The sequence below is a fragment of the Polyodon spathula genome, chromosome 28 (genome assembly GCF_017654505.1).
Source record: "Polyodon spathula isolate WHYD16114869_AA chromosome 28, ASM1765450v1, whole genome shotgun sequence".
Classification (NCBI taxonomy): Eukaryota; Metazoa; Chordata; class Actinopteri; order Acipenseriformes; family Polyodontidae; genus Polyodon; species Polyodon spathula.
In genome coordinates this window covers 6,322,153-6,394,241 of record NC_054561.1, presented here as the reverse complement: position 1 = coordinate 6,394,241, position 72,089 = coordinate 6,322,153, and the positions used below count along the sequence as shown (strand labels likewise).

Below are 72,089 nucleotides of genomic sequence, written 5' to 3'. Positions count from 1 at the left end.
TAACAAAGGTCACCATAAATTACAAAAAAAATAACAAATGGGTGGTTTTAATTTGCATCTCAGGGCGCTAATATTGTAATCATTAACAATTGAACTTTGCTCTCATTATTTATTCTGTCACCAGAACTTTAATGCATCTATCTATCTATCTATCTATCTATCTATCTATCTATCTATCTATCTATCTATCTATACAACTCGGTTATCACCTTCACAGGACCAAACTTTATGGGAAATATCAGCTACTGCCACAGCTAGCCTTGTTATTTCAGGACCAAATGTTCCAGGCAGCTCTATCATCACATACAAAACAATGTTTTAATAGCTCTCAACACAGCATGTCCTATAGAGGTCTAAAGTTCAGCAATCAAGTATATACGTAAATCAAAAAAGGAAAACAGACTTGCAGTACATTTTCCGTTTGTGTTGCTCTTAGTTCCTACTGCAATACCATGGTGTTTATCCCAATTGTGTCTTGATAAACCTTGCCACTTATTAAATGATTTAGCAAACTGACCCTTTATTTGTATCTAGCTTTAGTCCCTGGTTTAGATATTACAGCTTTATGTGGCTGAATCCTATACACTAATTTGATCCTTTTTGCACATTTGCAAAATGCTTTTGGACAGATATTATTTCCAATTTCAAACAGCATATAGCATATGTGAATTAGCCTCTTATAATCTAAAATGTTTCTAGTCACTGAATTTAATTCCCCATGTGAACTATTGATAATTGATACCCAAAGAAATCAACTTTTACTTTTTAGGAAAAAGAAATAACCAATGGAAAACAATGTGCACACGGTCATACAAGGATAGACCAGGCAGGATTCGCATGCCTTGCTAGAGATGCATCTCACAATGATCTAACATGTCAGGCTCCCTGTGCACCAAGACTGTCCTGAAGGAATAAAGCTGTACTAAAAAAGCTTTTCTACGCTCCTCTGAATCGTGAAAAGGCATGTCACAAAAATCTTGGTCATTGCAGTTTGCAGTTATTTTACCTTGATTTTCTCCTGGGTTAATACTGTCCAATTATGCTCCCTCAGCGCAGAAATTTACCACAGCAACTCATAGGAGCTGAAGGCTAGTGTCATCTCTGATCCTATGACCAAGAAAATTGTCTCGAGAGTGGATGCCGGTGAGCTACCCTTCTGAAGGACAAAGGCCAGTTTTGCAGGTGTCCACTCTAGCTCACCAGACATCTGGCCAGTATGGGCTGCTGTGGTGCACTGAGGAGACATACTCTGTACAATTGTAAATGCATTAGACAGTAAACCTGTTTCATTTTTTAGTCCAGACTCACATTAATATATCTTGCATGGTACATTTTTTCACTGTAAGTGAAAAGATTTTTTTTTTTTTTTTTTCACAAACGACTTACAACATTGCTTACAATTGAGTCCACATCAAATGAACTAGGTTACCATTCTCTCTCATCCTCAGAGAATACAGTCATAATACGGCATCCTAGATCTTCAGGCAATCTATACTTTCACAAGAAACAAAACTATCGAAGGACTCGACTCTGTGTCAAAGAAGAATGCATGTTTTCCTGTATTTTGTGCTAATGAATGTACAGATGGTACTGAAGGCTAAGGCTATAGTCAGCTTCTCATACACCCCAGCCTGACCTAAACGCCTCTTTTTATTCAGTGCTGGGCCCGTTCAAGCATGCTTAGCCCTAGAGAGGAACTTCACTACCATACAGGCGACTGCCAAGGCAAATTTTTTTTTTTATTTCATTTTTTATTTCAATGTTGTGGTCATTGAAAAAGACTGGTCTAAACATTTGTCACTGAATTTAGGTTTCTTTTAGTAGTTTTAAGTTTGAGCTTTATTGAATTATGTGTGTGTTGGATGTTATACATGTATTTTTAGACAATGTATAACTCTCAGGGGTTGACATTGTTTGGGGGAAAGGATAACCCTTTTAAGTGGAAATTGAATCTGCTGATTTTGTAATTTTATTTTCTAAAACTTTTATCCCAAAACCAAAAAAATGCAATTTGACAAGGGCTTAAAATAAACTCAGGTCTTGTTAAGCTGATGCAGATAACACCATTATATGAAACCATTTTCAAGCTAAATCTTTCAAACGTAAAATTCTATCCAAGATAAGCAGAGAAAGGCTAAAAGCACACATTGCATTTTAAGCAGCCCATACTGTACAGTTCAGCTGAGGATTAGAGGAGTAAAGAGCAATGACATGTAAAGTTGATTTATTTGTTCTTTATATTATGAATATTTTAGCAGAAGAATGTGCAGCCCTCATAATCCTCTGCACACGCTCTATGTAAAATCAATTATAGGACAGCACACTGTTAGCCGAGGGAAATCTCTGGCAGATTGTGATAGTCCAATAATTATCCAAGCAGTACGATGTTTCCTGGCATGAAGGCTTTCAGAGTTATGGAGAAGCTCAATTCTGTACTTATTAGTAGTGCCATTTTCAATTTGTTGATGTCCAATTCATAGCAAAGCACAGCTCAAGGGTCTCCCTCTCATAACATCCCCATGTTGTCTTAGAGTGGTTATAGCAACAAAGTAATGTAATATATCTTACCAGTCATGCACTTCCATCCATTATATGGGTTGTAGTTTCATTTTAAAACAGCAGGTAGTACACAACCTTAAAAAAAGTTATTGGTTTTCATGCTTATCTAAAATCTATTACTCTTGCACTTCCTGGGTCATTTCAGCTCAGCAGTGTCTCCTGGGTAATGTTTTGGAAGAATGCGTGCCAGGTGAAATGACCAAGAAAGTGCGTGATTATGTGAAATCAAAGTCTGCAAACAGATTTGTATAACCTACCTGTAGCGTAGTACCAAAAAAAATGTTTTAAAATGAAAATGCGTGTTTGCGTAAACATTTCTTACAAAACTACATGTGAGGTTTGTATAGTGAATGCATGTGCTTGGCATGGAGAATGATAATTCTCTTAGCTATGATCACTTTAAAGTGCCGTTTAAATGCCTGGCTTGTGATACTTCACACACAACGTTGGTTCACATTCCCCTGCAGCATCTCAGAGGTAAGCACAAACACCTCAGAATTAAAAAAGCTGATATAATGGACCTGAAAACTTGCATTAAAATACATCTAAACCAGTGCCGTCTCTGATAGATAAATTAATTCAAATCAAAATGATGTGGACTGGGAGGAAGGTCAGGGTAGAAAATTCCTATATGAAATTAAATTAAAATGTACATGAAATACCAACTTAGTCCCAGAGGATGCAGATGCTACAAAGTCTGCCAGTCTTGCTTTGAATTTCAAATGTAGGTTTGCATTCTACTTGAAATGAGGGGTATACAGGACATGCACCATGAATATTGCATTCTACTTGAAATAAGGGTTGGACAGAACCTGAACAATGAGGTCTATATAATGCTCCTCTTTATAAAGCTCCCTATTTTGATATATTTTTAGAAAATCCCTTGGATCTCTACAGCCAGTGGTTCAGATGTCATTTTGTTCTCATCAGGAAGGTCCATATCCATACAAAAAAAAAAAAAAGCCTGGTAACCATCTTGGACTTTTCATGCATCTAACAATGTGTCTACCTTAATGCAGTAAAAACACTGCTATGCATCATCTCCAGGTCTCAAATGAAGATGACATTTGAATACAATCCCCACCTCTTTCAGTTCACACAGCAGCTGGTCTTGTAAGAGTATTTAATCTATGAGATCATAGTAGGGAGGAGGATGGGTGCCAACTGGCAACAACACACACAACAAGCAAGCATCTTAACCACTATGCAAAAGAACTGGGCTCCTCTATATTCATGATTATAGAGCTTTTAATCTCATCTCACTGACAGGGCGCAGAATCCATCATTTCCCATACACACATCTTACAGATCCTTCTTTTTTATGTTGTTGTTCAAAATCATTTTAATACAAGTCTTTATCCCATTATAGTAGGAACTGACAAATATAGAATGTGACTAATGTAACTGATTATAATGTTTCATGCACATCCTCTGCTTCAGGCAGTTTTATTTACTTCTTAATTAAATGTAATATATTTGAGAGAGCAGCTTCAGACAAACATATTGTTTACTACAGTGTCCCTGGGGGACTGTCCTGTGCAGACTACATTTCAGACTCCACACAGTTACACTTATTGGAAAACCACTCAAATGTGTTTGAATTTAATTCTCAGACATGAAAACATGAAAAGTATTGAGGCCAAGAAGCCATAGAGTCTTGCCCCATGCTAGCACATCGTGTGCCCAGAGTCAGTGCATCTGTTTGTGAACGCTCCTAGAGCTGTTTAAATTGTGCAAAAACACTCTGAGCTTCTTATCCCCTGCTGCAAAGGGGATATAGTGGATGTGGAGGTCTGTACGTATGTTGCACCTTGGAAGGGAATGCATGTTACTGCTATACATATTTACTCAGCTTCAATATACGCATTTCTAGTTTTACTCCTTAAAAAAGAAACTATTTGACTATTTGACATTATACTTCAATAAAATCGGCCTTTATTTTTTTTGTCTCCAAACTGAAAATATGTAATATTTTGAACCTGCTCATATCGTTTAGCCATGGATAAGCTTTGTTATCAGAACTTTTGGCTACGTAACCTAACGTTCTGTTTGCCTTTTAAATGCCTCTTCACATTGTCTCTAGTGGAAAACCATCAAAAGTGAAAGCAGATAACTAAATCTAATAGCCACCTCCAATATCCAAGCCAGGTACAATTAAAAGCATTTCTCTAGCAGTGTGTGCTGTGTTGGTGACCTCTGCCTCTTATCATTGCAGAAGAAGGGTCAGGCAATTTATATCTCAGCCATGGTGTGCAGTACATTCTCAAAGCAAACCTGACTAAATAAACAGAATAGGAATATTTATGACATTAGAAATTAAGAAATAAAACCAGCCCTGAAGACAATCTACTGCTTCAATCAAAGGTGAATGTTCAATCAAAGGTTCAATCAAAGGGTTTTCTGATTGATTAGCAAGCACAGCACTAAATGTAAAAACTCATAATCAGGCATAAGTCTTAAAGTATACCACTTTTGGGTTTTATTTGTTTTAACCTGAATAAAAGTTTACCATGGTTTGCATGTTTTTACTATGCTTTACCATATCCCTGTGGGCCTTACAATGCTTACCAACTTTTCTCTGCTCTTGCTGTGGGAAACTTTTATACAGGAAGTTTTCTCCCATAAGCACTAGATTTCACCTCCACCTTTAGTTTTCTGTTTTTTTTTTTTTTTTACTATCCTTTATTAAACTTTTCTCTGCAGTGCACTTGTGTTTTCTGTTTTTTTTTTTTTTTCTGCAGTGACTTGTGTATATATTTCATCATTAAAGCTGTATAGTTTTAATCAGTGCCAAATCTCTATGAAAAAAGCAGTTCTCACCCTTTATAACGCTATAGTGGGGAGCCATAGTTACAAGACCGCCTTCTAACGAGTATAAAAGGGCTACTGCAATGGCATTATGGAGCAAACGAGAGCTACGACCCTACTGTGTTGTAACCGATTCCTCACTATAACGAGGCGCGTTATAACGGGTGAGCACTGTATACACAGTACACCCTTGCTATAATGAGCCTGTTGGGGTCCAAGCTGTTTGTTCATTATAGCGAAAGGACAATCAAAATGACCGATAAACTGTAAGTTAATGAGATGAGATTATGAATAAAGTTAGAATACCTGTTCGTCTCGTGTATGCAGTATTCTGCCTTTCATTTATCCTATTTGTTAAAGAATTGAAACACGGTACAGAAAGCATAAATCCCGAATTGAAGCTGAACTTTTATTCAAAATCAATCTGACATGAACAGCTCATCAGATCCTCAAGTTTTAGCCAAAGGTTCATCATAACGACGGTGTTACAGCGAGGGTGTATCTCAAAGTGCCATGGTAACCATTTTTTTCTGTGACTTAACAGAAAATTAATTACAAAACATAGTACAAAAGAAACGCTAAAAACTAAAGTGGTGATTAAAACGTCACTGTCACTTTTTTTCTGACTTTCTGCAGTGTACAAAAATGAAAGATATAGAAAAAAAAACGCTTTAGTGTAAAATATGAAAATAAAAATGTCATATAGTCTGTTTTAAAGAAACGTAATGTGAGAAAATAGTTGTTCACAAGCTCTTTGGGTTTTTGTTTTTGTACTGTTTTGCTGTCTAAAATGTACATTTAATTTGTAATGAATGAATACATTGATAGTAATCACTTAGACCAGGGCTTCTCAAACTTGGTCCTGTGTACAGTAACCCAATGATCCTGGACATGTGCCATCACTACTATTTACCTGCAAGTTCCAGTTCTGCAGCGCCCTCTGGTGGAAATTCCAGGAAACCTGTAAAAGTTTCAAAGAAGAAAGTTTAGAATAGGGTCCTAAACTCCGGCAAGGCTGTATTTTGTGTTTTGTTTCTTTTGAACAATGTTTTTGTCCTGCCTATTTCTTCAGCACATTCGTACATGTTATATATATTCTATATATATACAATAGATATATATAATATATTGATATAGAGAGAGAGAGAGAGAGAGAGAGAGAGAGAGAGAGAGAGAGAGAGAGAGAGAGAGAGAGAGAGAGAGAGAGAGTAACTGGTGAGCAATTTACACAATGGGCTCATCCAGTTGATATTTCCTGTAATACACATCCGGTTGATTTGGAAAACACACCCTTATTAACACCAGCAACAGAGCAAGACCACTGCCCGGGCTCTCATTAAGCTGAAAGGAATTCCAACCATACCTCACATAATTGCTGTCTTCTCTTGCTCACTTCTCAGCTGGAAAAAAAATACTGCTCACCAGAGATTATAAAAAATAACTGCATGGTGTAGTGTGTGATAAATAAATCATATCACATGCTACCCCGTGAATTATAATCATTGAGGTTTCTAATGGTACATGCAATTCATACCTGCAGGCACTGTGCAGTCTCACTAGTTGTACAGTATATGCAAGTCAGGTTGCCGTCTGTCAGGAGTAATCACTATGCTGTGCTTGCTATTCATTCTCTGAAGAATACAGTACAAAAAATTACTGAGCTGGAAGGAATAAATTGAATGTACATATTAATCTGTATTATGAAACCACACCAGTGTTATTGTATTTCCACAGACCCAACTGGTTTCTCTACAACAGTTCTAAAACAGCTCTGACTTCTATTGAGAAAAATAAATAAATAAATAATACATGGATGAAGGCTATATTTGCATCATGAACCATTTAAAAAAAAGGCATAATACCACAGTAGTGACATCAAAAAGTGATAATTCCTCTAGAGGAATAAGTACTTGAACTTTGACCCATTTGACTCCTCAGGACCATCACTTTCAATTCAAACACATAATGTCTCGTTTTCAATCACTCGACAGCACCCACAGTACAGAAATGTTCATTAATGATCAAGAAAATGAGAATACGTTAAAAAAAAATTATGTAAAGCTGGTACATTCGTATCTCAGAAACTGGAGAGGAATGGAAAATTAAAACAAGGTAAAGACAATCACCCAAGTAAAGCTGATGCATGGATAACGACATAGAATGTCTGTACAGCACTGAAACACAACGTTTATAAAAACCCAACTAATTGAGCCCGTCAATGCGGGCTCTACCTTGTGGTAGATGACTTTGACTTTCGTTAGTGCCCTTGCCTACAGCTCGGGATGCATAACTCCACTCACAGTCATCTACCACACGGTAGAGCTTGCATCGACAGACTCTATTGCTTAAACATATTCTTTTGTAGCAAAAGTTTTGCTTTTGTGGACAAGGAAAAAAAATACAGAAGTAGATGTATTTGCAAAACTCCTAAAGTATTCATACCCTTTGAAGCTATGATAGTATTGTCTACAAGGTGCTAGACATTTCAATATGATAATGCATATACTAATTCTAGAAAAGTCCAGAAAATGCTGGATTGTAGAGAGCATAAAAGGGTTAGGCATAAGATGATTGCTGTCATTACCAATAAGTCAATATGGGAAAAAGTGAAGAGCTATCTGAAGACCTTAGACAGAAAATTATTTATTGTCATAAAGCTGCAGAAGGATACAAGAAGATTTCCAAGCATTTGAGTATCCCAGTTTCAACTGTTGTTTCTATTATCAAAAAGTACAAGACGCACCCTCTGTCTGGAAGAAAGAAGGTTCTTTCACCAAGAACAAGTATAAGAATTGTGAGGAAGGTTATTACAAATATGAGATTAACTGCCAAAGGTATGCAAAGTGAACTGGCTGCAAGTGGGGCCAGGGTTTCCATTTCAACCACAGGGCGAGTATTGCATGGTGAAGGTCTCAATGGTCGCAGGCCAAGGAAAAAGCTACTCTTAGGAAAACGTCACAAGGACAATGGCTTAAAGTTTTCAAAACAGCATCTGAATATGAGTTCTGGTCAAAGGTTTTGTGAAGTGATGAAACACAAATTTAGCTAATAGTCGTTACATTTAGAAAAAGTCTGGTGAGGCTTACAAAAAAGAACACCATACCTATTATCAAGCATGGAGGTGGTAATATCCTTCTACGGGGCTGTTTTTCCTCTAATGGCACATGAAATTTAGTTCCAATACATGGCAAAATGGATTCCATAGCATACCAAAAGACAACAATTCAAAGTACATCTACTTTAGAGTGGTTAAAAAAATAATAAAATCAAAGTTGTGGAATGGCCTAGTCAAAGTTCCGATTTAAATCCGATTGAGAATCTTTGGTACGAGTTGAAGAAGGCTGTGCACAAGAGAAGTCCTCAGAATTTGAATGAACTGAAACACTTTTGCTTTGAAGAATGGTCAAAAATCACCAAAGAATCATGCCAAAAGTTAATTGACAAATATCCTAATCATTTAATAGCAGTTGCTATTGCTAAAGGTGCCTCAAGTAGGTATTAATTTCATTTTCTTTGTCAGGGTATGAATACTTTGAATTATATCATATTAATATATCTGTCTTCTTATTTGGCATAACAGGATTAGCCTGCCTCGAGATATTAGATAGAGAGTGGAATGGTATAGTTAGTACACCAGAATATTTATTTTTGTTCTGTATGTTTGTTAAATGAACACTGTGTCTGAAGAGACTACACCTGAACACTGCTGGCTCCTTTGCTAATTATTTCTCAACTATGTAAAACCTGAGAAGCTCATTGATATACCATAGACTGCCTCATATCCAACTCAAACCAACTACAAGAACAGTGTTGGGACTGTTTGTGCTTACTGCTGCAAGATCGCAATCAATCACATTTCATGTTTATTACACAGCTTTATATAGAGGCTTGCCCACAGTGTTGCTTTTGTTGACTCTGGGAATAACCAGCATCTCCGCATCCTGTGATCTCAGAGTACAGTTTGGAAGATAAGGGGTCAGTAACTTATGCAAATAACCAGGTGCAAATCCATTCAGGGCCTTGTAAGTTAAAAGCAACATCTTAAAATCAATTTTATACTGCACAGGGAGCCAGTATAAGAGGCCAAAATATGTTCACTTTTCCTGGTTTTAGACAGAATTCTAGCAGCGGTAATCTGAACAAGCTGTAAGCAGGAAGAAAAAAAGTGCACTACAATAGTCAATTCTAGATTAAACAAAGGCATGCATTAATCTCTCGGCATCAGATACAGAAATAAATGGTCTAAGTTTCGTTATATTTCTCAAATAGTAAAAAGATACTTTAGTATTATATTTCCCGAATATGAGTCTCAAGTGATAGATCAGGATTAAAGATGACCCCCAAACTCTTAATTTTCTTTTAAGTTTTGATGAGAGATTGCAAGGGTCAAGCTAATGTAATCCCACATATCCTTTTAGTTGGTTCTGTGATCCCACTAGCATAAGCTCTGTTTTATCTGAATTCAACATTAGAAAATTCTATGATATCCAATGCTTGATGTCTGTAAGGCAAGTGGCTAATAACACCCAGGCAAAAGAAATTCCTGGTTTTAGGGATAAATATAGCTGGTTATCTGTCTGTGGATAATGTCACCTTGACAACAAATATTAAAATATGTGATTCTTGTTCCAATGCTAGTGGGCTGGCAACTATTATGTATGGTGTTGAATACATAATAGAGCCCAATTATTTTACCACCAATTTAAATATTGTTTATATTTGTTACTGATTCTTTAATTATTTAAGTAAACATATTATTATTATTATTATTATTATTATTATTATTATTATTATTATTATTATTATTATATTATAATAATAATAATAATAATAAACAGAAATGCATATCTTTTGACCTCTCAGTTGTTCAATGTCACACCTGTGTTCACAGTTGTCCCCAAGTGTAAAAAAATCCATACATTTGATTTATTTTAGCAATCACCACTTTAGACTTGTAAGACTGATCAAAAAAGGGACTGACTTTCATTTATTTTATTTATTGAGGTTGATAAAAAAAAAAAATTAAAAAAATCAATAAATCATGCTTGGAGGAAAACAATATAAAACAAAGGGTGACAGAATCAAAATTGTAATAAGATCAATGATCTTTTCAGGGTTATGAATGACATTGCCAGCCTGCAGGAATCACATTTTTCTATGTGTGTTCATTTATTGTACTACAAAAATATATTGATAATGATATTATGAAAGATTTTTCTGCCTATCCTCAACAAGCATCACCGCATCAGGCAGCGTACCACAGCAGCCATCCCGAGGCCAATGGTAGGTCTCTGAAGGTGTGTGGTTTTATACAGCTCTTCATTACTCACTTGTACAATGCTTTGAACCTTATTAGAGGAGGTGCAATGTTTTTGGAGGGTCAGTAATTACCCAAGCACAAGGCAAAACCCATTAAATAGTCAGGGAAATAAAAAAAATAATAATTAAAGTAGCATTTGAAACTGTTTAGCCCCTTAAGATACACAAGGAATTGAGCAGTTTTTTCATCTTAAATTACATTTGACACTGACTCAAGTATCACAAGGAAAGTGACCATTTGGAATACCAGATCCAACCTGTCAGTAAATTTTAAACTCTGTTTTGTGAAGCTCATTGCATTATTTTATTTGGGGGACAAAGCTGTCCCTTGCACCTTACAGAGATAACATTCCATTCAAGCTGCCACATAAGCAAAGTTTGGGAAGAAACATTAAAAATTGGATCACCATTTGAAAAACTGAAAAGACTGACAGGCTTATATTATCATCTTGTATATATTTAAAATCTACTTTTCAAACTAGATGGAAAACCGAAGTTTCAAGCTAAAACTATAACCTTGACAGCGGTCAGAGATAACTTCTGTACAGGTTCTGAGAATTTCTCAGAGTTGATTTGGCTGATAAAAAGCAGTGAGGTGTCAATATAAACACACCATGGCTCACCTCACAGAAAGCACAAAGACATTGTAGAAAACTGAAACAAAATAAGGGTAACATACATGCGATGTGTCAGGCTGTTGAAATCTCAGCAGACATCTGCATGGTTGCCAGAGAGATTTTTGGTATGGCCATGATTTGGTCACGCTTGTATTTTTATTGATTTATTTATTTTTGTAAGGGCAGCTTTAGGTGTACTGTATTATCAATTAACTAGCTTACTAAGATCAGTGCAAACATTTCTCATGTCCAAGAACATTCACGTTAGAATAAAGCCATTTAAAGATGTCACATCTACAAAAGGGTTAGTCCCTATGAGCCTGGTGAAGAGGTAATGGGTCAGTGTCAAAAAGACGGCTGGAGTGGGTGGCGTCAGACCAGAGCCAGGAAATAAACAACAAGATTCATGTTCATTTGTTTTGTCTCTTCAAAAAGGAGAACAGTATTTTTTACACTGCCGTAACTCCCAATATTAACAGGCTTGAGTAAATATACTGCCAGGTCTGTTCCCCTGAGGCACTGTTTGTATGTGTTTAAGGGGGAGGCAGTATTCAAATAGACTCCTACGCACAACTATCTGACAAGAGGTACAGTAAGGGAGATTAACAGAATGCAGCATGTCTTTTATATACCGTGTTCACTTTCAAAGCTTTCTGAATAAATCCCTTAATCGTTACCGTGGCGATCTCATTTCTTTCTAATCTGTTTGATTCCTCCCACAGCACCTGATGAACTTGCTTACCTGAAACCACCTTTACCTGCTCCTGCTAACATGGTTTGTACCATGGTTTATAGCAGAGGAACTAATGTCTAATGAATACATGGGGTGTGTCCAGATTGTCTAGTGTTTAGTATAGCTGAACTGACCTAGTTTGAAAATGATCATGTTTCACTGATATAAAGTGCATCGGGTCTGAGGATGATGGCCTGTTATAGAGGCTTTATGGAGCAAACTGCAATGCCCCACATGCAAGGTTAATTTTACATTAACATATATTTTTATAGTGCTAAATAACCATGGTAAAAACAAACCCAAAGCAGCATGTCTCCTAGACCAGGGTTTCCCAGTGTTGGTCTGGGGGACCCACTGTACTGCTGGTTTTTATTTCAACTGAGTTCTCAATTACTTAATTAAACCTTCAATTGAACTGATAATTTGATTAATGAAACCTTTTTACTTGTTTTCAGCTCTTAAACAGTTACCGATTTCAAGTTTGCTGTAACATTTTATAAGTAACTTAAACTCTGCAACTTTTTAGGGCTTTTAAAAAGGTCTATAGTTCAATTAATAGTCTTGTTAAGCAACAGAGAACTCAGTTGGAATGAAAACCAAAAGACACATGGGGTCCCCAGGGTCAGGGTTGGAAAGCCCTGCGTTAAATTTAATGCACGTTCAATTGAGAGGAATGGTAGTTCCAGGCGCCAAGTTATCAGCGAAGCACAAGGCACTGAGTAAAGGGAACAGAGTACCCTGGATTGGATGGCCTGACAATTCATTACCATGGTTCGGCGGAAGTCGGCCATCTAGAAAGGGGTCTGAGGTACGGTACACTAAATCATCGACCTGGAAGGAAAATGATGTAGCATTCGTGGATTGGAGGAGCAGTTGCACTCATTCACTCAAATGTTGTGAAATGGAAGTACAAACTTGGTGACATGAAAGCTAGGGCATCTGCATTGAAAGTTGCATTGGACCCATGTCTTGGGTTTGATTCCCACACAGGGTTTATATTGCAAAAATATTAATGCATTTTATTTATGTGTAACAAACACATTTTTTATATGAAAAAATGTAGTTGACAAGAATGGCACTTTCATTGAACATTCATACTTTTGCACACATAACATACATATATATATATATATATATATATATATATATATATATATATATATATATATATATATATATATATGGGCAGGATTTGAACCTTAACTAGTCATACTTTCATTCCAACTACATAACTGCTATGCTACACAAATTCATATCTTAACCCTTTTAACAGATTAGGCCACTGTTTACATTTACCCTATCCAACCAGCAATATATTGCCTCAATATAGGTTGAACAATTTTACTATTCCTGTAATGTGTGTGTGTGTGTGTGTGTGTGTGTGTGTGTTATAAGTGAAAAAATAAGTGATATTTGAAACCAAAACACATTGGAAATGTGAAAAAACGTCACGTTATCAAAAGTGCCCAGCCATTTAAAGTGGAGATATCAAAAACACACAAGCCAAGTTTCAAGAAACCATTGGGGCAACCTCACCCAGAACAAAGCAAATAGGCACAACTGCCCTGGTAATAAATCAGTTTTAACTAGTTATTTTCGCTTCACGTCAGTTATGCTTTTCAAAATGTTTTCTGGTTTCACACCTGCTAAAAACAGAAGAATATTTAGATTTTTATGTCCACGTTTTAAAGGCATTCTGTTTTCACCCTCAGTGAATTATAAACGACTGTTTGGCTCTTAAGTAGTTACAGCATGGATTTAAAGACTTGATTATTATTATATAAGGAAGATAGTGTCTTTATAATAGGTGGGTTCTTGGTCGTTGACTTCTGAGAGGAATCATCCCATGTAAAATTAACTAGACCTTTTTAATATATATATTGTCATAGGGAAAATAAACTCTCATTATAGTATCTCATTAAAAAATATGCTGTGTATCAAATATTCCGAAATAATTAAAACTCACAGTTTTATCAGCCGAATATGATAAATGCATTTCAGGCACACTTTCATGAGCGTGAGAATCCAATCTTCAAGACAAATTCATTTAATAGCTTTTTGAATAACTGTTTGTTTACAGTGATTGCTGTTTTGCACTGATTTAATAAATGTGCAGGTTTAAGAATATAGATAAAGTAACTGTCTGTATATGCTTATTGTCAAGCTTTTATTATTTTATTTGAAGTTGTTTATGCAGTTTGGCTGGAAAATATTTATGCTACAGTAATTTCCATTGCTCTTTTAGACAATTTGTTTACTGTTTGTTTGTTTGCTTGGAAACAGGTGGTCATGAAAGGTTTTTGCAAAGTATTGTTAGGGCAGATTTGCCTGAACAAAAAAAGTTTGAAAAAATCTTGGGATACCATTACAAAACATGACGAGATCCTGAAAAACCTTTAGCAAACCATGGCATCAGACACTACTGTACCAGTACAACAGCTAAAGCTAACCCTTTTTTACTTGTGTAAACAACTAGGCTACCCCTAATCTTAACCCTTTCAGCCCTGGCATTGTTTGTTAACACACGCTGTTGAAAATTATGTTGAAACCTCACGGGACTCTTAGGTCCCAGTCTCAGGTGGTATAGAAATGTATGTAAAAAAAGATAACATGTATACTCAAAGGTGTTACTTCTTGAATTATATAACTTCATTTTGCATTCGACAAAAATAATTCAGGACGGAAAGGGTTAAAATGGTTGTAGGTAAAAAAATACCTTCCTAACACTTAACTGTCCAGTCACTATATGTTGTAGGTCTCAAATGTGCAGTTTCGAAAAGAAACGCAGGATATGGAAAAGATGTATTTTCATTTCAACTCTGTAACAGAAGCGTTGTCTGCCTTGCCTTCCCGGAAATCTTTTACACTTGCACTTCCTAGGTCATTTCACCTAAGCCATGTCCTTGGGGCCAAGCATCTTATTGGCTGCAAAGCATGTCAATCATTAGGGGAAGCAGCTGGTTGGTTACAAACAGGAAAGAAGATCTTGAAGAGGTGGGGACTAAAATTAAAATGCATATTTGCCAAAAACAAAATCGATGGAGGAATGGATGTCCATATTGTGGAAATTGTTTAGAGCTATTTTGTTAGCTACGACCAGCCGCACAATCTATTTCTAGTACCATAAATGGTGTATACCCTGGTGTTCATCTAAATTCTTATTTTGTTACTTTCAGTTTTCAAACATACAAATACAAAACAATGAACTGCAAAGCACAACATTGTTGAATTTAACTAAAGTAAATACGAAAATACAGTGGTGTGCTTAAAGGATCTCCTCCAGTTGTAATGGATGTCACCCTAGCATCTGAGGAGTTAATAACGCCAACATCAGCATAAGACCCGTAATTTGCCCTTTAGTTCGATGGCAAGACGTTCGTCTTTGAACTCTATGGTTTATGGTTTGCGTCCAGCCCTCACCTTTCCATTCAATTTAATGGGCTGAGATGCTTGTTGATTACACTACATTTTAAAGTTTGATTGAAAAGCACCATAGAACATGGAACCATGGTAATAAAGTTTCACTGCACTTTCTGATTGAATCTTAGTGGCTAAGAAGGCAGCTCAGCACAGTAGCGCTGTGGCTGGGGGAATATTAAATATGGGGGTAACGTTTGGCCTCCCAGCTGACGTAGGTGCTAGCGAGGCTGATTTCTCAATCTTCACCAGGAAGGAACCGGTGGTAGGACGAGTGTCGGGTTGCAGTGGCCATCTTGGTGAGGACAAATATAAAGGTGCTTCAGGTTATAAACTATCAAGGCTCCAATTAAACAATAAGCCAATGTATAAGTGGCTGGCTATTGTGAGATTGATAGGGAGGGGCCTGGAGTATATAGGAAACTGTGTATGTGAGAGAGGAAAGTCTGGGGAAGTGAGAGGAGAGAGATTGTGAGGGGAACTGAGACAACAAACAGCATACCATTGTGTCTATCACTCTTTGCTATGGTCTCTGTGACCAGGAATTGTAAAAGGAGGTAACCTTGTGACCAAGGACTCTGAAATAAGGATTTGCTGTATGACGGGATCCAGATAAGAAGTCTGTGTGGTTCAGGACCATTCTCTTCAACACAATGCTGGTTGTTTATGTCAGCCCTTGTGTTCTGTATCTCTCTTCCACTGGAACAAGTATTGTTCACTGTAAATATTGGAAATACCACAACCAAACTATATAAAGTACCAACCTTTTGTTTCTCCAAGAACCTGGACTTTGTGTGTTTTATTGTTTTATTACCCGGTCTGCTCACAAGCAACATCTACCCAGTTCGGCAAAACATTAGTGCTCGATAAACCTATAACCAATAAAGAAAGCTTTGTAAGCAGTCACATTGACTAGCAGTGACAAAGGCAATTTAACTGTAAAAAATATAGTTTGAGTCCCGCAATTTAATTGAAAGTAAGTTGTACCTCTACAGTGATTTAAATAACCCAGTTAAACATTCCTGTTAACTCTTATCACGCAAGGATACACAAGCCTGGTTGAACCACTTTGAAAAACACTACAACAGGCTGACATCAAACTTGTGATAATACTGTTATTATGATAATGAAATAAGATTTAAAGTCATTTAAAGTCCCTTTACTAAATGACTGTGAGCCAGTGTTGGGTTCAAGGGAGATATACAAGGCCAAGGACAAGGTCAGAAGCCCTAAGGTTGAGGTCAGTGTCCCAGTCAAGAGACCCTAAGTCAGCGTCAAACATGCTGCTCATGTTTTAATCCCCTCTGGAGAAAGGACTGACCCAACACATACACATTACCTCTCGGACTGCAAACACCAAAAAAGAGGCCTGCAGGGAACATTTATTTTGTTAGTTATAATTACTTTAAAAGAAGCAGAAGAGATGATAGTGCTGGGGGTTAAAGGGTAATGCGTACATTTTAAGCTACGGAGCTACACATTTGAGGTAGATCATAGAGTAAATTGACTATTGTATAGCAGGTTATCTGTTAGTACCCAAATAATCACATTAACACAGCCACATAAAACAATTAAAAAGACACATTTGAGTAATTGGAATCACTTGGAATGACTTGTAAGGGGACAGAAAAAAGAAAATGTAATTAAGATACTAACTTACATTATACATTCCAGTGACTATGAAATGAACAGTAATTCTCTCTCTCTCCCAAAGTCCATTAAAAACCCATTTCCGACTAAAGGAATTAAACTATTGCAATTTCATTTCAGTTTCAGAAATCTTCTTGGAACTTGTATGCATGATGATACTGTGTTTGGAATAAATGCTTGAATACATATATTATTTTTAACTAGTCTCAATCATATTAGAAATATTCATAGGTATGAAAATGGAAGACAGTAATGTCAATTTTATTTAAAGTAATGAAGCAATATTGTTTGCAAATTCAACCAAGAATATCTTAGCAATCTGAATAGCTCATCTATTCTACAGTGCAGCAGTCAATTGATTAATCAATTCTATACACAACTCATTCTGCTCCTGTTGTCTGGTTGAACATTTTGGGATGACAATTTCCAACTGCAGTTCTATTACCAATTTCCAGTTGCACCTCAGTTAGTAGTTGTTCTTACTTATATTATTAATACTATAAGAATACTATAAAATGTTTTATTTAGTCTTAAGCTGATATCGGTATTATGAACTCATCGGCCGCTAGGAGGAGATCCATTACAAGTACTTCTAAGAGGGGAAACCTCTATCATCCTTGGACCACTCATGCTTCTTACCAACATCTACGACTTTGATTGAGGGATAATTAGTGAACTTGTCAAAGTTTTGAAATCAATCAGCTACTCGGAACTAGACAAGCTTAGATGGGCTGAATAGCCTCCAGATTTGTACATTTTGTAATGTTCTTATGTATAGGGGTGCTTATCCTGTACTTCTGCTCACCTTGTTCTTTTATAAAGAATTGTTCAATCAAATAATGACTCGGATAATTGGGGGCATAGCGTACATCTTTAAAACTTGAAATTTACCATGACCCTGGTTCCCTGAAAGAGGAGACGACCACCAAAACATTATGTATGGGATATGCCTGCCTTTTGGTAGGTATTTTCTGAGCTCTCTATACCAGAGCTGCTGATAGGCCTCTTCTTGGGATTTCACTCTCTGTCCCGCCTATAGAAGTATTAAATAGTCAAAGCCATGAGGCACTTGTGAGACACCATCTGTCACACCTTGGGTGTAAACGGATATATTGAGCCACGCTTGGCGCGGGCGCATGCCTAATAAACCCAGCTTGATGGCTGATACAGCAGCAACTATCAGACCCAAAAGTTTTTGTCACCGAACCAGAGGGACCTGCAATCCCTGTTGAAACAGGGAGAGGCAACCCTGAATAGTTGCTACTCTGTCGTCTGACAGGTATGAGTGCGTCGTACTGGAGTCCAGCCGGAGCCTCAAGTACGTCATGCACTGCACTGGTATAAGCCGACTCTGCATCATTGATGGTTTGGCTCAGCCTCGCCAGGTGCTGCATCACAATCACCATGTGCATCGACTGAGAGTGCCTTAGGCCCTGCTGGTGCCCCTGTGCACGCTACACTATTGAATTTTGTTGTGTACTACTTATTCTATCAAACCAAGTAGTCTAGGAATTTGCTTGTATCGTTCAAGACGTTTTTCAAATCAAGTAAGCTTATTTGTGTATAAAAAACGACATTAGAGTCGCAGCCTTCTTTCACAGCCAGTGTCATCTTTATGGCACATAAATGGTAAAGTAATTAGAGGTCCCTGGCAGTGGACTGTCTCTGTTTAGGGCAACTCTAGATGTCACTCACTTGCGATTTTATTATGCACAACATTCGGAAGGCAAGCAGAGTTACGAGAAAGATTGGAAAATTTTAAGACCTTTTTAAGACCTTTGAATATTTGCCCCGAAATTCCTTCTTTTTTTTTTTCACCCATGGCCCAATGGCTCTTCCGTAAAAATCAGCTAGGTACATTATTGAAGAAAAAAAAAATACAAAAATATATGTAAAGATTATACTTTTCATGTATTGAATTTGATGCCGTGGGCTAGATAGAAGAATTGGACATAACTGTATTTATAAATTCACTGTTTGGCAACAGCAGTTAAAAGTTAAAAAGTTATTTTCTAAATGTCTTCGTTAGAGAAAAAATGTTTTTATACCGGTGATTTATTTTTATTTTTATAAATCGTTTTCGGCATCTTTAAACAGCTTGTTCAGTGGTAACAATGCTCTGGATACTGAAGTAAACAGCAACTATGTTCCAGCATGACTGTGACAACGCGGCGCCTCGCTCAACCTTGACCTCTGCACACCAGAAGCAGTTTAAAGTATATTTACGTAAATTTAAATCAACATTGTCTGTGTTGATGATTATACATGATACGAGTATTGGTTTGGTTAACAAACAGATTCATAGGGTCCCTGTTCATGACGAGAAAGAGTGTAACTGAGTGCATCCTTTTGATATGTTTGATTGCTCTGGCAGCAGTATGAGTGAAAATAGACTGAATGGCCTTGCCGTGCTATATGTACACAGAGACATGTCCCAGAAGGAAGTGTTACAGCGTTTCCATAGATCAGGCCATAGGAGGATTGGCAAACTCTATTTCAAGTAAAGCCTTCTAATCGTGGCATCATACAGTCTCAGCAGTGCGATCAGTCTTAGCACTTATATCAGCAATCTCACCAGCAGCAGCACCAGTCCCAGCAGTGTCAGCACCGGTCTTACCATTTCCAGCAGTGACAGCACCAGTCTTACCAGTCCCAGCTGTGTCAGCATCAGTCTTACCAGTTCCAGCAGTGGCAGTAGCAGTCCTACCAGTCCCACCAGTAGCAGCACCAGTCCCAGCAGTGGTAGCACCAATTTCAGCAGTAGCAGCACCAGTCTTACCAGTTCCAGTTGTAGCATCAGTGTAACCAGTCTCAGCATGAAATTTCAAAAATCATCCAAGGTGGGTCACTGGGTAAAAAACAGTTAGCGACTTACATTGGTTTGCAGCTTGCATTAATAGTCTCCAGGCTTCATGAACAGGATATGCAGGGTCTTTTTTTTTATTTTTTGACTAAAATTTGATTTTTGCCTCAGTAAAAATTTATTCGTAGTTACGCCCCTGATGTATCTGTTGGGTGACCGGGCTGACTGTAAGGGAACAGAGGAAACCAGAATGTTTTTATAGAATTAAAATAAGAGGTAATAAGATGTGCTTTCAATCTAGGTAGTGCCAATCTATCCAATGCCTCTGAGGACTTTTTATGTAACCAGAACGAACCACTGTCCAGAAAGCAAAAGTCCGGTTCTTGCGAATCTTGCTTACTCGCTGTTCGTTGTCGTTTGGGTACTTCCATTCTCGCTGAGCCAGTCCCATTTCAACGCTCCATTGTGCAAACGTTTTTATTTTTATTTATGTGTTTATTTATTTCATTGTTAGTCCGTTTACTGATAGGCCAGGTAAAATTCCGTTAACTGCTTCAAAGGTATTGGGAACAAGTGTTAACTTGCACTCTGTTGAGCACCCAGCAGCTATATAAAATCCCAGGCAAGGTTTACAGCAAATAAATTAAGTTATGAGTGTAGAGAACAAAGGGCTGACTTTAGAACGTTACAGTAAAGTGATTTTTTATGGACTTTTTGTTCATTGGCCAGTTTAACCAGCCCGTCAGGGGAGTTTTTTAAACCTCGGTAGAAAACAATACATCAAGCTTAGTATTCTGTTTTATACTTCGTACAGCCACTGCCTGAAAGACCACCTGACTTGGGCTCGCTCATTATGGGTAGCATATAATTTGACGGTCACAGATCCATCACAGTAAAGAATATGCATTGTTGTCACGGTTGTTGTAAATTGCCTCACCCATCTGGTTGTATCCTCAGTTGAACAGCAGGGAGCGTTTGTAAGGAGTCCTATTTCAAAGACTGCTACAGAGTAGGAGGAGGCTGCGTGTTAGCACACAGCCAAGCCCTGTCTGATCACTATCTTTAGACATTGGTCGGGCTCTTAAATTCTGTTTGTGTGCCAACCATTTAAAATAATTTGGGGGCTTGAACAAAACCATAGATTCATGGGAAATGATGACACCAGCAATACAACCACCGTTTTGTTGCACAATATTTATAGTTTGCACAACAAGGAGGAACTAGTTTAGGCTTAAACAGAATATTTCTTTACAGATCTTTGTTTTAGTTAAAAAAAAAAAAAAAAAAAAAAAAAAAAAAGTGAACCCAATTGTCGATCTCTAACTTAACACCAGAAAGGTTAGAGTTAAAATTATGGCGACAAGAGGAGGGTACCCTATGAATGCAGGTAGTCCCATGAATTTAGGGGTTAACCGTATGAATCCTGTTAACCCTATGAATTCGGGACAAGGTGGTCTTCAGATACCTCCTGCGATGCAACAGAATCTTGGATATCGCCTTATGGCCAGCGGCGCCTCCCCGTACCACCAGGTAACGCTGAAAACTTTGTAATACCGAGAAAATAAAGGCTGCGATATACTAGTGTATTAAAATTACAGTATAAACAATACGTTTTCCAGTGCACTCGCATTTAAGTTGCTGTTTTAGTTTCCAGCTTTTATTGTGTTTTGACGTTTTGTTTATTGGCAAAATTGTTATGGTACGTGCTTTTTGATAATAATACAGTTCTAACTTAGTGTTTAAAAGTTTATGTTTCTACTTAGAATCTAGAATTCGTGCGCTTTCTGAATTGTCTGTCAATTGTGTACAGTAGGTGCAAGCAACTAATTATGGTAATGTATTTGTAAGCATTAGATTACTCGACTATAAAGTCCAAATGTAGCAATTAAATTAGTATTTATTGAATTACTGTATCTTTGATTACCTTCACTTTTCACAGGACAAGTGTAATGCATAGAAAGCATAAAGGTGAACTACCTGCGCTGTCAATTCTGTGAGGAACATTGTAGGCGGGAATGGCTTACAAATATATATTTTTAAATAGTAGGTTTCTTTTTTTTTTTTTTTTAACAGGCCTAAAGACTGAAGTATTGCGTTTGTTGGTAGCGACTACTTCCGCATGTATAACAACGCAGCGCAATTAAAACAACACACTCAAACACACAAAGACACCACATATCACTAATAAACTAAGCAAAACAACACTGGAAACATGTAGCGTTTTAAACTGGAATTTTGGAATGAATGCCCGCCTGAGTATTTGCGTTAAATGTAATTTGACACAAAAAAAAAACCGAATTGAAAGTACATAAACGGGCACACGATTAGCTTGGCCTCACGTGGTATGTATTTTCTAAAGCGGGAGTGCCCGCGGGTCCCTTGGTCAAACTCATGCTATTTGTACTGTGTCTTTTGTGGGTGCATGTAACCCACTGTGCAACATCTGGTCACTTCTACAGTCGTAGATGGCCCCATGTCAATTTGAGAGGTGCAGGCAGAGCATTACAGGTACATTACAAAATGCTTTGTGTAATCTTTATAAAAGTATTTCCAGGTACTTTACAAATACTGGCAGGGCTATTTAACCCTTTACTTACTGTAGTTTCAGACCACCCAAGTGACACAAATTTTGTGTCAGACCTGCAAATTTACTTTAAAACCTATAACAAATATGATTCTGTGGAAATCTCCATTCATTGATGGCTTTTTAATTCCAGTTGCAAATGATATAACTTCAAATGAACCAATGGGTTCAAACATTGGGTTTTTTTTTTTTTTCTTTTTCTTTTAATGATTCAAAATACAACATTTTTATTAATTTAGGTTGGTTTAGTCATTGTCATTATTATTATTAACCCATTTGAGACTGAAATCACCACAGTGTAAAAAAAAAAAAAAAATGTTTACATCTTATGAAAATGTGACAATGTGATTAGAGAATCCAGACTCCAGTGTCATGGCTTTTCATGACAGATCCATCATTTAATTAATTTAATGGTGACCTGAATGGGGTGCTGAAAAGTGACATATCAGAATACTACCAGTGATGCAGAAACATCCAGACTGTTCACATACTGCAACATAGTGGAATAGAACGCCTTTATCCCAGTCTTGTGGTAAATGGAATCAAATTGGTTGATTAGTTTAAGTTCCCAGGTTTTTTTTTTGTGCTTGATAGATTTCAATGTCTCTTTCTTGTATCTGAAACATTCAGAAAAAAGATTATCTGTACCCCAAGCTAAAATTCATATACAGTTTTATCAGATTAAAATCAAAATAAGTGGTGGCACATTATTAAAAGACAACATTGATGTAGTGTGAATTTAATCTAAAATAATTTCTGGAGCACAATAATACAATTCACCTGACAAAGTTATATACCATTCGAAACCTCTTTAATCATACTTGGAGAATTATCTAGCAATAAACAAATTCATAATAGCAAAAAATGTAACTGAATTAAGTCAGACATCTTGTGTAGTACACTTTTGGAATCTAATGGTGGAGATTTGCAGGCTTGCGAAAATTGATTTTGCACTTAATCACGTGGACATAAAGTATAATACATACTGAGCCTAAATGAAAGCCCTGATCTTAAACAATGATACGCCAGCATTCATAAGGCTGTTGTTGTATGTTGTTAAATAGAGCGAGACAGGCTTGGCGTGTTGACTCTTAAGTAACTATAATAAATTTCTTACAGACTCACTGGAATTATAGGCCAGTATAGGTTTCGGAACACTGGTGCTAGTGTAACATACTGTACTCCACTGGATTAGGTAAGGACAGTGCAGATGACAAATACTGCAGTGTAACTGCATAGCAACATCAGCCTGGTTATACTACAGCAGTTTATATATATATATGTGTGTGTGTGTGTGTGTGTGTGTGTGTGTGTGTGTGTGTGTGTGTGTGTGTGTGTGTGTGTGTGTGTGTGTATATATAAGCTAAACATGTTTTTATTCCTGTAAGGTCTGGCACTTAGACAGTGTTTTTTCTTTGGAAGCTTCTTTTTGCTTGGTTTAGATAGGAACTGGTCCCAGTGCAACACTTTTCACAAGAAAAGGTGAACATAAAATAAGTCACTTTAAAACAAAGTAAAAACAAAGCCGCAATCAAATAAAATAGACATAATTCTCGCACAGCCTGTCGTTGTCCTGAATTGGAGATGAAAACGAATAAACAGTCTACCAGAAATGGGAAGGATCTAACAGCTTTTGATATTGGCATGATAGTGCATGCACACAGTAACAAGGACCTTTGATTTAGGCTGCTCCAAAAGTCATTGTCGTGGGCATGGGCGTGGGCGGGCAGTTGTTTGAGTGTATCAGAAATGAGAATATAAGAATATGGTTGTGTGTGTGTGTGTGTGTGTGTGTGTGTGTTTTTGTGCACACTGGCATTTTTACTGATATCAAGAGAACTGCATATCCAATGGTAATAATAACTTGTAATCAATGGACTTTTCTTTACCTATTTCTCCATAATGTGTGTTTTTTAGGTTGATATTTTTCATTATACTGACTAGTATTTATATTGCAGTCTAGCAGGGGGTGTACGGCTGCTGATTTTCCATTCTGGGGAATAGCACATGGCATTTATTGAACATAAATATAATGTTGACAGTTAAAATAAATAAGTGAATACATATTACCACATTTTTCTTTCTTTTTTTAAAATGAAAGCCAAGATTTTCAATCACCCTTGTTGCTATAATAGTAAATTAAACATCTGAAGACACTTACATGTCATAATGTTTATAAACATCACTTGGCTTATTGCTGGCATTAATATTAGCAGGAAAACTGAATTATATTGCAACAGTTCAGAAAACAAATGTCCAGCACTCTTATGAGAATCATATTTACAGTCTTCCACTAACATTGTAGTTCAATCTACACAAAGGAGTTTTGAAAAGATGTCTTAGCTTATTGCTGGCATTTACAGTAACAATAAATATGATACAGTTTAGTAACAGTCCAGCAATGTCATGTGAGAGTGATCCTGTTTACAGTACTCCACAAATGAAGTTTAGTGTTTTACTGGCATTGCAATAACCAGGATAAAATATGAAACACTTATAAAGGCGTGTTGACTTTGACTTGTCGCTACACTGCTGTGTATCACCAGATTGTAATTTAAATAGCTCCCCTTTTAATGTAAACACATAATACAACCTCCCAATTGTTTAGTTGCTAATTCTGCCTTATTTGCTAAATGTAATGTGTGTCTCCAGACAGAATGCCTTTATGAAACAAATGGTGGTTAGTGACTACCTCCTTTACACCGTAAAGCGATCAATTTCCTTTAAGGACTGTATAGCTAGAAAAAATACCTTTGAGCTTGTTTCTTCATCGTCAGATAATAATATCATTTAATTAAGAAAATGCCATGGGTTAACATTGCTAATTATAGCTGTATTAAATGCAGGTAAAGTGGAAGAAAGTAAACAATAATGCAATACGTTGAGCACAGTAACTTGGATCTAAGTTTTTTAGACTAGATGAATGCAGTGCTTTGCCATTTTTTGTTGATGTCTTTTTTGCTTTCTTGTTCTCTGTATGTTTACAGCTGGCAAGATGATCTTTAATGGTGTTGACTCGTACATGATCAATGACAGCAAAATTTGCAGACTAGTATCCAATATCCTCATGTAGACAATCAGAAAGTGTTTTAGCTCTGTCTTGCTGAAACATTGCATTTTTTTTTTATTTGTTGGTGCAGTGAAGTCACATGATGAATTAACTTAGCTTGGCTGGGTGTTGTGCAAATTTAAAAAAAAAAGAAAACACACAGAAAACTGGAATTGCGAGGGGAAAAACACAACACTGCAAAACTCCATTCCCAAAATGCCTAATTACATTCCCAATGCCTAATTCCACGGTTATGCAATCACGGAAAATCAGTAGCCCTTAGGATGTATGTTACTAACCAGAGGAGACAGCGGACACAAGACTTGTATCAACCAGCCTTAACCCTTTAAAGTCCAAGTGTTTTTCAGTAGGTTGTTCCCCAGGACCAGGATTATTTTGATTACTGAGTTGACTCTCTTCCTATAAAAATTCACTGAAAATCAATTTTTTACAGTAGCCTCTTGGAAATGGTGCCCCAATTTTCAGAACACTCTGGGGAACACTATAACGTACTTCAGATACCATACCCACCTTTAGTTTTTTTTTAAACAGGATATTTCAGTTTGTTTTAAACATTAAGTATTTTTTTATTCTGATGTATTCTGCCCGAGTAATTGCAATAAACATTTATTCTCAGGCTCTTTATAAGCAATAATGGACACTACCTTTGATTATTTTCTCAAAATAAATATGAATAAATAAAATAGTTTGTTCCATTATCAGTAATAAGGGGAGCCTTATTACTGATAAAAAAAAACATACCTGATTTAGTGCAGTTCACAAAATGTGATCTGCTTGTGTCCACTCGTTTCTTGATATTTATAAATGTTATAAACACACATATTAGGACAGAATACTAAAAGTCAAACAAATCAGATTTACAGTGTTTTCCCTTTTTTGTTGTTGTTTTCTTTTTTTTATCATGTTTACCAGATCACGGGCCCAGTATGACACTTTAGTATGATCGCGTTTACACGATCTCGGTCCTTAAAGGGTCAAGAGAGATCTTCTAGTAAGTTTTAGGCCTAGTGTTGTTACCGGTAACACTTTGGTACCTAACATTTTAGGCCTTTAACCATTTTTGGAATTTTTGGAGGCATAATGTAATTTGATGACCAGTGTGCTAGAGCTTGTGAAAGGCCCCATGGCTAAGCCCCAGCTTCCTTGTGTTTTCAGCGGCAGGGAATGCCCCCAGGTCGAGGTATGCCAATGCCAGGGATGGGGCCTGTTCCTGGCCCTTCGTACGGTTCAGGGATGCTCATGAGGCCTGGCATGCTTCAGCAAGGGATGGACCCCATCCGAAAACGACTTCTTCAGCAGCAGCATCACGGGATGCATAACCAGAGACGGGGGTAAGAGGCATGTCAGCAGGACAATAAAGCAAACCTGTTTTACTGTTCTCTCTTAAAATATTACAATGCAGTTTCTCCTAATACCGTGAGGTGTGGGCCAGAGCAAAGAGTGCCCTCTACTAAATCACCCACACCTGATGTTCATTGAGGCCTTCTTGTGAGACTGGTTGGAATACTGGCCCTGAATATCAAAAGTGTCTTCCAACGGTCCTAAACTCGCTGTCTCCATCTGATTTAACCCGACTTTTATCCTGAACATTGTTTCCATCATCAAATGAAACACCTGTTTTCCGACAGGTGGAGTGGGTGCAATTTTACAGAAAGGTGACGGAAACTATTCAGTATTTAAATGAGAAAGCTGTATGTTAATGAAGCAAATGACAGTTTCAGTCAAATGACAGGTCTGACTGAAAGGTAGCAAAGGCAGAGAAAAACAAAAGCGGTATGTGTTTCAGGAGATACGGATACAGGATATTTTAATTAGGTGCCCACTTCATTTGCATAAGATCCCTCGTACTGTCAGAATTGGGGTTTTGCCACTGTTCTCAACCTTCTTGGCCATTTCAGATTTTTGCTTGGAACACGAAAAACTGTTGGAAAGTTAAAACAAAAGCCTTCCCAGAGAATTCTTCACAAATGGACTACCTAGTCATGTTACTGGGGCAGAATCACTTGGATCCTTTAGACCAGAGGTTTTCAAACTGTGGGGCTGGCCCCCCCTGGGGGGGCATGGGGTAACGTTAGGGGGGCGGGGGTGCGAGATACTTTGCTACTGATTTAATCAGGTGGATATTTTTTGGTCGATATAAGGCTAAATCAGAATGTATGCTGATGCAGTACAGAGATGTGTGGCAATGTATTCAATTAGGCATATGCAGCATTTCTGTAGCAACAATTACTTTTCTCATTTTTCGGTTTAGTATCGTTACAGCAAGCAGCTGTATGCAGTGCCCATTCCACTGGGGAGTCAAATATTTTCTACTTATTGCCTAAAGATGGTAGTGCTCCAAACCAGCAAATGATACAGAGAAAAAATTAGCAAAAACAAGGAAATAGGAAGCATATTTGGATTCCGGTTTCACTGCCATTGCATTCAACAGAGAAATTCGGCCCCATTGTGTAGTGTGTGCAGTAACTTTAGCAAACGATAGTCTGCAGCCAACTCATTCTAAAACGCCATCTGGAAACAAAATATGGAGATCTGGTAGGAAAGAACTGAAATTTTCGAAAGAAAACTAAAAGAAATTAACAAAAAAAAAAAAAACACGATGAAAAATGTGGTATATACCCCTGCAAGAACTTTAAAAGTGTCATGCCAAGTCTCATACCACAATGCCAAGAATAAAAGCCTTACACGACTTGGGACGATGACACACGACACAGATTCTCTCAATAGCAAGTGACATTTGCAGGACAATGCTTGGTGACAGTGCAGCAGAGAAGTTAAATTATCCCGGTGTCAGACAACACTGTTAGACGCCAAACCTTTGACATGTCAGAAGATATCCTTGCACCGCTGATCTTTTGGTTGCAATACAGTTTATTTTGCAATACAGTTGGACGAAGCAACAGGTATATCTAAAGAGTCTCATTTGATTGCTTGCATTCAGTACTCTCACAAAACGTCCATATTGGAAGACATTTGTTCTACAAGCTGGATCTGAAATGTTAACCATTTTAAACGACTTCCGAATTTCTCACGAGTTGAAGTGGGAAATCTGCATTGGAGGCTGTACGGAGGGAGACCCTTCCATGTCTGGAGGGAGGGAGGGCAGGCTTGAAAGCCAATGTGTTTGAAATTGCTCCACATCTATCGTGGACGCATTGTATGATGCATCTCGAAGCCCTTGCAACTCGAAGCATGGATCGGGAACTCCTTGGTTCTGCTATTAAAGTTGTCAACTTCTTTATCAAGACACAGTCCACAAAGGCATGTCGCTATCGAGGAAACAGAATCTGAGCTTGTGGCAGGCTGGCGAGTGGATAGAGGCCCAGGAGGGTCAGTCTGTAGTTCAAAAAAATAATTATTTTATTATAAATACACAAAAAAAAAGGGCACAAGGGCCAAAACAAAGCAATTTAAACACAAAAAGAAAGACAAAAAGCAAAACTAACAAAAATAATAATGTCCAGGCTGGGCAATGCCTTCACTGGATTTATCAAAGTTCAAAAAATCACACACCAAAAAACCACCAACCTGCTTCCTCAGCTCCCTCTCTTAAATGAAAAGCAGAGGCCTCCTTTTATGTCAGGTGGCTGGGCGCTGATTGATCGTTAAACTAATCGTCTAATCAACCCCAGCCACCTGAACACAATGAACCAAGGCAGGTAGGGGAATTTAACCCCATCCCTGCCAATTTCTAAAGAGCAGAGCTGTGCTCTGCCACAGAGCTCTACAGTGTTGTGGAGCCAATCAAGAATCACTTCTCTCAGACCAAGTTTTGATAAGAATTTTCCCAAAGGAAAAAGTAGTAAATCACTGGACTAGTCAGTGCCCTTGTCCCATCTCTCAAATGACATTCAGGAGGAACTGACTGAACTTCAGAGTGGTAGGTCACTAGAAATTAAATTTAAACCCCAGTCTTTGGGAGAGTTTTGGTTGAAAGTTGGCTCAGAACATGCAGCTTTGCCGGATTGTGCGATCAAAGATCTTTTGATGTTTTGGTTCATCTTATTTGCGTGAGATCGGATTTTCTGCACTGGCTGTGTTAAAAACAAAGTATCGCTCCAGATTGGAAGTGGGAGGACAAGCTCAGAGTGTCAGTTTCCAAAAGCACCCTGCAAATTGATAAACTGTCCACAGAGAAGCAGTCGCACCCTTCACATTAAGTTGTTGCGTGTTTTATTTGAAATTTGTAGGTGAAGGTAATTTGAGGTTGTATCAAGGCCTCTTAGGTTTGTGAGCATTTTTAAAAGGGCTGTCAAGCGAATGTGTACACGTGTGGGTTTTTGTCTGGGTTGGGGGGAGCAACCAAAAATTGTGACTTAAGGGGGGCTTCAGCTCAAAGTTTGAACACTGCTGCTCTAGGCCCAATTTTACAGTTCTGAGATCAATCACTTGCTAGGAACTGGGTGAGGTTAGATGGGCCAAATTATGTTCTTCAAGACCAAGCCCAACTCTTCAGTTCATGTGATCTGTTTAAATGGCTACAGGCACATACAGTGTTTGCATGACAACTACAGGTATGAGCTGCTCATTACTGAATTACTTTAATCTGCAATGCTACAGTATATATTACCAAAAAATAAATAAATAAATAAACCATTCGGCAGGCATCAAAAAAACAACTCCTTGAACTTGTGTGGTGTGTTTAGTATTTCTGTACCAAGCCGTTTCAAGGTACTGGAATTGGGTAAAACCTTTATAAAACTGCTGAAAACAGAAAAATACAATGTCAACAGCCACTTTGCTCCCAGAGTAAATGGCATTATTTATGCCAGCAATATTTAATACCATAATGCTGTATATAAATATTCCAAAATGATCTAATGCATACTATTCACAAATTCATTAGCCACACTACAGTGTTTTTTATTTTTATTTTTTCAGAGTCAAGCGACGGAAAATGGCAGACAAGATACTTCCTCAAAGGGCAAGTAGAAAAGTATAAAACTTAGTAGTAGGGATACAGCATGATAACTGTGAGATGTGTCTTCCTCTTCATTGTCTTCCTAAAATAAGTCAATTGGAGCCAGATTGAAAGCATTGGTAGTAAATGCTTTGGACACCAGGGTCATATTTCCAACGCGGTTAATCCTTTAACGCCTATTTTTTTTTTTTTTTGACAGTGTTAAAACTCCTGTTTTTAAGTTATTTATTAATTCCAGTTCTCTTAAGCAGCCTCAAAGTGTTGTGTTATTAATTTTGTAACATTAACATGAGTTAATTAACGAACAGAGGAAAAGCTTTGAAAATATGGTCCCTGGACATTTTAATAGCACCCTAATGAATTGTGAAAGGTCCAGTGTATTTCACTCATTTAAATCATAAAATATAATCTACGTTTTGGGGGAGGGGGAGGTGGGGGTGGGATATTTATGAGTGTTTTAATCTCTAAACAGTGCTTTGTACCTCACCGTTGTGTTTGACAGATTCGAGAGCTGGTTCCTGAATCTCAGGCCTACATGGACCTCCTTGCCTTTGAGCGCAAGCTCGACCAGACCATTGCTCGCAAGCGCATGGAGATCCAGGAAGCTATTAAAAAGCCTATAACAGTACGCTGGCTCTTTAAAACCTCCACTTACTTGCTTCAAGTGCTTTTCTACTGTTTGTGAATGTCTATAATAATTCGGAGTGGCTCTGGGTTCTGCTGCTTCACTATTGAGCTTCTCCTCTGCATTTACGTGGCTCTAGCTTGCTTTGGGCTGAGCTGGAGATTCTACCAGCACTGAACAGCCTTCTTCATTATTCCAGACAACTCTAACAGCCCTAGTGGATAGGGCATATTGCCATAGAAGTCCGTCCCCCCCTCCGACACAACCGTAGAAGTCATGCGACAATGGAATTTTTGCAGTATGGATTTGCTTGACAACTTCATGAATGCCTGTAAGCCATTGTAGGCCTCTGCATAATTTGCTATATATATATATATATATATATATATATATATATATATATATATATATATATATATATATATATATACATACACACACACACACACACAGAGTTATAGTCAAGTTTACATACCCCAATGGAAATGTATACTTTCTAGAAATTTCTTAAACAATTATAGGAAATCTTTTATAGTAAAAGTTTTGCTTTTTGTGGATGAGGAAAAAATGACAAGAAATAGATTATTTATTTATTTAGAGAATTTTTTTCGCCAGTGTTTTTTGCAAAACTCAAAAAATGCTAATTCAAAAGTATTCATACCCTGTACAAGGAAAATAAAATTAATAGCTAGTTGAGGCATCTTTACGAATAATAACCTCTTTCAAACAGATGATATTTTGTCAATAAGCTTTTGGTATGATTCTTTAGTGATTTTTGACCATTCTTCAACATAAAATTGTTCCAGTTCATTAATATTCCGAGGACTTCTCTTGTTCACATCCTTCTTCAACTTTTTTCCTCTTCCACAAGCAAAACTTTCGCTACAAAATATTTCCTATAATTGTTTGAGAATTTTCTAGAAATTATAAATTCCATTGGGGTATGTAAACTTTTGACTACAACTGTACGTGCAGCTTGTGTTGTGATTTTCTTTTTTGTTAAGAAATGTATTTGGTACTTAATGGGTTCATGTAACTGATTGGTTGTTTTTTCTGTTTGTTTCGGTTTGGCATCAAACGGTTTAACTTTACAAAAAGTGATGTATAAAAGCAGATTGTTGCTGATCTGCAGATTCTTCTAATTTGTTTATCCAGCAAAAACGCAAGCTACGTATCTACATCTCCAACACCTATACCCCCGCCAAACCAGAGGGGGAAGAGGCAGAGAAGGTGGCTTCATGGGAGCTGCGTGTGGAAGGAAAGCTCCTGGAAGATGTGAGTGGTTTGAAAGACCCAGAGGAGAGGAGTTGCGTGGCTTGTAAGAAGTGGAAAGTGGTGGCTTTTATTTTTAGAAGAAAAAACAAGGATACAAATGTATTAAATTAAACACACGTTATGCTATGTGAAGTTATACTATACATTTTGACAGTTCTAGAGCTAACTTTTTTGTAATCAGTGCTACAGAAATTGTTTCCCACAGGATTTCATTTTGCATAACAATCTGTAATAACCATTCTTTCAATAGAATAATGTCATGATTTATTAATATCCAAGTTTCTTATTCCTGTGAATTAGGAACCGTTATAGAATCACATGCCCTAATGTAATTGTGTATGTTGAAAAGTTGTGCATTTAATCAGTGGATTTGAAACCCACAGCCTGGAAAACAGAAGAGGAAGTTTTCTTCCTTCTTTAAGAGCTTGGTGATTGAGTTGGACAAAGAACTGTATGGGCCAGACAACCACCTAGTTGAGGTAAGGGAGTCACCAGGTGCTGATAATGAAATTATACTGTATCTGTGCAGATTACCAGTATATTATAATATATATATATATATATATATGGAGGTTACCAGATAAGCATTTGTAATATATTATACTATATCTACGGAGATTACCAGATAAACATTTGCCATGGGCCCTCCTTAATAACAGCTGTGTTTATAACAAAATAGAGGTGGCATGCTATGATAGTACAAAAAAACAAAAAAACATTCTATTCTGGGTGTCAGAAGTCATTGTAAACAGTTTCTGAGCCACTGTACTGAGACAAATGTATATTTCTCTGGAGAAATAATGTAATTTTCTATATTAATGTTAGAGAGTGACTTGGGTATCACAAGGAAATTTGGATGACCAAGTCCAACCTGTCAGTACATTTTAAACCCTGTTTCTTGCACCTCATTGCACAAATAAAAAAGTAAGCATCATTTTATTTGTGGGACACGTGTCCCTTGTGCCTTCAGGGTTTTTATTTATTACCTGAAAGGTCGGTTCTCATTAAATGTGCTCAAATTGTACACATATGCTGTCTTTGTTAGTTTAAGTGTAGAATTAGAATTTTCTGTGAACTGTGACTTACGTCATTGAAGTTGGAAGACTTGTAAAAGATGTATGATGCTTGATTTTTGGAGTTAATTGCCTGTTTTTGTGCTAATAATTTGTTAGTGGCACCGAATGCCTACAACCCAGGAAACGGACGGGTTTCAGGTGAAGAGACCTGGAGATATCAATGTGAAGTGCACTGTCCTGTTAATGCTGGACCACCAGGTTTGTGTTTATTATCCCCTCAGTGAATGAAATCCCAGACGGTTTTGCATTAAAACTAGGGATGTGCTGACACTCATATTTTAATTCCTTTTAAGAAACTCATCAAAATAATAAAGTAATCCACCCATAACATTCTGGCTAATTAGAAAACGCCCCCTAATTATGAGGGACAATTATTGCCATTCTAGAAATTGGATGTGTTTAATTAAAAAGCTTACCTCGAGACTTGCTATTTTTAGAACAAATAGATGCACCAACGCACGCAGCAATATCCACCTGGTGTGCAGCACACTGATGGGTATAACTTATTTTGAAAACCATAACGTTAGAATTAATCAAACCTATAATAAAGCAGGAGAATTAATGAATACATACCGAGCACTGGCATAAGTTGCACAGCACAGCACAGATGGCAGCAGAAACAAACAGTGTGTTAAAACTTTCCACAAAGTTTTTGAAAAATTGACTACAATCCCAATCAATGCAGAATAAAACCAAGTTTTATTTAGCCAGCTCGCAAGTTTCTGAAGGCAGTAAGGATTAACTCATAACATGCTTGGATAAAGAACCCCTCCCATTACATTGTATTCCAGGGTTTGATGCTTGCTGTAAATTTTAATTACATTTTAATTATAAAAATGTGTTTAAGAGTGTACTAAGAATTTACATACCCAAGCTTCGCTATACAGGGACGAGTGATACACTTGAGTGTGGGTGAAGAGGTTGGATGTGTTCCCACCTTTTACCCGAATCCTGTATGCTCTGCACATTGGTTTTCCACCCTCAACTACAAAGCCCTCCATTTTTTTCATACCAAAAATATCCCCAGGGATGATTTTATCCATTTTGCAGAGGGAAAGAGGTCACATTTGTTTTCTAAACTAACAAGAAGCAGTTAGGATCTGGTAGAGACAGAAACATGTGACTACTTTTACATACCATGGTAAACTGTGAACTCAGTAACCATGGTATAGAAAAATGGATGCAGATTAAAAACCGTGGCAGTCTATACAACTTTTCTTATCTGCGTTAAGAAAAAGTGCTGTTCATTCTTATAAAAGTGTCTCATAGTAAAATCATACCACTTCGCAATAAAACATACTGATAACATGGTACACGTTAGGCAAGTATTGTAAAGCCCAGAGTCATATGATAAAGCATATTAAACTATAGTTAAAGCATAGTATAACTGTTTTTTTTTTTTAAATTTTTAAACAAATCATTACACAGTGGATTTTGAAACTCTGGTTTTCCCTCTCTTAGTGAAAGAGAAGCATGACAGCATGGCACTTTATTCAAGGAGACAGTCATGAATCAGTCTGGAAGCTTTATTTCCTTTTGAGTGCTTTCTGTATCAGAGCAAGTTGGCTGGTACTGATAATTTACAATGTCTAGGAGCATGTTTGTTATAGTGACCTGGAATAGGCTCTTTTGAGTTCAAAGACGTTATGTATGATGTATCGGAAGAACTGAATATCATTTTCAAGCCAAATGGTGTAAGTCTATGTCATTTCATGAGGACATCAAAATGTTTTTTTAAACTTGCATTTCTAAGTCCTGTTTTTTATGGTAATTACCATGCATTTCAATAAAATTACATGGCCCTGATGTATATGCATTTTGCTATACATTTCCAAGACAGCCTCTTCCTTGTGTCATTGTTCATTAACAGCATGTTTATTTTAACAGTCGATTTGTTGCAAAATTAGACCAAATGTGTATCAATGTGCAGCACTGAACATCTGTGCTACCTTACTGGTCTGGGTTTCTTTGCACTCCTTGATGTTTGAATGTGTGAGTTCTTTATCTTCGCTCTGTAGTCTGCACACTGAACGCACAAGCTATTTCCCACCTGTGCAAAAAAAAAAAAAAAAAAAAGGTCCTGCCCAAGAAGCCCTGGAAAGCCGGCTTGTTATCCTTTTGATCAGTTTCCAAGAACCCTGGAGAGCCAGCTTGTTATCCCTTTGATCAGCTTAGTGAGCTTTCCTATAGCTTTCAAAAGCATCATCTCATCACCCGAACAGAGGACTCCTCTATACTACTGCATACCGCTAACCGAGAGAGTTAAGGTAGGGCTAAGGAAAGGGTTTAAAAATAACTAAGATAGATTTTTTTTTTTTGTTCTCATCATTATTGTTTAAGATAAATTACTAACAATTAAGACTGGGTCATTTTTACATGCATTCTGAAACCAAAAATTTCAAGGTAATGCATTTTAACAAGACCAAGATCCATTTACATATTTGTTCTTAACCAATTTTTTTCGTCTGAAAAAGATGACTGTACATTGAATTTTGTTTTGTGAACTTTAACAAAGTTACCTTACCTCATTGCTTTTTGCATAAAACCTTTTTTTTAATACATACATTTGTCTTTTTTCTTTTAGCCTTTTGTGGCATACAGAAGAGAAAATATATATATATATATAGTGACCTTTCAATTTTATAGCTTTAAAACATTTCTTTTCATCAATTATTTGAAATAAAACCAAAAAATGCATTGTCTGGTAAAATATTAAGATATAATGAAGTATATGCAGTAAAAAACACTCGTAAGGGTCAATCAGCACACTGATTTCCTACAAGAAATCAGTTTTTAGGAATTCAGAACTGTTCTCTATCTGTGTGTGCCTCATAGTTACTGTTTTAGAAGCAGTGTTGGCCCATTCAGTCAATTTTTGACTACTTTTTACATTTTGTGTTGACATCATAGCAGGATTTCTGAGAACTGCTTGCTGTACAGTTTTTTTTTCCAATGTGTCTTTTTTTGCATATATGGGTTATGATCGCTATGTGATCAATTAAACTTCCTCTGCTGGTATGTGTGTGATCAAGGACAACGGAATGAGGTTTAAAAAACATTTGGAAGCAAATGTTCCTTTCACTCTAGGTGCTGGCATCTTCTTCACGCGCGCTGCCATAAATTATACAAAACGTATGTAAAAATGGTAATGATTCGTCACGCACACGTGACCTTTCCTTAGCCCTACCTTAAGTTAACATAATATTCATCTCAGAAGTCATTTTCTCGCCACCATCCATGTTTTCATCATGTTTAACTGTAACCCCCATTTAAAATGACTCTGAGCACTGTTTAATGTGTTTTGGTTTAATTGAGAGTCGAAAAGTCAGAAAGAAACACCGAAAGCCAGAAACCCTAGTGTGTGTGTGTGTGTGTGTGTATAACTCGTCTTGACATGTAGGAGAGGGAGGATGTCTCGAAGAATTAGAGGTAGTCTGTTTTTATTTGTTTAAAAAAAAAAAAAAAACTTAACTGAATATACATTTTTTTTTAAAAATGCAACACAGATCTAATGATCAATTTTCCTGAAAAACACTTTACAACTTTTTTTTTTTTTTTTTTTAAATTCAGATTCCGGTGGGGGGTGCAGTTGGTGGGTTGGGGTGCACTGCCTGCGGACGCCCATGATAACACTATTCAGCAGGTTTCATTCGGTTTTATGAAGGATGAGTTCATTCTCTAAGGTGATGCAACAGTTACCCATAACTGTGCCCCCTTCTCTCCCTGCAGCCCCCACAGTACAAGCTGGACCCGCGTCTGGCTCGTCTCCTGGGCGTTCACACCCAGACTCGCGCCAACATCATGCAGGCTCTGTGGCTGTACATCAAGAACAACAAGCTGCAGGACAGCCATGAGAAGGAGCAAATCAACTGCAACCGCTACTTCAGACAGGTGGGCATTGCTATCAGAAAATACAAGAATTAACAGCACTTTATAAAATAAATGATATGTAATTGCTGCACATTGTCATTGACCTTGTGAGTCTGTGATTGATAATCCAGACTGCTGTGCTTCCCTATACTGTGCTATAGGGTTATGGGGGGTGAGTTATCAGCACGAGTGGAAATAAATAGACCAAGGCTGAAAGCCAAGGTTTTCCGTCGGATAGCCCTAATATATATGTCTTTATTATTATAAGAGTTACGAAATCCAGCTCTATTACATACCTGTATTGCCCTGTAGGTTTTTAACTGTAATCGGATGAGATTTTCTGAAATCCCGATGAAACTGGCTGGCCTTTTGCAGCATCCCGACCCCATCATCATCAATCACATGATCAGGTGAGACACTGGAGGCTGCAGTGAACTGCTCGCAGTTTAACACAGATTGACGTGATTGCAAACGTACACAGGAAGTGCCAGAGACGCCTACGTTTCAAAGCATTTGTGTAGTGTTGCCATTGACTGCTGAGTAAACAAAAATGTAATCATTTTAATGAATTAAGCAATCTTTTGGTAATGTGCATGTGCTAGTTTAGTTTAAGTAAGACAAGCTCAAAGTACCCAGTCATTTGTTGGTGGTTTAAGGCACGTGTATTGCTATGTGTAATAATAGTTCATGGACATCCCAATGTTTTGCACATTACTTGGTGCCATTTATGTTGAGCAGACTGTGCAAAAATATGGCTGGAGAACTCTAGACAGGGATGCTTTCGTGTTACCTAAATACTAAATACTAAGTAAATACTAAATTACCAATTGTACATGATGACATGAAACATGGTAAGAGTATTTTAAAATTGTGATTTATTTGTATCTAGAGCTCTATGGAGCTGTCTATCTGTCAGTGAGTTGCAGTTGCATTTGTACATGTGCATACTGTGGAATTATGATGATATTGATGGCTGTCATTTTGTATTTACAGCCATTCTGAGTGGTAAGTATGTCACTGACAAACTTGTTGAACTTTCTGTTAACCCTCTTATGTTTTTTTTTTTTTTTATTAATACCAAGTTTCATGATGCTATTTATAACCTTCTACCCATATCAAAGTTTCCCAAAGTAAAAGCATCTCAAAGTGTAATAAAGCAGAATGAAAGCTTGGTAAACCATAAATAAGCATTGTAAAGCATATTAAAAAAAAACATGGCAAACTATGGCAAAATACATGGCATTTATAAGCATGTATGACGCTAACTGTAGCATGTAGATATTTGTTTCTTTTAATATATAGAAAAAATTGTTATTCATGCAATAGAAATATAATATAATATTTTTAAATTATTTAATATACAAAATGTTTGCATTTTGGTATACAAGAGAAATACACACTTTCTATCAAGTTTTACTATCATTATTTATTTTTATATTCTTAATGTTCTCAGTGCAGAGTTTTATTTATTCATGAAAAAGCAGTTATTTAAAGATTGTTTTTACACATATCATTTATTGATGAAACTCTTTAGACTGTAAATGATGTCAACCATTAATAAACCTCCAACTGAACTGTATTCATATAAAGGCTCCTGTAAATAAGATCCCCTTTCTCTATAAGCATGTCCTCTATCTGTCCGTGTTGTTTCAGTGTGGACCCCAACGACCAGAAGAAAACGGCTTGCTATGACATTGACGTGGAGGTGGACGACCCCTTGAAAGGTCAGATGAGCAGCTTCCTATCCTCAACGACCAACCAGCAGGAGATCGCTGCTCTGGAAGTGAAGGTACAAGAGTTACCTCGAGTGGGAACGAGTATCCGATGCAATGCATTACCTCAGCATTCAGTGGCAGGGAACGGGGTCTTCATATTGCACTGTACCATTGGACAATTACCTTAATATGGGTTTATTTTAAAAAGCGAACAAAAGAAAACCAGAAAGAAACAAGAGTGTGAGAGGGAGAACAAACTGTTTCCAAGGGATACAGTCGCAATACTGGCAGTTCAAAAATGAGTTAAGAATTTTAATGAGCGTGATCTTTGAGCCCTATGTTGCACCCAGGGAGAGAAGGGGAGCAGTTTTTGCCGTCTCTGCTCCTTTGCTATCCCTCTCCTACAGGGTGCGCTGAACCTGGGAGGCTAACCCGACTGTGCTTGGACCCCCACAGATCCATGAGACCATCGAGTCAATAAACCACTTGAAAACTCAGCGGGATTTCATGCTGAGCTTTAGCAACAACCCCCAGGAGTTCATTCAGGACTGGCTGAAATCGCAGTGCCAGGACCTCAAGGTAGGCAGAGCTGGTATTGTGTGTAATTAGATATGCACTTCTGGGCAAGCTTTACTTCTCCAGTCTTTCAGGCCTGTGATCCTCCCAGGGCCAGTAGCTAGGTTTGGGTTGGTTGGGTGAAATAGCTCATTACCTTGACAGTGGGTTTGGAGGGCAACCGTTGATTTCTTGATCTGCCCACTAATTAATTAGTTTATCTTCCTTTTGATCGGTGAGTGGCTTGCAGTAGTTAGGCAACTTTTGGATTGAGCTTTTAAAAAAGTGGGTAAAAAATATGAAAGTATTTAAAAAAATAATAAAAATAAACTAATAAGAACAGACTGTCTGTCTCTACTTAATTTCCTTTTGGTGAACAACCAGAATTAACAACATTACTCTAGGTTAGTTCTCACCAGTGTGTTGTGCAACCTAATCAGGACCAGCTTTGGTTTGTGCTCTGCGCTTTTGACTGTATACCCTGTCTGGCTGCTGTTGGGGATAAATTTACTGAAACACCAGGGTGTTTCTCTTGGTGAGCCTGTTCTGGGGTTATAACACCACAATAATGTACGTCGCCAGCAGCTGACGCAGCACCACGTAAAATCTAAATCTTGACACGCTGGTTGTTTTCCTGTGCAGAGTTTACTGAGATATACCACAACAGGTGGCAAGTGGGCCCTTTTCAATAACTTCAGTTTCACACTATAGTTTACTTTTGGATCAAAAAAATCCTTATCAGTAAGCAGACCTTGTTGATAGTACAGTTTGCTTACATTGTGTATTATTGTAAATTTATCTTATTTAGCTTTGCTGTAGTTGAATAATGTGAAAATAACTTTTGAAATAAATACAAAAGTAAAACATGAAGATGACTATACACACTAGTCTACTCTGATAGTGTAACCCTTCATCTTTAGTGCACAGCATATCCTAGCTCGTGTCTTCTGTTCCTTCATTGCAGCTGATGACGGAAACGGCTGGAAACCCTGAAGAAGAGAGAAGAACAGAGTTTTATGAGGAGCCCTGGGCACACGAGGCTGTCGGGAGATACATCTACTCAAAGGTAGGCAATAAGAATACTACGACGGAATTTGCAAATTAGAACACATTAATTCAGGACTAAAGAAAACAACCGTATTGAAGGCCATCACTGCTTTAATTAGAGCCTTTATTTTTTCATAGTGTGTTTAACTGAAACTCTTTAAATCGACACAAGCATTTAATCCCTTTTGTAAAAGACAAGACAAATTTAATTGCAGAAACAGGTGCTTGGGTTTATACTTGGGTACCTAGTGTTTTCTGAGAATGCAGTTACTCCTGTGTTTTCATAGATGTCGTGTGCCTGAAGAGTGCCCTCACAGCTCAAGATAAGGAAGGTGAATTAGGATAGAACAATGGATACTAGCTTGTAGGTGGATTTCAAATAGATTTTCACTCCTTTTAAAATAGTCCTGCATACAGGCATTGCATGCACCTGTTTGAGCAATTATACATCCAGCAATCATGTGGTTGTATGAAACAAAGGTTAAGTATCGTTTGCATTCTTTTTACAGTGCTTGTACTAGACTCTTTTGTTTAGGAAAAAAAAAAAATTCTCTTTCCAAAGTTATTGAGCATTGGAAAGTCAAAACCATCCTCCGACATCCATTTTAAATCCTGTTTCGAGTATAACAATGAATGATGCAATCCTAAGAATTTCGACTTGGTTGTCTTATTTATGTCCATTTCAGATCAACAGCTCTCTATTACGTCTGTCCTTCCAACAGGTACAGCAGCGCAGGCAAGAACTGGAACAAGTGCTTGGAATCCGCCTCACCTAAGCTTGTTTTCTTATATAATACATGCCCCGTGGAAGCTCTGAATTGAAAGCTCATCCCCTACCAGCATTGGAATTGACAGGGTCCACGCAAGCGCATGGTGGTTTTATCTATAGGGTAATCTATAGGATGACTGGAAGATTTTTTTATATCTCATTATTTTTTGGTTTGGCAGTTGAATGACATGTTAATGGGTCTTGCATTATTCTTTCTTTATGCTATGCAATGGGATTATTTTTGTATTTTAAATATTATTCAAGATTCTTTTCCAGATGTAATGCAAAGATAGAAATCTGAGCTGTGCTATTAGGTGTCTGAGTAGTAAATCTAAATACAGCAATTATTGGAAAATAAAAGACAATGCAATATTCAAATTTTGAGTTTAGTGCAATTGGCTATAATGTTGTCTTGGTGATGGGTGGGGTTGAGGGGTGCTATATAATATTGATGTTAGGCAGCTAATCCAGAATAGAGGGTAGAAAGACAGATGGGTGGCTATGCTCTTCATTTTCTTTCTTTGTTTTTGATGTATTTTTCATATGAGTGTCCTTGGATCGTTCATTCCCGTCGTAGTATATCCATTTGTATTTGATATGGAATGGGATTTGCCTAATTCTACTATTGTAGAAGAGGAATATAAATTAAACCTTCATATGGAGTATAGGAAAAAAAAAAAGCATAGGTGCAAAACTTTGTTTGATAACTTTATACACCAAAGGATTTGTCTAACAGTATTGTTGTTTAATACAGTTTCATTATATCTAAAGGCTTTTTTTTTTTCTTTCTTCAAATCATAATTTAGCTAATAACAGCCAATTTGAGTTAAACTGTTGACTGTTATATTCAGGCATTCAATTAGCGCTGTTGCAGATAAGATGTGTATGTATACAAGAAATTGAAACCTTAAAGCATATCATTCTTACTACTGTTGTCCAAACAGTATTGCCACCAGTGTGGTTTTTCTTTCAGTGAGAATAGTTTTACCAGAAGTATACGTCTAACAATCACAAGGTGCTCGTGGTTCTCAGTGTTCGTCAGTTAAAACCTCAGAACACGCTTTGCAAATGATCTTCTGCAACCTTGTAGGCCTTAACATTGAGGCTTGTTGAAAGGCCTTTTGTTAAGCTAAATCTTTTACTTTTACAACATTCCAATTTTAAAAGCTATGTTCGTTTAGTTGTAATATTTATCGTTGCTTCAGTTTGCACTGTGTGTTGGACATGGTTTATTCAAAACAGTAAAATAATTGCTGTGCTTGTCTTCCATTTGAGGGTTGATTTGTGGTGTTCTAGTTGTGGTACAGATGTATTTAAATTTGTAAAATGTTTAATTCATAGCGTTTTCCTTGTGCTTCCATTATAAACATTGATGATGTAAAATGTGATTAGGCACTTGTACAGATAGAAATAGTGCCACAGCATTGTTTGCTAAACAAAAACTGTTGAATAAGCTTTTTAAAAGCATAGTTAAATTTGCATTAAATATAGTGCAATTGGAACTTGAATCTGTGTAGTAAATACAAAAACAAAACCTTAAAGATCTCTAGTTGAACATTCTAGTAACCGTGGATTGTATTTTACAAGTCAGCTCTTTCAGAATCTTCTTTGTTTCAGTGGAAAGTACTGCATTGTATATAAGGTGATTCATAATTTGTGCAATTGTTGCATTGTTTTCAGCTCCACCTAAATGTTGAAGTTGTTCAACAACCCTCTGCTGAGCAAACGGTGTGCCACACAGCCTCTGTAGACATTTGTTCCTTTGCATATTTCCACAATGCTGTGTGTATGAAGCACCCTATAGCAACAGTGACCACTACGCATGTCCCGGTAACCCTTTTTGTTTAGTGTGCATTTATGTTCGGTTTTCTGAAACATATCTCTATAGTAACCATAGTTTTGTCAAATATTAATGTTCATAGATTTACATTAATATCATAAGTATCACATTACTACAATTGACTTTTCAAGTTGAGAGTAACCTTACAAAAGTTTGCCATAGTAAGTGTGAACAGTCATTTGCCTTTTTTTTGCAATGCATTTACCATAGTTTATCATGTGTGTTTTTTTTTTTTTTTTTTTTTTTTTTTTAATATGCTTACCGTACCTGTCTGGGCTTAACCCATACTTTGCCATGCTTTCACTATGCTTTGCTTTTACTATGTCGAATTGGATAAACATATTGTTGATGTACTAGTACATTCCACTTGCCCTTTGCTTTTTAAAGGGTAAACTTGTGCCTGCTTTTGTGTTGCTGGTTGAACAGTGATGGTACTGGTGCCAACAATGTAAGAATAGCACTTACATTGTGTAACAAATTAACTAGAGGTGAATTATATAGAAAGCTTTTTATGTTTTGTAAACGTGCTTCAACAAAATGTAGGGTTTTGTAGGCAATGCTTTGTATAATGTGAACGTGTTTTTTTTATTTACTACTGGTTATGCACGAGAGGTATACCAGCATGCATTGTTTCTTGTTTTCGTTGAAAGGTTATACAGTTGCAGTATTTGGGCAGGCCCACAGACAAGCTGACCAAATACAAACCAACATTTCTATGTGATAACCACAGCGAGACAGAGATTTCTAATGTAATACTCAGCTGGGGTTAATATTCCTCGGACTGACCTCAGAAACCAACTAGCCCAGGCAGACCAATCCCCTGGACATACCCTGGACCTTGAGTGGAGCTGCTTGAAGATTAAAAGTTTTATAAATCTCCTTTGGGGTGTGCATTTGTAAACCCCATCAGCTCCTCCAGGTATTAAAAAAAAAAAAAAGGTTTAATAAATGCAGCAAGAATTTGCCTAGTAAAACAATGAGATAACAGATTATGCTGCTGGGGTAACTGTATTGTAAGTACTGCCCCAATTTAAGACCCCTGTTGTAAAAAAAAACAAAAAAAAAAAAAAAACTGGTTTACGTTAGAATCAGTATTAAAAAAAAAAAAAAAAAAGTCATTGTACCTAGAAAATCTAATTCCAATGAAAGTTGATACAGGCTGGTTTCACAGTCCATAATGTTCATGTCCATATCTTGAACCACCTAATGGTACTTAAGGTACGCTAGTCTGTGAAACCAGATATGTACCTACTGTGGATAGTTTGCTGTAATCCATTTAGCATGTATTGTGTTCAAACGTTAAAGTGACTTGCAGATAATTAGTTTTACTGCAGTCTGGGGAAGCAAAGGACCTGTACCAGTTCAGGATTTCAGAGGTATTCGCTATGCCTGGCAACTCTGGTACTTCACTTTGAGCTATTGTGCGCATTTAAAAAGATTTGTAAGAAGGAAATAATGTCAAGTTAAGCATTTTCTAATATGTTGTTGTGTGTGTGTGTTTTTTTTCTATGATTTGAAATGTTCTTAATTATTTTTATTATTTTTAAATCTGTTTTTAAAAAGCAGAGAGGCCAATAAAGGCATTTGCGACCTGCTTTGTAGCGTTTGTGTTAGAACAACCTGAAATTTTACAAGAAATGCAGTACGTTACCTTTGCTGTGTATCGTGTTGTCCTTATTGTAGAGTTATATACTTTTTTAATTGCAAATCATGGCTAATAAATCAACTGGGCAACAAATTTCTCAACACTGGATCTCACATCAGCAGAAAAAAACATTTTCTAAAGATTGCAGTGTATCCAGATCCCACTCCCAATGACACCACTTAACAATACTGGTTTTCTGTTCCCACAATACACCACTGATTTATATTGGAGTACCAGTAGTATTATAATTTCTTAGCAGACACCCTTATCCAGGACAACTTACAATTGTTACAGTTATATCACATTATTTTTTACATACAATTACCCATTTATACAGCTGGGTTTTTACTGGGGCAATCTAGGTAAAGTACCTTGCTCAAGGATACAGCAGCAGCGTCTCCCACCTGGGTTTGAAGCCACGACACCCTAGTCAAGGGTCCAGAGCCACAACCACTACTCCACACTGCTGCCTCAATTGTTATGTGAGGGTGCAAGATGTTTAGAAGAAAACATCTCAGACGAATGCTACTGAGTAAAACTTGAAAAGTAAATTTCTATTTTATTTGCCTATGCTGTGTGATATGTTTGGGGGTGGGGGGGTTCTGCAATATGGACAGCGTGGGATCCACCAAAGGTAAAGTGTTTCTTGTAAACACTGCGGGTGGTTCTGTAACACAGCTTTTGGTAGTTGCAAAACTAGAAATGGTAGGCATCAGTGAGCCATGTATAGGGTTTTGAAGAGTCATTTTTTTTCAATGTGATTTTTAACTCAGGAAGTCTTCAATATGGCAGTGGTTTGGGAGATGGCTACCCATATGACATTGCTTTACCCAGTGTATATCAATTATACTAAATCACATGAAAGAAATACACTGTTGTCAAAATTCCATCTTTTCGTAGATGTCACCCCGTGCATTGAACACATGACACACATCTGAAGTTAAAAAAAGAAAAACTTTAAACGCAGGGTGTCTTATTACAATGGAAATCGCATTTCACAGTTTGAGCTTCGCTCTGCTGCCCTCTATCACCCAAACTGCATGAGAGGACTTCTCTTACAGCAATGAGACACCTTACACACAACGTATACACTTGTAAAGTACAGCTGAATAATAAAATATGGTAATCCATTATTTTGCTCTCCTTTTAAATAAATAGTATAATTCATCTGTGCTGTAAAGTTGTTACCAGTTTTGCAATGTTGACAAGAGCGCTTCTCTTTCCTGAAGTGTGTACTTTACAGTTTCCTGTCTGGAGACATCAGTATCTTTGTTGTATTGAAATAGGAAACACAAGCCTTCAGAAGAGAGGCTTTGTTGTGTATTTAATTCCACCTTGTCTTCTGCTGTGTGTTATAGGCAGAAGGGTTTAGTTCAAAGGAACCACAGACAAGCCCCAGCCCTAGCCTTGATAAGTTACTCAAGGGTCACGGGGTAGAGCTGCTATGCAAACTAAAGCATGGTATGACAGAGCTCCTTTTCAATGTGAACAGCAATAAATTACACCTTGACAGTCCTGTGGAAAAACTGTTTGTGTGCCAAACGTGCTTTTAATAAAGCGGCTCTACTTTAGAGATGTTTTCAGTTCTCTCATTTGCATAACGGACATCTCAAAAGCCCTGTATCATGTTTCTGTAGATTGCATTATTTTTCTGCCTTGCTAGGTGAGTCCCTGCAGAAACATGTCCAACAGTAGATTCAAATATCCTGCGTTGTTTCCCTTACCTTTTGTATGCAGTTCTGAAATATGATTCTTTTTCCTAGGTCTTTGTTAGGGTGCTTTTGACTGCGAGTTCAACATCTGCTCTTCAGTTCTAATTGCATCCCATGATATGTGATGTAGGCTACCGTCTCTGTATTGGGGCTAGCACCATCTAGTGCACAGCAGTCATTTAACAGCAAAAAAAAAAAAAAAAAAAAAAAAGGCAACTTGATTAAGAGATTGCCGTTGGTGATCTAGCTTGTATTACATAAATCCAGGCAATTCAAACTGAAGAACATACTCTGAACTTAAGTAAAAACACTCAATGCAGACTAATATTGTAAGAAAAAAAAATCACATTACTGTGGATTAAAAATAAATAAATAGGAATGAAATTACATTTGAGGCGACTTGCAAGGACATTATGCAAAAATATGCTATATCTAATTCAAATTCCATGAACTACCACCCTGTTTATTATCTTTATTGGGAAACTACAGTAAGAACAGGTTAGAACGTGTTCGAAGACAATGTTTTTATATTACTGAAAGCCAGCATCTCTTACAGGTGTACATATACAACCAGTGGTGAGGTGAGGCTGGTTTAATGATTGTCTAGTAATTGAAGAATTAACGGTTTGGTCTACAGCTCATTGGAAATATTGTTCAAATTATTTTTTGTTCTTTGCAGGAGGGTGTGGAAAGGCTTTGTGTTAATGGTGCTCTTTTTTAAAAAAAATTGCATGGTTTGTATTGCATTTGCTTTTTATTAAAAAAAATATGATGGAATCAGTTGTGGTACATTTCTATTAAAATACAAACAAAACCTTTTTATAATTTTGCTGCAAGAGGCAACACTGCTGACTTAATGTATTATTTTAGCAATGTATTAATGCACAAAAAGGTGGACACTTACTGCTTTATTTATTTATTTATTGAAAAATTGATTGAGTCATATTTTGAGAGAGCAAGGACAAGCCAAAGTGCCTTATCCAATTTATTTTTTAATTGTAGTAAAAAAAAAAAAAAAGAAGAAAAAAAGAAAATACACCAAAATGTTTGAGGGTGCCAAACTGTTGAGCAGATGTTACTGTTTCTGTACCAGATTCCATAAATATTATTAAACACATCAATGGAGTTACCAAATCTTACTTTTTTTGGATAAAATATCATTACACTTAAAACCTAAAAAGCTAGTGGGTGGTCTGTTTGTGAAACCAGGGGATTAATCCACAAGGGGAGCTGAAGCAGACTGCCTCTGGATGGTGGTCTGAGAAAAACCTGTTTGGAAGACAATCCAGTGCACAGCCTCTGCTGGTCACATATATCCAATTTCACTGAATCCTAGGCAATAAAACATGAATTGCTAAAACGTATAACCACTTTTTGAGTTGTTTAAACTGAGATAGCAGAAAGAAATGAGCGAACAGTATTTTGTAAAAATTCAAAACTTTAATGAGGTACAGTGGAGAATCTTCTACCAACAAATCACTGGCACTTGGGAGGACTACATGCAGCTTACATCAACAATACGCTGTTTAATCTCTAACAGCAAGAGGACCTTTTTTACTGTGCAACTTTGCATCTTAACCAACAGTTCTGGAGACAGGGTTTACAATGGAAATAAGTTTCACTTTGAAGAACTTGTGTAAGAGGTTCAAATAGTGTGTCAAAACCATGTTTTACTGAAATCGGTACCATTAGAAAAAAAAATGGAATGGACTGCAGAAATATGCTATTGCATACACACTATTTTAATCTTTCATGCAACTGCAAAGTTTGCTTCCATTCTTTCATATGAAACAAACCAGTAATAGAAAGCCCAGGTAAAGAAATACATTGCACCTCAATGCTATAATAACGTGCATGACTGTTAGCTTTGTACAACAAATCCATAACACAATGTATAGCTTGTATATTCCATTTATTGAGAATGGCATTACTTTAAACATAAAAAGATTAACTAAACAAAAGTGGTTGTGTTTCCGAGGGCTGTTACTTCCAGAGCTTCTTGATGGACATGTTCTTTTCACTATCTTTTTGCATGACCTATTGCAAAAGAAAAAGTATTAGGTTTTTTTTTGTTTTTTGTTTACTATGAAATCAAACCCTGAGATTACACTGAAGTGACCTAACTTTCAATGTGTTCAAAATAGTCCCTAATCCTTAATATCCAGAATGCAACATTAACATCAGCAAAAAAATGTGTAACACACACACACACAAAAAAAGAAGTCCACGCTAATAAATTCGGAAAGCTTAAAATTTCTTAAGTAGAGTGACTTGACATTTTGTATCGTTAATTCCTCCATAGCAATACTATGCATTTTTTCCATTTCTATTGCAGATCAGAGTAATTGTTTACTAGTTAATGAATTGTAAAATGTAGTAGTTATAGGTTGTCAATTGGAAGGTTTTAAAAAAAGACACCACATGACAGTATTCTGTCCCTGTCCATCCTTACCTTGGCAACAGCCATCTCAAAGTCCTCCTGTGTAACATGAACCCTCCTCTCCCTCAGCGCATACATTCCAGCCTCTGTGCACACACCCTGCACAAAACATTGACTGAAAGATTAATTACTGCTCACATAATATACTTTAATAAAGGTTATTGCTGTGGTACAATAAATCTAAAACAGACTTGGTAGAAGATGTGAAGGCAGGAATATTTTTTTACTGAATAATCAAGTATAGCTTTATCTTGCTAATTTAAAGTTTATATCAGTCATTATACCAGAGCTGATTTGTCATTCAGGATTGGTCCAAAAATATATTTAAAAAGGTCCAGTTTCCATAAATGGTTTCTATATGGTCCACTGACATACAGCATTATGCCTGCAGTGTCATGTCATTTCTTCTTGTAATGCAAGTTCAAACTTATTCTACATTTTAAAAAAGCTGAGTAAACACATTCAGCAAAAAAAAAAAAAAAAAAGAAGTCTGGAATGTATCACTTTGTGTGTGCTGCCACCTACTGGAGTGAACAGTATTACAACCTTAAGAAAATAGAAAGCTAGTCTTACCTTAACCTCAGCCCCAGATGCTCCTGGCATGAGCTCAGCAATTTTGCGCAGGTTAATGCCTCGTGTCAGATTCATCTTGCGAGAATGAATCTTCAGAATATCCAAACGGGCCTACAAACCAAAAAGATGTACAAGCTTCTAACTAAAATGCAGTTATTAGACTTCATCTCATGAAGAATCTGATGTACAGCTTTGCAAGGTAAAATACACAATCAAATGAGCCCCAAATGTTACCTCACCTAAGTTAATCCACAATTAGAGTTAATTGGGGTCTAAATTGAAGTTACTGAAAATGTCTGAAACGTGCTTTAAAGTGAAAATGTTCACCCCTAGTTCTACACAGCTATAGTCATTTTACTATCAATATTTCCTTCTCTAAAATGATTTGGGTTAATTGTTGACAGAAAAACAAACATTTAAAATGTTACCTAATTAAAATATATTTTAAAAAATTCTAATAAAATCTAAACTTACCTCTTCATTGGGAGGAGGGAATTCAATCTTTCTATCAATTCTACCTGGCCGCAGCAGGGCTGAATCCAAGATGTCGATTCGGTTAGTAGCCATGATGACCTTTTGATAAAGAAAACAGTCAGACTTCCAAGAACTATCTGGGCATGGAGAATTAAAGCATAAAGATACTTTTGATTTCAAAATCACAAGAAACTGCAAAACACACTATGTATTCAAGATCAAGAGAGAGCAGTGCAGACTGGTTTTCAAAGGAATGTGCACATGAACAGTATGCAGACACATCTCGTATTTGCTAAATACTAAGCTACTGATGTTTTTTCAAAAGCCGTGCGGTCACACTGATAGAAACAGTACAGCTTGTGTAGTTTGGGACTTGTTAGATTTTTTGGAAAACTCAAGTAACATACCATACCTCTTTGTTTTTTCTTTTCTATAGGACGAACATAAAATCCCCAGATTCAGAGAATTAAACTGTTCTTTTGAAATGTTTAAATTTCACATAATTTACTGCTACATTACTTATACAGGATACTGCTGAAATAGTTACAGCTGTTCACCAGGGGATAAAAAAAAAAACAGTCATTTTAAGACAGCATTCTGTGAGTAGTTTCCAGAAGATCTGTGAAGGTATTCAGTGATGACATCACACAGGTGAGAAGTGGTCATTAGTAATATATTGATTTTTGCTGGATGAAGCCATGATTCTATTAGTTTTTCTATACCATGTATTCAATTTGAAAATGAAAGCAAGAAAAACATCCCTAGGCACCCTCATGAAACCAAAACATAAACCTGAAAAATATTTTTTGTTTGTGCTGTTGAAAATGCTGCAAAAAAACAAAGGTAAAGAAGTACCTTAATGTTTTTGGTGGCCTCAAATCCATCCAGCTGGTTGAGCAGCTCCAGCATGGTCCTCTGCACCTCACTGTCCCCACCGGAGCCACCCTCCAGACGAGACGAGCCAATCGAGTCAATCTCATCCATGAAGATGATGGACGGAGCATGTTCTCTAGCCATCACAAACAGCTCTCGCACCATGCGAGCCCCTGCCACAAAAAACACAATGCTAGTCTAGCACTGACTTTTAAACAAGTGCATCTACAAATAATTGAAGTGGAGCTTTTAAGCAGCTTTCTGAGCTCAGTCAGAGCTATAAAGTCACCTGGTATACCATGTTCTACTGCCATATCAACAATTGTGTTACCCCTTTCCAAACTATTTTAACTATAAGTTGTTCCTAAAGAATGTGGTCTTCCCTCCAACACTGGTTGGTTTCCGTGTCACTAGGCAGAGCAATGAATCTGGATGAATATGGTAGGCATGATATGAGGTGTCATTTGGTCCACAGGACTTAAGGGACCATCTCCATCACCCATTTGACTGTACACCAGATTTCCATCGTTATCTGACACAGATGTACAGATTAGATTTTCTAATTCAACAATATGTCTTCACTCACCCTCTCCAATGAATTTCTGAACCAGCTCAGAGCCTGAAACCCTGATAAAGGTACAGTCTGTATGATGGGCTACAGCTCTCGCCAGCAGTGTTTTTCCGGTTCCTGGAGGTCCATAAAGCAACACTCCCTGAAATGAAAGCAAACATGGTTTAATGCAAACCACAACAAAATCTTTGTTAGGTCCAAGGGAGCTACCTGAAAACCAGAGGCCTGACGCTCAAGGCAAATCTCCATGGGTATCTTGAGGCATTCTAAATATTTATAGGTAATTGTGGATGTCAACATGTTAGAGCACCAACCTTGGGCTGTGCAATCCCCAAGGCTTCAAACAACTCAGGGTGCTTGACAGGTAGCTCAATAACCTCCTTGATTTCTTTGATCTGCTTGTCCAGGCCTCCAATCATTTCATAGGTGGAGTCTGGAACCTTCTCCACCATCATCAGTGACACAAGCGGGTCCACTTTGTTGGGCAGGATTTTGTGAAGGGTGTAGCTGTCATTCCTAAGGGCCACCCGGCAGTTAGGAGTCACCTTCAACATGCAAAGGGAAGTAATTTAGTAATTCTGCCATAAACTGTATCAAACATATTTATCAAAACACACACACAGATTGGTAAACTAATTATAAACCGTTTATATATTTTTTAAAGATTTTATTTATTTACACATTTTCATCACTAACAGCAGATCAATGGAGCCTAATATAAAAATTAAAATTGCAATAACAGCCACAGCAGTCTAAATACATGTCCAGGTCTTTATTGATCCAACTGTGGAAAGTTATTGCTTAAATTTGCTCGAGTACAGTATTGAATATGTGTTGCTTAGACGAATTATACGCATATTGTTAGTGAAATGTAAGGTCAGATCGATTGGAGTTGGAAACTAAGTAAAAAGGAAGTATCACCGACATAACCAGAGTCTGAAACAATGTGGCAGTGAAACATGCAAGCAATAAGACACGACGTGGTATTGGTTGTGTTAGAATAACCGCACGTCCCGGGGCGTAGTAAGGTACGAGGACTGGAGGTGAGGTTATTTTAACACAACCAACACCCTGGAGTGTCTTATTGCACTTATAAAATGGGTTATTAATTTTTAGAAATAAAGATAGACACATTTTTACTTAAAAATGAATATAGGAAAAATAGATCCAATAAATGTAAAAGTTCCAATGAATTTAACAGATAAACAAATTATTTAATAATACATTAAATAAATTATGAAAATATTTTCAGTAATTGTCTCATGAAGTTGACTTTACCAGAATGCAGTTTTCTAAATTAAATGGCTGGTTACACAGTTGGACAGATCATGCAGTAAGTGGCACTGTTTGGTGAGTAGGGGAGTATGTTTCTGCCTTTTGTTTACAAGTTGACGAGAAGTGGATGTAACTCCAAGACTTCCTGTCTTTCTCAGCTGGTGCCCATAGCTTCTTAAACTACCTTATAAAATGGGTCTTTTTGTTGTCGCATGTAAGTTTTCAGGACAGAAATAAAGACGCTGTTTGCTGTTTGTTTTAAAATGGGTATCTGAAATTATGTTTACAAAAAAACACATTCAGACCAGCTTGTGTAGCTGCTAAATGAACACTGTGTGCCAGCTGATGCCAAGAAACTTCTTAAAACTGTTTATTTCAGTCTTATGTGCAGTTTTCCAGTCAATATTATTTTTTAATTTGTTCTTGCTAATCATTAAAAACTGACACAGTCCAAGTGGTTGCTTTTTTAAGTATTGCGTTCTTCTTTATTGTTTTCAATTGTATTCATTTCAGAGAGAGTTACTGTTGGATACGTTACCGAAGTGTTGCGTCTAAATCCTCAATGCGTGGACAGTGGAATCAAACAAGTTAAAATTTACATGGAGGATGTCTGACGACGTATTATTATTTTGTTTTTATTGGGGGAAAAATGGCGGCCAATTAAAAATTATTTTTTTAAACTTTCTTAAAAACATTATATCTGTTTGTCTTAGTTGCAGGACTTGGAATGCCTATCAGCCAATCAGGCTGCAGATATCGCCCAACCCATTTTATAAACAATTATAATAGTCTGCACCTACAATGGAACTTTATTGAGATGAAACACATGCATTGCAAAATTAAGAAAGAAAATGCACATATATAATCCTTATCCAATGAAGATACTTAAAGTATGTATGCTATACAATATGAATACAATATGAACAGTTTTTCATCTGCCATTTGAAATACACAAGTGGATCCATCTATCCAAACACTGTACCCGGTCTGCTGCTTGTAACAGGGCTGTGTAGCACCATTATAAAATCACCACAGTTACCAACTGAGTATAGTGCATTTAAAATGATCTGATGGAAGATTAATATCGTGTGCTTGCAAACAAAGCCTTTAAAGTTTGAGTTTCAGTCACTCACAAGATTAGTAATGCTCTGTAATATAATTTAAAAAATGCAGGTATGTTACAGCATTCGCCGCCCATTTTTAAGGCAAACCTCTCGATCTAAAATGGTTTCTGAGATATGAGGTTTGAAGCACCACCTTTATAATACTGTCATAAAGGGGTTTACATTGTCATAATTTTTTTTGTATGATAACCATAACTGAACTTCAGCATTTTTTTTTTTTTTTTCAAATCACAGTTGTGTACACAGTGTAAAGCCAATATCTCAAAGCTTTCAAGGAACCAAAAAGCTGCATGACCCCAGTGAGGCTGCCAACTTAGGTCACTGTGAAAGGTATTGTTAGATTTTGGCAGAGAAGTTCCATAACACTGAAAGGTCTGCATCTAAAATTGTTTGTTAAAGTGCATGAATGCTTAATAAATAAAGAAATTAATTAATTAATTAATTAATTTGACTTACATCGTTGATATCAATGTTTTTGTCTACATCCACAACAAACTTTCCCTCCGGATGAACCTAAACACAAAATTGTAAGTTTACAACTGTTCCAAATTATCAAATCTTTAAGCAGTACATATAAATAACACAGACATCAGCAATACATCTATATATATATATATTAGAGATGTGCTTTTGTAAAATTTTTATGCACTTTTAAACTCTTTGCAATGTCAGCGTTTAAACCATATCTACACACACACTCTTTACATTACAAAAGTCATATTTTAAAATGTCAAATTAGCACACAATCAAGTAATATATTAAGTAATTAATATAATGTTTGAGTTCTTGTGCAGTTAATTGTACATGGTCAAGTGCTACTAAATAACGTAAAGTATTCTAATTCAAGTATCCACACAACTTTACATTAAATTGTAGAAAGAGATGCCTGGCCTGCCTGTTTGAACTGTGTCTCAGTGGTCCTTTGCTTTAGTGCAGTAGTTCCAACATACAAATAAAAACTGTACTAAACAAACAGCCATTCGGTCCAAAAGCTTACAGAACAACTTCAATTGAAAAAAGCCTTCCACCTATGGGAAGATTGGGGAATGGGGTCCACGAGGCTGTGGTAATTACAGCTTTTTCTCCTTTTGAAAGTTTTGTATGAACAGCTGCAGCACTACTTTCTTAAAGTTTTTCCAGGGTCACTGTTATTGTCTTATGGGTCGGCACAGTATTGGAATAATCTTACATCGATTTCAAAACTGCTGCATTCATGATTCATACGCACTGTCCTCATAGGGGATAACGTGATTACACCCAATATTCGGGCCAAATCTATAGCAAAGGTTGTTATGGATGTTTGTTTTTATTGTCATCAGTAGCTCCAGCCATAATAATTCTGAATGTTTTCATTTCAAACTGTGAAGCAGTGAACTTGTGTTTCTGTGGTACGGCAATTTTGTTTGGCATAATTATTTACATACCAAGGTTTTCTCATCCGGTTCCTCAAAATACTTCCAAACGTGGCTTCCTTTGTTTAGAGATTTAAATATAGGACAAACTCAGAAAGAAACGCTGGTCATTAAAGTTATTTAACCCCGCTGCTGAATTGATGCCATACCACGCCTACTGAAGGCATAAACACACATGTGCACCAATGAAGCGCCAGACTGACCAAGAATAAAACCCGCCTCAGTGTCAATCTTTCTGTTGCACCAATTAGAAAAGCTATGGGGGCAATTGCCAAACCCCTTCCTTTTTATAATATCAAATCCAATTCACTGATGCCGTAGCAACTCTGAAACAGTTAACATAACTGTATATAAAATAACGCAATTATAATTCAAGGGGCTCAACACGCTTTTTAACTTAGGAGCCAATGGCTCCCAGGCCAAAACAATGGCTGCCAAATCCAATTGTTGGGTGACACTGTAGGAGCAGGCTGGTTGCTACTAGGGCTGCAACAAAGTGTACATTCTGACCTTTGAAGGTTCGGAACACATTATGAAGGAAGGTTCGAACCTTCCATGGTACTCATTTGCATAATTTGCTGTTTATATTTGATTGAAAATCCTATTATTTTTATGAGTAATCCATATAAATGGAATAAAACATTCACATGCAGTTTAAAAATACGTTATATAGAATAGTAACTACAGTACAGTAATTTTACAGTATTCATATATTGTCAAACAGTTTCTATTAATAGGGGGAAAAAAAAAAAACACAGTGCGTCAATGGCGTCTGATGAACCTTGGCTAGCTATATATATATCCTGGTATTGACTGTTGATCTACTAAAAAACTAAAAAAAAAAAAAAAAAAATAGAAAGATATTGCATAGTCTGCAAGCAGTTTGCGGTCATATATGTACTAATATATTTGTGCATAGTTTTTGCAAAGGCTTTGTTGGGCACAAAAGTCGTCGCCTTATATATTATAAAACGACGACTCGTGTGTCTAGAAAAAAAACTGGTTTTCTGAATAAGGCGTCTAGAAGGGCTAGTATTCTGATAGTATCCTAATACTAAGTGGGTATTCAGTATCACGTTTTCGGAAAACTGGTGTCCAGAATATGGACGGATTCATTCGGAATACCCTGTTTACATGGCATGGAATAGCTATTCAAATTTCCCACTATTCCGAATACAACTGGAATCCTGATAGAACAGGACAACTGGAACAGGTGCCCAGATAGAAATACGGGTGCAGTCAATTGCACCTACCACACGCACGACCTCATAAAAACCCTGCATTATCTCCTCACTGTTTGCTCTGGTACTGGGGAATTTAATATGATCGCAGCAACGCGGTTATGAAGCGGTCGAGGTGGTGGGACACTGCTGTCCCGGTAGCAAGGATACACATACAGACAGATACTACCAATTGCTCAGACAAGGCATGACTGCGCAAGTTTGTTCTGGCCAGGTCATCATGCAGCATGTGGCATAGATGAGCCGAGACGATACCTGGACACAATTTCCTCATGTGTGTGCCGAGGCCGGAACACTCTTTCAGCATATCTTCGCCTATGCTGGGGTTGCTGATGCTGGGTGTGCCTAGCATCATTCACATCCACACGTCGACGGACATGCTGCATGTTACCCACTTTTCCCGTTGTTGCCTGTTTGTAGTCAGTGCTGGAATGGTACTGTGCGCAGAGTTACCATAGTCCTTTTACAATCCTTCTTCTGCACGTCACAAACCTGGTTTTGTGCTTGGCGCATACCTTCGAATATACCAGGATCACGCATATTGTCGTTCACTCCCCACATATTGCGCAATGCATACATTTTATTTCTGCACAGCGCAGAATGGATTGCGATGCGCAAAAGGACGTTTCGAATATGGCAACTTGGCACAATTTCGGCACAATGGCCATTTGCGACGCGCATACCCCTCTGCGCGGTGTGCAAACCTTTCGAAGATCTGGCCCATAGAATCCACAAAAGCCTAAAAATGGATTTCAGTAAAACACGCAATCGTACACAGGAGGTCACGTGAAAGGGGCACAACACAGTATAGTGTCCAGTCCTTCAGACTGCTCTGATCCAAGACATGCCCGTGCCCATATTTTCTAGTTCTCCACAGCAGGAACCACAATGCAGCATTTGAGCCTGACAACATTCTGAAACTTGCACTTCATACAAAGCAAATGTATTACCAGCATGACTTTTTTTTTTTTTAAATCTGCGGTGGAGCTGCCTGCTTCAGACTGATAAATGCACGCCCCAGGGTCACAGACAACTGTAAACCTGAGGGTCCCGATAAACTATGTGTGCGTAAAAGATGCAGGTACCCATGTCCGACAGCCTTGTGCTCCCTTTCATGTTTGGCCAGTTCATCCAGAACACATGTCTAGGAAAGAAGCCAGTTTCATAATAGCTATTGATTAGCATCTATTCAAAGGCATACCTTGACAAGCACTTTCTTCTTATCCATGGCTCTCACCACCTCTCCTACATATGACCCCTGCTCCTGCAGTAGCTGAAGCTCTTCACGTAAAAGGCGGACTAAATGAGAAAAAGCATAACTTTAATGCAAATCCCTAATAAAATAACCCGGTATCTTTAAACATTTTGCTCTTATGGGTATACATGTACATACACATATATACTGCTAAACAATGTCATACCATTGATTGCATGAGCCTTTGGCTGTGGAAACCATCAGCTATCTTTGTGAGTCAATAAAAATTCATAGGATCTTGATTTTAAATGGTTTCTAATAACTGGTAGATTACCTTTTGCATTTAGCTCATTCCTCTGAGCCTGCAGACGTCTCAGGTTCTGACTCTTTTCATTAACTGTCAGCTTTTAAGAGAAAAGAAACGAGTTCCGTTATCTATTTTACTGTAGCTAAACTTTCAGGGCAACATTTTTAAAAATCTGTCACCTAGCAAACAGTATTTTGTGTTTTTATCGGAGCTGCTTCCATCTGCAAAGCCAGCCAGCTAGAGCTGGCATTTACATTTACAAAGGAAATTTTAAATTTGCAATGACACTGCTTAGTGTTAAAATAAAAAAATTTAAAAAATACAAGTGTGCATATATAAACATTAGGTCTTTTAATCTATTAATCCCACCATGGGCTTTGGTTGATTAAAAACTATTGATCGATTAATCTTGACTGAATGTGTTATCAAAAAAATGTTTGTGAAAAAAAAAACTTGAAAAATGGGGGACCTTGGCAAAAGGGCAATATAAAGGTATACCAAATATTGCACAATATCTCAGAATGAAGAAAAAATGACAAACTTTTAACATTTGCTCATTGATGCATTCCTTTCATGGCAGTACTACTTGTTTATTGTACCCACCACATTTTGAACAGCTATATCATACTTTTTCTTCAGTTAACTAAAACAAAATAGCACTCAGTAAGTTACATAAAGCCTGAAACGTACCAATAAACAGTAATTAAAAAACTAAATTCATATTTTAAATGACTTACTTTGGCTAACTTCCAATTACATGTAAGCAAATATTCACACAAGTAAATATATGTATATTAAACATTTCCAGCAATAGCATTATGTTAATTATTTGTATTACTTGGAATTGTCCTTCAATAAATTTCATATCACTACAATGATTGACCAATCAAAAGAACATGCCACGATCAAAACCCTTAATAAATATGCAGACACACATATACAGAAGCAGACATTCTTCAGAAGAAATGTGGTGATCAACTGATTCATCTGTTAATTGTTCAGAATTATTCTGACAAACATCTATCAGAGTTGAACAAACATTATTCTTATTACCTGTAGCTCTTCTATTTTGGAGAGGTAATACTGTCGGAGGCCTGTGCCTCCTTTCACCTCCTCCATCTCCATCTGAAAGAGGCACGAAAAAATCAAGATATTAAACATGTCAACACAAGTTTTAGTACGAAAGTAGTAAAAAAAAAAAGGCAAATGTCAATTTGTCTTATCATGTTGCTTTGAAATTGGTGTTTTTTAAACTGAGAAGACTTCAATATCTACAGCAAGCCCAATGGTTGTGGTTATCAGATCATTCTCAAATACATACATTTGATCGTCAAAAAGTCATGGGATTCCCAGTAGTTATTTATTTGTCACACATGTAATGTACTTTTTCATTAACTAACCACTTTTAAATATGAAAAACAATCAAATATACTTGTCATCAGTCAGACCTGCTGTTATGGAGATATTCAAGCCAGACACTTCCTACTTACGATTATTTTAAGTCATTTCATTTTACATGTATTTTACCACTACAGTATATTTGTTTAATGCATATTTTAAAATCTTGTGCATCACATCATCACTTCTAATTTACAAGCACAAAAATAAACTGTGCTCTACCAAGTTCTAAGTACACAGTAGAACCACTCAGTAACAGCTATTAAACAATTCTATGAGAAGTGACAGGAGCGAATGTTCTGTACTGTTTTTCAAACATGCTCCCTTGAGAAAGATATGTACAACATATCGAAACTTTGGCCAGTTGGCTCATTGAAAAAAAAAATAACACACACACACACACACACACACACACACACACACACACACACACACACACACACACACACACACACACACACACACATTTTTGTAATCTGCCGGTTCAAACAATAACTGCAAGTCATGTTACATGTATGCATCACTGTGCACAATGAGACAGCAAACATGGACAAGACACTGCTATTTATTACACATTTTAAACATTACATGTAGAACAGATCAATAAATAACACAATCCGGGTATGATTGAACTCAGTTCAATTATCTCTTACTGAAAAATGGACACCGTACGGGAGAGTTTAACAAAGACGTCAGTGAATGACTTACATTTTCTGGGCCGTCCAGCGCCATCTTGCAATACTGAACTTCGAGTCAACAGTGGCATCCTGGGTAGACCATAAAACACACCCTCTCTAATACAGCGCCCCCTGACGGACATCACGCATCACAACAGCTAGCAAGAGTGGGTTTTTTGCAAGAAGGATGATAAACTCATGAGCTTCATAAGCTTGTTGTTGGAGAACTAAAAACAGATTTGTACATTTAATGTATGTGTAAGGTTTTGAAGGTGTATCTTTAATATATGTTTACATATATTTTAATTATATTTCGATGATCATACAAAATATGTAACATAATACATGTTACATCAGTATAGTGTTTTAACTGATTGTGTGTGGTTGATGTCCCTCCTCTCGTCTTGTAAACGTGATGATGCATCTCAAGGGTTTATCTTGGAATGCGAAAAAAAAATACACAGAACTAGAAGTTGTTTGTAGCAAATAAACGTTTGTCAAGTACAGTACTGTAATCTAACACACAAACCAGTAGGTGGCAGCAATGCTTTAATTATACAGTCATTGAATCTCTTGGTGAATCTAGAATGGAGAATCCTCAAGCGATTCGCGGGTCAGACATTCCTTTACTTTTCCAAACCCTCTGACCCTCCTATCTATTCTAAAAAAAATAAAAAAACCCTGAGTAACGGCCAGGCTTTATAGTTACATCGTTGTTTTAACCCTAATGCCATTTTATTAATAAATATAAAACCTACCTGGCACCAATAAGAATGAACCAAAAATAGCAAAGGTGATGCAGCTTAACCTTAAACAGTTTTAGGAGCTTTTGATGTTAAATATTACTGTATGCTCGGCAAAAAGACCCCTGGAAGTTTTTAAACTGTATGGCAATCTTCTGAGTCTTGGTGTCGTTGACTTGTTGGTTTATTGTGAGCGGTGCCGGGTAGTTTTTTTTGCATTTATGAATACAATGGCATGCGAGTTAAGGAAGTATTTATAAAATTAAAGAATGTTAATTACCACGCGAGTTTAACCAATTTCTCACTGTTTGATTCTATGTTATTTTATCTTTGACTGTGAATTAATATGACAGTGTAATTCTAATTAGATTAGCCGAAATTATGATTTACTACAATGTAGCACTTGGGTCAAAGGCTAAACTACAAACAAAAAAAAAAAGTGAATAATTATCACAAGCAAGACATTGGCAATAGACCATATAACGGTTCCATAAACTCACGCTAGATGTAGAGGTTGTGAAGTAACTTGCGCTGATGAAAATATGTCAAAGAAATAATTGTCGCGTTTAAACCTTTTCAAGTGTTAGCGCGTTGAGATCCAAGCCGTTACTACCAGGCTCGTTATGCTTAGCCGGCGACTGAAACTTATATTTTCACTAACTCTCTGCTGTTTATATATATATCAGAGGAAGGGCAGCAAAGCATCATAGGATCCTCCATCGTATCGTATCTTATATATATATATTATATCTATATATATAATATATATATATAATATTATAGTATATATATATATATATATATCAAATGATATAATCAAATGAAATGAACGTACACTACCTTCTGCTTTTGTCGTCGACCTGTTCCAGTCCTGAGGCAGTACATGATGACGGTGTAAATAGTACTATCCTGTCAATGCTCTCAATTCATACACTTCTTTCTAGACTGTGTCTCTTAGTGCAGTTAGCTTTACGACTTGTGAATTTGGCATTTCCTTGTTTTACTGTTTTTAAATAAAGCGTATGTGCAGTTCCCGCTCTGAGTCGAATCAGGCGTCGTTAGGAGCAGAGGCTGCTGTTGTTGTTCTCTTCCGACGTTGGTTATCCATGTATTAAAGGTGGAGAAAAACTAAATAGGTGTGTGTTTCAGGAGCTACAGAGAAAGAAGAGAAGATGCAAGTAGGTCAGGACAAAGAACACAAATAGTTAGAGAGCTCTCCTGTTATTTTACTATAGTCAATTAAAAAAAAAAAAAAATGCTATTAAATTATAATTTAGGTTATGGAGGATGTTTTATGCCAACATGAAAAATAAATTCATTAATGCATAAATAAATATAAAAATAAAGAAAGAAATGCCGAAATAAATATACATGTATAGACATTTATTCATGTATGTATTTGTTTGTTTATGTATTTATCATTTTGGCATAACAGATATCCCTTTTCATCTTCAGGATTCAGAATCCTCAACTAACTTGTTAAGCGTAAATTGGTCCAATCAAGAGCATGTGTTTGAGCAGGTGTAATAGGAATTTGATAAAGGTTACTGTAGCATACACCTCTGCGTTTACACAGTGGATAGCGGGAATGCAGGAATTTTACATGCCTCTTTAGGTTCTTTCCCCTCCCCAGTTCCTAGTTTAAATACCTTGCTAGGTGGTGTTCGATGTTATCAGCTAGCCTGCTTGCCCCTGACCTATTTACACGCAGTCCACCTTTCCTATAACATCTATTTATTTTCCAAAAGCAATCCCAATTCCATGTTATGTTCAAAGCAATTGCCAGTATAAGGCCAGTTCTCATACAGTGTCATGGGCAATACTGTTAATATCGGTTGTTTAATATTGGCTGGAACTAGGGGTGCTGAGGGTGCGGATTTGCATGGCTTCCACCATATACAAGGGTTACAGTTTTGTTCAATGGCTTTCAGCACCCCCACTTTAAAAATGGTTCCAATGCCACTGCTTTCACGTGGGTGCAGATAGTCAATGGGATGTGGCAACCTAATTTAACAAAAAACATTATTTTGGTATAATGCAGTATATTATTATTTTGTTAACTACAATCACTTTAACTTGTACACTTCAATTCACGTTAGCTATTACCAAGATCAATATTCCATGAAACACAACCACCTACCTTCACAAAATACAGAAGGTCACCAAAACCAGCCTGCAACACTGCAGCCTGTGAAAGCTATCAGCAATAGTGGTCTGCTCCGTTCTGAATTACAGCACTTCATTGCAGTGGGATAAACTGTCAACTGTGTGGTCCTCGTGCTAAAATGTTGCTGTAGCTGATCATGGCACTAAAGATCAATAAGCAATTCAATGCCTGTTGTAAAGTCTATCCTTGTGCTAAAATGTTGCTGTAGCTGATCATGGCACTAAAGATCAATAAGCAATTCAATGCCTGTTGTGAAGTCTATCTGTAACTAGACCCTGGGGGCCAGGCTCTGTGTGACAAGTCTCTAGGATGCCAAACCATAAGGGGCGCTGAAGCACAGTGAGATTAAATATCCTCAGCCAATTTTGCTCTCAACCCATAGATTTCTACGCCTAAATTGAACACCTTGAGAGTCAATAATACAGTACACCCTTGCTATAACGAACCTGTTGGGGTCCAAGTCTTTTGTTTCTTATATCGAGGCATTCGTTATAGCGAAAGGACAATCAACAAGAATGTTGGAGTAAGATAATTAAATGAGATTGTGAATAAAAGTAGAATTACATGTACCTGTCCGTCTCATGTATGCAGTATTCTGCCTTTGCTTTATACTATTTGTTAAAGAATTAAAACGCAGTCGAAAAAAGCAAAAATCCCAAGCTGAAGCTTAACTTTTATTCAAAATGAATAAAACAAATCGTTTCAAAGTGCACCAAATCTTAATCCAACATGCAAGTATACCAAACTGATTTTTTTATTCCAGATCAACTCGACATGAAACGTTTGACATGGAAAGTTCATCAGATCCTTACGTTTTTTTTTTCTGTAATCAATTTTGCTTTGGTGCATGGTTGCTTGAATTTTGTTTAACAAACAGTAAGTTATTTTTTCAAAGGTGGATAGTGTTAAGAGCCCATTCCTCAAAAGCAGGTGTTGAATCACTCTTTCAACGTCTCAGAAGTATGTTTGGCTGTGGTACTTGCTAAAATAAACCACCTTATTTGAGAATGTGTTAGCTCAATTCAATCAATCACTGACCCTAACATTATAAGCTTTGTAGAAAGAGGAAAATGCTTTTCTACAACTTCAAGCATGATCTGTGAAATAAGCTGCCCACAGTTAGCTAATATAGGACATGACCATATGATGTGTGTGATTGACCCTACATCTCCAGCATTTATCATTTGGCAATATATTAACCCTATGTGCCATCAGTGTAATATCTTAGCTTGCATGAACCTATTCCCTTCTCGGTAGGCTGTATTGAGGTTTACCAAACAGGAATCCCATTCTTCCTGGGAAATTTCTGTATCCAGTTCTGATTCTCATTGATGCTTCACTTTGTTTAAGGGGTCAGGGGTTTGATCTAGTAAAATACGATACTTTGGAGGCCAATTCTTTTCTACCAAGCTGTCTATTTAAAAGCTGTTCCACAGGGTTGGCTTCTGGGCATGTGAGAGGTTGCCTCAACCATTTAGAGAGAGCACTCTGCATTTGAAGGTGTCTCAAGAATTGCGATTGAGGTAGACCATATTTCTCTGATACCTGTACAAAACTTAAAAAACATTGTGTGTGGTCTTCAAAAAGATCACTTACATGCTTAATATCCACTACTCCACTGTTCCCAGAAAATTGTTTTGCCACCAATCTGAATGTCCCTATTGTGCCAAATTGAGGCCTGTGGTGACTTGTAAAGTTCCCAGTGACCTGCTCCAAGTAATTTGGACCAAGCCTCTCGGGTGGCAGTAATTGTAGGGTGGTCCTGTAAATTGGGTCGCAGAGTCTGGAAAGTTCATGACCAGGGGGGAACCCTACTTCCTGCCTCTACCTCTATATCATACCAGTCAGGCATTGTCCTACCCCTCCATGCAGGTCTCTAAATGTTAATCTGCTTTGCATGAAGCACCCAATAATAATATTTAAAGTTGGACAAGCCAAATCCCCCTCTAGCAAGGGAGGCTTGTAGTCCCAAGCGGGGTCTTGAAGTACCTCACAAAAACTCAAAAATATATTTATCAATTTCTTTAAAATAGGAGTCCGGACTCTTCAATGGAAGATATAATATATAAATAATCTTTATATAGCACCTTTCAAAGTGGACCATGGTTACAAAGCACTTTAACAGATACAAGACTAGGGTGTGTGAACTATGCATTGGCTGCAGAGTCACTTCCAAGAACATCTCACTGAAAGGCAGAGAACAAGGAGGTTAAGTGACTTGCTTAAGATCACACAACAAGTCAGTGGCTAGGATTTGAACCTCCTGGTTACAAGCCTGTTTCTTTAACCACTGTACCACACAGGCTCCTATAATAGGCTGATGTTTAAAATAAAACAGGTGCTAAAATATATATTTTATAGAATTTATCCTGCCCCTTAAAGAAAGATACTTTTTTTACCACCTTGAAAAATCACTTTTTATTTTAGTTAATAGGGGCCTAAAATTTTCCGAAACAGCATCTCTAGTTAGCAGTAAACAAAATACCCAAATATTGAATGCACCTAGGAGAGCACCTAAAATTCAATTTAGAAAAGAATGAGGAGGGGCAGTAACCAGACAGCGGAGGGCCTCAGACTTGTCCCAGTTTATCAGATATCTTGAAAAGGCAGAAAATAAGTGAATAGTCTGCAACAATTTAGAAATAGGAATAAAAGCACATCATCTGCATATAGCATCAGTTTATACTGCTTATCTCCAATCTGTATGCACACCTCTGTCTTGTTCCTCTCTGCAGCTGAAAGGGTTCAGACAAGAGACCATTTGTGAGGACAGAGGCAGAAGGAGAGTTATATAATACACTGATCCATTTAATGAAGCCCTCACCAAAGCCAAATCAAGTCAAACCAACCTGTAAGTAACTCCAGTCAATGCAATCAAATGCTTTCTCCACTGCTTTCTTAGCTATGCTGAGATACTTTGCTTGATTTGGGTCAAAGACCCAATAGCCATTGAAAAATGCAGCTGCAGGTTGACAAAATCAGGCAGTAGAGTTGCACCTGCATATATGTTTAAATCAATTGACAGCGCTGAAAAAAATCGAAAGTGGGAATGGCTACATTGCAAAGTAAAGCAACTGAGCTAGTTCAACATCATTAGCTAAACCATTAAAGCATTTTTTTGTTTGTTTTTTTTTTTTTTTTTTTTTTTTTTTGGTTAAGGTGGAATTTCAAGTTGTCTTGGTAAAGTTCAATGTTCTCTACTAAAATCACAGAATCCGTGTATATCGTGTCTTAATCACAGCCTTACTTTTTTAATTTATTTTTTTTATAAATGTAGTGATTTTTACCCCAGTTTTCTCCTCAATTTGGAATCACCAGTTGTGAAAGAATAATCTCGACTGCCTGGATCCAAATATCCTTTAAACCTATCCTTTAAACCTGTCCTTTAAACCTGCCCTTTAAACCTGTCCTTTAAACCTGCCCTTTAAACCTATCCTTTAAATCCTTTAAAGTTCATGGCCAACTGGCGACCTGCAGCTGACGACTTATTTTCTGTGTTTGCTTATAGCCTAGATCTATCCAGGTCCTGATCCATAATCTGGTTAAAGTTACCCCCTATAATAATTGTAGCATCACTAATAAGGTTTGTGACAGCCCATGGAAAAAAATCAGGGCAATCTACATTTGGGGCATATATGTTGAAAAATATGATAGGAACTCCCATAAGTAATCCCATAACTATGATACAGTGACTTTCTGAGTCAGGTAAAACCTTGGAATCAGAGAAATGTAAAGTTTTATTTATTAAAATGGACACGCCTCTGCTCCTAGAAGTATCAGGACTCAAGTATGCATTCCCCACCCATGGCCTTTTTAAGTTTTTAAGATTCTCTTTTATTTAAATGTGTCTCCTATAGAAAAGCTACATATGCCTTTGATGATTTTAAATGTGCTAATACTTTTTTGTTTTCTTTTTATAGGTGATTTAAGTCCATTAACATTCCATGTAGTGGTTTTCCATGGACTAAGCTCACTGTTCACGTCAGTCATACAGTAATTTGCAGAATTTTAAATGGCAATGAGTCCTCCCCCAGTACAGTAACAGATATGTCCAAAATAAAAAGTAAGCAGCCTAGACAAGTAAAAAAATAAAATAAAATAGCCAATTTACCATGCATTATCTTCAAGGAACATATATCCCTAGGCATACCATTGATTCCCAGTAAACCCGTAACAATTGGGAACAAAACAAAACAAAAGCATTATGCTGAGTAAACTTTCTACTCAGGGAGTCACCTGGGCACGTCCCACAGACCTGACAGAGCAGGTATTATTTTACCTAACATCTATGTACAACGTTAATCAATGCAAGCAGTAGCATCGTTAAAAAAAAAAATAATTAAAAATCCCTTGGGCTGCCTTACTAATAAAACGCGAGCTGCGTAATGAAGCTGTTTAACTGCAATTTACATTGACAAATAATAAAAAAAATAATAATAATTCTAGGCCCTATTCCCATGTGCTACTGCCTACAGTACATCAAAGTGATGAAAGCACAACAGTCTGTTCATTTTTATATCGCCGAAAAGAATGGAGAAAAAGAAGATAAAACAAATCCATCTAACTGCATAACCTTAGTAATACAATCAGATAAAGTTATCCAGCCATATATAACCAGGCTGACAGTGTTCACTTTAAGTAACATCAGTGTTATCAAGGGGGATATTTTAGTGTCTGCATGTTTTCTGTTTAACAAAATCTAAGGCATCTTCCAGAGTGATGAAAGAGGTGATGTGAGACTCCACTTAGCTGTATCACCAAAACGGCCGGGTAGCGCAGACTGAATTTAATCCCTTTGCTTGACGCTTGATTCGTGCCATGCCAAAGATTGCATCTCCCTTGCTCTGCGTAGAATCTCCTTCTTTGTCTGGAACCGTAACAGCTTCAGTGTTGTCGCTATTGGTCGCTGGCCCTCCCTTGGCCTGGGTGCCAATGATCTATGAGCCCTCTTAATTTCTAATGGCCCCTCAAAAGAATGTTTAACCATTTTGGGAATCTCATTTTGCAGGAATTCGATCATATTATTCCCTTCTGCACCTTCAGAAACACCCAAAATCCTCAGATTGGTATGCCAGCCTCTGTTATCCTCCACCCTCTCTCTCACTGCGTCCACTTGCTTCAGTGTGGTCTGTAAGGCCTCGGCAAACAAGTTTGTTCGTTGCTCCACTTTGACAATCTTTCCTTCTGTCTCCCCAACTCTGTTAGAACGGTGACTGTAGATTGCACTTCGCCGACCAATTTTCTAATAGTGGTTGTATCATAGGCGATGTTCTGCATAAACACTCTCATTGACCACATCTTTAGCAAGAAAGTTCAGGGATGGCTCCAGCTCGGTTTCAGGGACCTCAGTATCTTCAGCTGAAGTTGTAGATATGGAATTTGGCTTAACCGAATGCCCCCTGCGACCTTCTCTCTGAGATACTGCTTATTGTATGTTATGTGTGTCTTAGATTTAGATATCTAGCAGACAGTTTTAGGATTTTAAATAAATAAATAGTGCCACGGTTTGTGGAGCAATGCAACTATGCAGCCATTACAGTCGGGCAACCATGTGACCCTCCTAAAAATGCACTTTTATAAAATGGCTTTTTTATCTTAGTAGGCTTTAATGTAACTTTAAAATTGCTGCTTTTGTATTATTATATATGTATACTGTTATTTAAATGGTCAAACTGTGGCAGTTGTATGTGTGACATGCTATACAAATGTATTGTGGTTTGTTCTTTTTGTCTGCCATGTACTGAACAGTGCTTTGCAATACTTTTGTATAAAAAGCGCTATATAAATGCAATGAATAAATAATATCAAATTAAGTTGTCTCTTAGATTATTATATAAGGGTATTTATAGCATTTTTTTAATAACACTTCAAAATAGACAATGACCTGCGCCCACGGAGGCTAATGTTTTGGTGCTTGAATACACCCACACACTCTTCAGTTGTTCAATAAGCTGCACATGGAAGATCACTCATCTCCTCCCCCCTTCGCCTACAGTCTTGGTAAATTAGTCTTTAATGAACTGAGATGGTAGTTGTCTGTTTCCTTTCATACTCATTACCCATGACGTGTCTCTTTTCATTATTTGAAATCTCTGGTAATCAGATGCATTTCAAGACACACAAGATTGAGAAACAGGGGTAGATGTAAGTATAGGCACAGTGCAAATAATTGCAGATGCAAAATTCAAATTGCATTGCGGCCAGGTAATTATTTTGCACTGCGCCCTATGTAAGCTTAATATCAATGCAAATGACTCAACACGCACAAATAATGATCTGCAATTATGATAAGGAGGGTCTCATTGAGCACATCGGTCTATTTAGCAGCCGCACAGAGGTGACAGAGTTAGGAGTACAGAGAGTAGTAGTAGGACACGAAAATACAAACCTATATATATATATATATATATATATATATATATATATATATATATATATATATATATATATATATATATATAATATATATTGCATATGTATAAAAAATGCTGCTAGCATCCTTAGGAAATAGCTTAGTATCCAGATCCTGCCCAATTCATGCTCCTTTCTTCATTTGAGTGCATTTTAATGGATTTTAATGATGGTAAAGTGCAAATCTGATAGCTGGTGCAGAACGCAAGGTGAACACCATTCTTTACATACGCAGCATTTATGAGGGCTTTTCACATGCAAATAACTTTGAGCGTTCTGGGTTTAAAAGGCATGTCATATACAGACAGGCTAAAATAATTGAATCTATTCAGTCTTGAACAAAGAAGACTACATAGTGATCTGATTCAAGAATTCATAATTCTAAAAGGTATTGACAATGTCAACCCAAGGGACTTTTTTGACCTGAAAAAATAAACAAGGACCAGGGTTCACAAATGGAGATTAGATAAAGGGGCATTCACAACAGAAAATAGGAGGCACTTTTTTGGTCTGGAACCAACTCCCCAGTAATGTTGTTGAAGCTGGCACCCTGGGATCCTTCAAGAAGCTGCTTGATGAGAGTCTGGGATCAATAAACTATGAACAACCAAACAAGCAAGTTTGTTAACTTTCTAATGTTCTTATGTATCCTTACATCTACGCCTCAATCCGAAATAGGGGTAGAACAACATTTTTTTTGTCCAAGTCAAATGATCAAGGTAAAATAGTCTGTAAAAAGAAATAAATAAATAAATAAAATAAATAAATAATAAGTCATTTATTTGTGTCTGGTAACACTTTGCTGTTTGAAAGCTGCTTGGAATTTTATAAATATTGACTAGTTCACTACTAGTATGCACTTTAAACAGACAAAGACATTGATACTGCATGTTGCTGCTCTTGCTTGGAAACTGAAGTGTGCAACAAGTTGACTACCAGTTTCTGAGGTCGACTGAGTCGACGCTACCCCTTATGACAAATGTACAGTAGATTGTATTCTGTGCCATCAATACTAAACTGAATTGCGTAGTTATATATTTTTGACATGAATTTATAAAACATAAAAAAAAAAAATGATATCTGTAGTGCAAAACATACACTGTAGGTGGCAGTGGTGGAAAGCTGGGAAACAGTCTGTCATTTTGTCCGACAGCAACACTGAACTTTGCATTATGGGGTGCATTTTTATTATGATATAGCTCTGAAGCAGTCACTGAACAAAGTTTTAAGTTCTAAGTTACCCTGGAAATAGATGTTTATGGGGTGGCAGACAGTTATTGCTAAATTAAAATACAACAATACCATATATTATTATCATTTATTTATTTATTTATTTATTTATTTATTTATTTATTTATTAGCAGGCGCCCTTTCCCAGGGCGACTTCCAGTTGTATACTGGCAATGCATATCAAGAATTGCAGTACAGTTAAGAGCAAGATACAAAATACAATGACTTCAGTCCTAATAAAAGCAAATACAAAACACAGTATGATTTGAAAGCGGGGCAGTTCAAGAGCAGATAACAGTGTTCCAGGCGATAGAGGAAGCAGCTGGTTGGAACAGAGCAGGAAAGAAGCCTATGTGCAACACTAACTGAAAGCATGGCTTGCAAACAGAGATTTCTTCAACCAAGTGTAGTACCATAGAGCAATACAAAATAAATACAAATACAAAACACAATACAATTTGATATCCGGGCATTCCAAGGGCAGATAACAGTACTGATAGTTACACTAGGGTTAGATATGAGTGCAAGTGAAATACAAAATACTACAGATTGGGTTAAGTGCAGGATTAAATATAGTAAACGAGGAAGCAGATAAGTGTAAATTAAAGTGCATTAAAGGCAGAGTGCTATATTGACCAGAAGGGGAGAGTTGAGTTTTACAGGTGTTGTCTGAGGAGATGTGTCTTGAGGAGTCGCTGGAAGGTGGTCAGGGACTGGGCAGTGCCGACATCCATAGGAAGCTCGTTCCACCACTGTAGGGCGAGGGTGGAGAAGGAGCGCTCTCTGGAGGCAGGGGAGCGTAGAGGAGGTACAGCCAGTCTTCTAGTTCAGGCGGAGCGGAAAGGTCGGGTGGGGGTGCAGGGAGAGATGAGGGTCTGGAGGTAGCTGGGTGCAGTTTGGTCAAAGCATCAGTAGGCGAGTAAACGAGTCTTGAACTGGATGCGAGTGGTGATCGGGAGCCAGTGGAACGGAGTGTGGGAGAAGCGAGGTAGAGAGAACACCAGCAGAGCAGCAGAGTCCTGGATGAGCTGGAGTGGACGGGTAGCGGACGCAGGGAGGACGGCCTGGAGGGAGTTACAGAAGTCTCGGCAGGAGAGTACCAGGGCCTGGACGAGGAGTTGCATGGAATAGTTGGTGAGGAAGGGTCGGATTCTTTGTATGTTGCTCAGGAAGAATCGGCAGGTGAGATGTGCTGGGAGTAGGAGAGGCAGGGGTCCAGGGTTACTCCAAGGTTCTTGGCTGAGGAGGATGGAGAAAGTGTTGTAGATTCCAGAGGAATGGAGGTAGAGAGATCAGAGGAGGGGGAAGATTAGGCGGGAAAGAAAAGGAGGTCAGATTCAGAGAGGTTGAGTTTGAGGTGATGCGAGT

General features: G+C 37.3%; 2 protein-coding genes across 3 annotated transcripts; one reads left to right on the top strand and one right to left on the bottom strand.

Moving 5' to 3' along the window:
• Window positions 1–20,960: 20,960 nt before the first annotated feature.
• LOC121302024 (SWI/SNF-related matrix-associated actin-dependent regulator of chromatin subfamily D member 2-like) lies at window positions 20,961–44,903 on the top strand. Of its 2 annotated transcripts, XM_041231811.1 has the most exons (14): window positions 20,963–21,436; window positions 26,716–26,891; window positions 30,442–30,484; window positions 30,984–31,106; window positions 32,262–32,381; window positions 32,765–32,860; window positions 33,554–33,655; window positions 37,187–37,348; window positions 37,640–37,737; window positions 38,321–38,332; window positions 38,981–39,116; window positions 39,499–39,621; window positions 40,562–40,663; window positions 41,367–44,903. In XM_041231811.1, exons 1-14 carry the CDS (start codon window positions 21,260–21,262, stop codon window positions 41,418–41,420), a joined length of 1,524 nt encoding a protein of 507 aa, XP_041087745.1. In that variant the 5' UTR covers window positions 20,963–21,259; the 3' UTR covers window positions 41,421–44,903. The 2 variants fall into 2 exon arrangements, with proteins under 2 accessions (XP_041087746.1, XP_041087745.1); XM_041231812.1 differs by lacking the exon at window positions 38,321–38,332 and having other exon boundaries at window positions 20,961–21,436.
• On the bottom strand, window positions 43,477–60,278 carry LOC121302025 (26S proteasome regulatory subunit 8). The gene is made up of 12 exons (XM_041231813.1): window positions 60,202–60,278; window positions 59,149–59,220; window positions 58,123–58,192; window positions 57,795–57,892; window positions 54,397–54,453; window positions 51,856–52,086; window positions 51,557–51,683; window positions 50,953–51,143; window positions 50,098–50,196; window positions 49,624–49,734; window positions 49,063–49,149; window positions 43,477–48,647 (listed from the first exon to the last, which is right to left on the bottom strand). Exons 1-12 carry the CDS (start codon window positions 60,223–60,225, stop codon window positions 48,594–48,596), a joined length of 1,221 nt encoding a protein of 406 aa, XP_041087747.1. The 5' UTR covers window positions 60,226–60,278; the 3' UTR covers window positions 43,477–48,593.
• Window positions 60,279–72,089: the final 11,811 nt, after the last annotated feature.

What these genes read in the sequence shown, in the direction of transcription:
- LOC121302024 (XM_041231811.1), top strand. Translation starts at nt 21,260, where the DNA reads ATGGCGACAAGAGGAGGGTACCCTATGAATGCAGGTAGTCCCATGAAT. An exon ending in AAGGAAAGCTCCTGGAAGAT is followed by an intron (nt 32,382 to 32,764) that starts GTGAGTGGTTTG and finishes TGAAACCCACAG; the next exon opens with CCTGGAAAACAGAAGAGGAA. An exon ending in TCGCTGCTCTGGAAGTGAAG is followed by an intron (nt 39,117 to 39,498) that starts GTACAAGAGTTA and finishes GGACCCCCACAG; the next exon opens with ATCCATGAGACCATCGAGTC.
- LOC121302025 (XM_041231813.1), bottom strand. Translation starts at nt 60,225, where the DNA reads ATGGCGCTGGACGGCCCAGAAAAT. An exon ending in CGCTGGACGGCCCAGAAAAT is followed by an intron (nt 59,221 to 60,201) that starts GTAAGTCATTCA and finishes TGCCTCTTTCAG; the next exon opens with ATGGAGATGGAGGAGGTGAA. An exon ending in GAATGAGCTAAATGCAAAAG is followed by an intron (nt 57,893 to 58,122) that starts GTAATCTACCAG and finishes TTTCTCATTTAG; the next exon opens with TCCGCCTTTTACGTGAAGAG.